At 35.8% G+C, this 60948-nt stretch overlaps 1 protein-coding gene across 3 annotated transcripts; it reads right to left on the reverse strand.

The window, feature by feature from the left end:
• Window positions 1-30170: 30170 nt before the first annotated feature.
• On the reverse strand, window positions 30171-60710 carry LOC138693840 (uncharacterized protein PF3D7_1120000-like). Of its 3 annotated transcripts, none has more exons than XM_069817663.1 (6): window positions 60496-60710; window positions 48220-48323; window positions 45839-45943; window positions 43985-44131; window positions 39637-39837; window positions 30171-31753 (listed from the first exon to the last, which is right to left on the reverse strand). In XM_069817663.1, exons 2-6 carry the CDS (start codon window positions 48289-48291, stop codon window positions 31661-31663), a joined length of 618 nt encoding a protein of 205 aa, XP_069673764.1. In that variant the 5' UTR covers window positions 48292-48323; window positions 60496-60710; the 3' UTR covers window positions 30171-31660. The 3 variants fall into 3 exon arrangements, with proteins under 3 accessions (XP_069673764.1, XP_069673765.1, XP_069673763.1); XM_069817664.1 differs by lacking the exon at window positions 60496-60710 and adding an exon at window positions 53289-53403; XM_069817662.1 differs by lacking the exon at window positions 60496-60710 and adding an exon at window positions 50157-50911.
• Window positions 60711-60948: the final 238 nt, after the last annotated feature.

Consider the following 60948-nt stretch of genomic DNA (forward strand, 5'->3'; position numbering starts at 1 on the left):
GTTCAATCTCCTCCCGAGTATCATTTATATTTGTTACTGTTGCTAGAAACTATGTACTACGTTTCATAAAAGAAAGATTAATATATAGACTACAAACATTATAAACATTTTACAATAAGGAGTTACTTTCCGTTCACTCTATGAATCATAAAATACTTAACATGCTACTACTGTAATGTTTGTTTTCCATTACTCAGTGTAATTGTAATATTGATTCAACAATAATATTGTTTTCTTTCTATGATTTCCCCATTTCTATTGACGAACTTGCCTGGAACTGCAGGACAAGTTCGCTGTTACAAAATTGTAATAATAGCGTTCTGGAAATTTCGACAAATATTACATTACAAATTACAGTTTCAGTATCTCAATGGTTTGATCAGAACTTCTCAGGATTTAATATGTAATAAAACTTAATTAACAGCGAATAACAAGCACAGATCATCTTCATCTTCCATTATTTTCGATAGCAGTCTGTCACAATTCTGCCAATAGCATAATTTGACGGCGCAACTCTTTTTTTTTTACTTTGGAGACTAGAAACAGCTGGAATGACATTTGGACCTTATCAAAATTGTATCATCCAGGCGGAAAATAAAACACCGACGGAAATAAACTGTGCACGAAAAGTGGACTATGAACTGGATACGGAAGAACTTCAATGCCTTATTTAAAATGTGGTTGATAGGCTGGAGAGTTGTAAAGCTGCTAAAGATATCGCTTTCGGTTCACTAAGGACGGATAGCGATTATGCAAAACTCTGTGAACACTAGAATACGGTTCGGCAACAACTACTCAAGCATCCGGAGTTGAAGTACATGCATGCGTTCAACATTGCACCAAACACACAACTTACGTTAGTCTTGTTCCGAAAGCTGATTTACCGTATCACGTCTTGCGCTTGTTGGTAATTGAGTATACCTACTGTTTTTTCTTGTCTAAACTGCGTGAAGGATCCACTTTTCCTGACATACGACAATCCTCTTTCAAAGTTAGTCGCCTAAAGAATTTTGAATTAGCTGACGAGTGACGATAGATCTCAATTCGTCATTGGTTTACGTATTTATCAATTGATTTTCACGTGGCTACTTACTCGAAAACTAAAGTTTATATGACTGACGGAGAACGGTTGATTCTTACGAAAGGCCAGATGCATTGACAGTTCTTTAGTGCTATACAGTGGTTTTTATTTTCATGCTGTTTACAGAGTCACAACATGGACGAAAAATTCTCTCCGGCACCGGGATTTGAACCCGGGTTTTCAGCTCTACGTGCTGATGCTTTATCCACTAAGCCACACCGGATACCCATCCCGGTGTCGGACAGAATCGTCTCAGTTTAAGTTCCAACTCTTGGGTTCCCTCTAGTGGCCGCCCTCTGCATTACGTCATAGAGTCTATGAACGTAGGACTTAAGTCCACACATGTGCTGAGGTGCACTCGTTATGAGTGACTAGTTGGCCGGGATCCGTCGGAATAAGCGCCGTCTTAAATCACGAAGTGATTTATGCATATCATATATATTATTTTAATGTAATGCAGATATTCTGCGTCATCATACGATGAAAGAGTAATGGAACGGAGAAAAATTCTCTCCGGCACCGGGATTTGAATCCGGGTTTTCAGCTCTATGTGCTGATGCTTTATCCACTAAGCCATAACGGATACCCGTTCCATTACTCTTTCATCGTATGATGACGCAGAATATCTGCATGGAAATATCAGATGTACTTCGGTACATTGAAATAATATATAAGGTTTGTTAAGTTGGTATCACCTTAATTTAAAATAATGAATAAAATAGATGCAGTAATTCTATGCACTTCTCTCTCAATTACAAATTCGTGAATTTATTTCGCAGCTACTCTTACATCACATTGGTGAATAGTATGCGAATCGCTATTTTTGGTCACAATTGTGAGCTTAATAACATCATAACACATAATTTTATTATAACAAAAAATTCGTACTGGCATAACAGTAAAAGAATACATTCAAATAACAGTAATAATAATAATAATAATAATAATAATAATAATAATAATTTAATTCAATTTATTTATATCGAAAATTTATATGGTTATGACGGATTAGATGCATTCCAATTCTTAATCCATCATTCCCAATAACAAATGCAAACACAATTTACATTCCATTGTGACCCTACTTCCATTCTTAAATACAGGGTGGAAGGTAAGATAGTACATTAATTGACAAGAGCCATAGAACTCATTGTTTAGAGTAAATTTTGTCAAATAAAAAAAATTATAGGACTTACGGATAGTGAGATAATTAAAAGTGTTTCGAAAGCGCTGACGGCAATTGCAAGAAGTCTCAACGCCGCATAAGTAGCACCCCACACCCCAAGCGGTCAGCGACTTGAAGGGGGTGGGTTAAGTTCAACTACTTTTCACCGTGTATCTTGCAGCAGGTGAGGGGAGGACGGCAGCAATACTTCACGAACTAATCTGGGGATAAATCTTCGCACAAAAGTGAGCTACGTAAACTCCGGATAGGGACTTAACTGTTATTTGTTTAGTTTGTGTAATTTAATGTCAGAAAATGTAAATTAATAACCCGAATCAACAAAACAGCTCGTGTCCGGGCGCAGTTCAACAATGAATGCAGAATTATCAACTTACAATGCCATACACTAACAACGATTCAATACTAAGTATGACGTAATAATTTTAATGTAAGGAAGAAATACGTACAGCAATAACAAGAAATAACGTGAAAATCAGGAAATTATGTCCAAATTAGTGAAAACACGTAGGATTGAAGTTTCAGTTACAATTAATGAAAAAATAAAACTGATATAACTTTGTGAACAAGATGTAATTAACATTACAGTTTGTTGTTTTACGAATCACTAATTCTGGGCGTTAATAATTAAATAAAGAGTAATAAACTCCGTAAACCACATTCCACTCACATCTTACAGGTACTGTTCAAAATGTCCACCATCAGCGTGCATGCAGATTTCACATCTTCTAATTCATTTATGACGAACTCTGGCCAGTAGTTCTTCACTGTTCCGAATTTATTCCGCGGTCTGGATCATGTCTAAGCATTCACGATTTGTAAACTCTGGCATCTCGTAGTTTTGAAATAAACTGAACTGTATCGCTGTACATCCAACTGCAACACTAATGCAATGTAAACATCACAACAGCTGATCAATTGCGAGTACTAGGCGAACTGTCTGCCATCCGGACAGTGATGCCAAATTGTGTACGTGACCCGACAATCAATGTTTCCAATGTTTCTTCAATCGATTAATTCGAAATCTGTGAATTTTCTAATTAAAATACTGCTGCAACGTGAACATAATAAACTTTCTCTTCGTTGTTATACAAGAAATTAAACCGTATTTTAAACAGTATTCGTAAAAATCGCGATCGAAATGTCGGCATAAAAGTATTATTTCTTCAAAAACCTCGCAAAAACGAGCAATATGGTATTATACTTTTTGTTAGTTATATTTCAAGGAATCACATCCTACAATTAATATACTACCTTACTTTCCACCCTGAATATAATGAAAGTATAAATTCACTACATTACAATACCGGTAACTGACTTATCTTTATCTCTGATTTTCATGCAGAATTTCCTTTTCTTTTAACATTATATTCACTCTCAATTCAAAATTCCTCTATTCCTCTATTCAAACGTTCACTTATTTCCTAAACGGTTCGGTGCTAGTTCACACAAACAATATTCACCCAAATTAAATTTGACCCATGGACGATTGACGAATCGGAGAATGCACCCAAATAAATGGACCCAAGAGAAAATTAGAACAAAGAAAATTCACATGTATTTATTTTTTATTTTCTTTAATTGATAATGCAATAATTTAGGTGAAACGAAGTTTTGATTGGTTTACGTATCTCCTGAAAAACTTTAGGACTATTTTATTGCAGAAATCGAGTCTTGGATGGATTTCTTCAGATTTGAATGTTATAACCACAGGCACCACGACACGTCCTTCGTCTTTGAATTCATCATACCTTTGTAAAATATTTTGCAGCCTTATATTTAAGCTTTCATATTTTCGATGAAAGAGTAATGGAACAGAGAAAAAGTCTCTCCGGCACCGGGATTTGAACCCGGGTTTTCAGCTCTACGTGCTGATGCTTTGTCCACTAAGCCACACCGGATACCCATCCCGGTGTCGGACAGAGTCGTCTCAGTTTAAGTTCCAACTCTTGGGTTCCCTCTAGTGGCCGCCCTCTGCACTACGTCATAGATGTCTATAAACGTAGGGCTGAAGTCCACATATATGCTGAGGTGCACTCGTTATGAGTGACTAGTTGGCCGGGATCCGACGGAATAAGCGCCGTCTTAAATCACGAAATGGAAATGGAAATATCATATGTACTTCGGTACATTAAAATTATATATATTTCATATTTTCGTTTTTGTGGTTCTTTTACTTCTGTCTTTGTCCCACGTATCTGCTGTCTCTTATCTTTCACGTTTTACGCAACATGTGTCAACAATGTACTGCCCCCAGCACTCTATTGGCTTAGGACATATGCCTTCTTAGTCTGAAACCGCTATAGTGTCTATGGAGAGAGAGTGACGAGAATTATTACTAAACACTAGGAGAAGACCTCTACCAAGCTGCCATTTCTGCAACAAAATTCATCGGCTCTATAATAGGGTTGTTATATTAGTGATGGGATGGTAATAGTGACGGTGACGACGTAATGATGATTAATTACGATATCTTATCCATGATAGCTAATGGTTGTTACATGCATCCTATAGTGAAAGTGCAGTATTGTATATCTCTCTGGCTCAAATTCGCTGTTACACTTACAGTTCGCTTTCGCTTTACTTATTTTTTAATTTATAGTTATTCACAATGTAGAGTTATAGCTGTTATTCACAATGTGATGCTGGAAAAATGAATTTATATTTTTTTATTAAAATGCTCGTTTTCAATATCTACACGTCTAGTACTGATTGTTTAGTGATGTTTTCTACCTGTCCATCCTGGGCCTTTTCTCATAAATTGTTGGACTTACAGTACATTAATCTTGGAATGTAGGCTTTCACGGCCGGCGTTGATAGGATGCGTTACAGTACATTGTTCACACTCAGTATCTTCAGTCAATTCAACCACCACAATATGTTATCATTCTGTGCAACGATTGTATTACCGCCCTTAAATATTGATACATTATATTAAACTATGCTCTTAGTCTGCGGTAGCTGAGTGATCCAGACCTTCGGCCTATCACGCAAGGGGTTCGAGTTCGAGTCCCAGTCAACTCTGGGAATTTTAATTGAAAAATCCATAGTGATAATTCAAGCGGTGAGATCAATAAGCATTCAAGTTCACGCCATTCATTTTTTGCAAATTTGAAATTAAATTTTGGATATTTCTACAAGTGTTACGACTTTAAAAGTTAGTGTACTACTTTGTCTTGATCTTGAAAACAACCAGAAATATTAGGCTCTGTGCAAAAAATAAGAAATTAAAAAAAAAAATTTTTTTTTTTGCATTTTTCTTGAAACGTGTGTAAATGAACTTGAATGGTTATTGATCTCACCGCTTCAATTTTAGCAGACAAGGACGCATTTGGGATTTTCCCCTAGTTTCTTTTGTTTCCCACATTAGGCATCAACATCATTCCGTCCGATTTCTAATAACAGCAAAGAAGAAATGATTAATACAGGGAAATTAATTTATAATCTATGTCGTTAGTATACATTCCTGCATATACACCAGAGCTCTGTTACGTTAGTGTAGGCCAGTGATGTCAAAGCAAGCGCATTTTTCTGACCTTGACGTCGTGCGCGGGCAGCAAGCGCTAAGTATGGAAAGAGGAAGGGTTGTGTATATGAATAAGCAACCTGTTGGATTAAGAAAACAGTGGTGCACAAAATTCAAACGGAATGTGAAATTTTATGTCGTTTTTTTATATGGCTTCTTTCTGTTTAATATTATCCATATTGTCTGTAAAACAAAAGTACTAACCCTGATTTCTTAATATTCCACTTGTGTTTTAAATCTTAATAACATAATAGAGTGTTAAGAAGGAATATTCACTTAAATTCCATAGTAGTATAATATTATACTGTATTAAGTGGATGAAACACGTCATTCATAAAGCAAGTGATATTCCAAAGAAAGAGATTGAGTATGACATGATAAGTTGGAATTTATATTGATGGTATTCTTAGCCTTACAAAAGTAATCAATAAACTAATCAAAACAATATTACAGTACAAAGCAAAGTTACCTAGGTACTGTATCTGTTTTAAGTGTAACTAATATTACATAACAAAACTCTTATCGCATTATGCTTTTAAGGTGATATTTGTGAGCAACTTCCTATCATCAGAATATTAAATTATTTTCTCGAAATCTGCTGAAGCTATAGAGCTGACATTTTTATAACACATGGGCACGTATCTTTTGCTTATGATGTAACAGTAGTTGCTTTGTTAATTCATTTCCTTACAAACAATTTCCATGCGAATATTTTAAAAATTTTCAATACACTATCTTCAGTAATACGTATATACGGTATATTAGATTTACGAAAACATTCTGTAAGGCTACTAAATAAATAGGCCTTTACCTGAAAATTTCACTTTTCTATACGAAAAGTTGAGAAAATATTTCTTTTGAATAAAAAAATCAAACTTGTGAAAAATGAGCATTACAATTAAAACTTACATTCTTATAATGCACTTATACTTCTCAGGCAAATCTAAAAATTAACATGGATACAGTTTTAATAAGTTCTCTTCCCTTTATCTATTGAATCAGTGCTGGCCATCCCTGAATATAGCTCGACCAAGCGGCATATACCACCTATTTCGTCTGTCTCTTTCCTTTGCGCTGTAAAGCGCTCAGGCTCTCCTGGGCTCTAAAGCGCGCGCTTGCTCCTGTGGGCATCAATTGACATGCCTGGTGTAGGCGATTCATTCTCTCTTTAAACTTACTTTTTGCGTAAGGGGAAGAAGAAAGTGGACTGAGAAGCTTTCTTCTCTCGCCTTGCTACCACTTGCAGCTAGCCAAGGCGTACTTACAAAATACGGCGTGAGCTAGCTAACTCACTTAGCCCATGTCACTTAGCAAAGACTAAATAAACAAAATACCGTTTGCTGCAAGGCAACTGGCAAAATGTGTGTTGCGGTTCGCAAAATTTGAAAGCGTAACAACAGTTCAACGTCGTTTTAAACATGAGCATGTTGTTCGGAGAGCTCTGAATTACAAAACGATAAGGTTATGGCACCGCATGTCTGAAGAAAGTGGATTTATTTATTTAAGTAGGTTAGTTTACGACGTTGTTTCAACATCTCAGGTTATTTAGCGTCTGAATGAGGTGAAGGTGATAATGCCGGTGAAATGAGTCCGGGGTCCAGCACCGAAAGTTACCCAGCATTTGTTCAAATTGGGTCGAGGGAAAACCCCGGAAAAACCTCAACCAGGTAACGTGTCCCAACCGGGATTCAAACCTGGGCCACCTGGTTTCGCGAACAGACGCGCTAACCGTTACTCCACAGGTGTGGACAAGAAAGTGGATCTGTTAACATTTCGTACACTGGTGGCCATAAGCGTGCTCTCGAAACCGAAGCTGTTGTTAGCACTGTATGACAGAAAGTCCCAAGAAGAGTCTTAAACGACTGTCCGGAGAGTCAGCTATGCCATATACAACGTATCTGAACTTTACCTTTACCCCATGCAACGTGTTCAAGCATTACGCAATGTGAATCTCCAGACATGGATGAAATTTGTTTATTATACCACAGGAAAACGAACATAGATGTGATGTTCCAACAGGATGGCTCACCACTTAGTTGAGGAAAAGAAGTTCGTGAACAATATTCAACATCAACTAATGAGTCGTGGTCAATTACATAGCGTCCAGTTTCTCAAGAGCTGACGCTACCCGATTTCTTTGTTTTCGATTTAGTGAAGAATGGTGTGTGTATGTACAGCGACTCAGACATACTGAATATCTCGAAGCAAAGATCGTCTCAGCTTTTGGAAATAAAAATACCCCTGAGATATTACATATCGGAGAAATAAGCTTTACGATGCAATGGTGGCACGTTGAGGTCTAAATGTGGTCAAAACTGCTATCTTTCTGGAATGTAGTAGTATTTACAGATTACTGAAAAATAAAAGCAACAGTTCTCATGTTATAGCGTTTTTATTTGTTTTTTCCGAACGAATCATCCTGTGTTTCAACATATAAGCTGAGTCTAGTATATACAGTCACGAAGCTTGAGTTGATGAGGGTACTAGGAACAATAGACTGTGTCGGTAGTGCTCGGTACTGTTTCACATAGTATGTGATGAGGCGATAGTAGCGATCCTAGTGGTTAGCAACTATCTATGGATGCATATTCTGTAAGTATTGAGCTTCGTGACTGTATACTAGACTGTGATATAAGCTTAAGCACCGACAAAACACTACCAAACGAGCGAGATGGCTCAGACCGTACGTTTGACATTCCCGGGTTCAAACCCCGTGGCCAGTAATCTGAGAGAGATTTTCATGGTTTCCCTCAGTCACAAAGGCAAGTGCCGGATTGCAAATTTATATACCATGATTTATCATCACCTCAATCACAATATCATAAGCATTAAAGCAAAATATAAATCAGTTACATGAACACAAGTCATCTATGACACAAGACAATAGAAACAGAAATTCAACAATAGTCAACGGCCTACTGATACATCCAAAGATTCTACCCACACGATAAGACCATAGATATTTCTTTTTTAGTAATGGCGGGTCCTTGACTTACGCCATTCACCCATATGAAGCCAGTTATAGACCAATTTTCCGATATAGTCGTTTCCCAAGATGCGCCATAGGACCCTGGTCTATGCTACACCAACAATAGAATAAGATGATGGAGATTTGTTGGGATGCCAGAGCTCACAAAGAAAACTCTTGTGTTACCTGGATCGCGGGCGTGCCCAATACAAGTTATAAATTGGGGAGTAAACCGAGGATCGAACTCGGGTCCTCAGGATTATAAGTCCAGTGCTCTAGCCACTAGCTAGGCCACCGTGGCGCTCTGAAGCGTGTATAAATAATTGCATTAAAATAACACCACAAAATGTAATATTTCAACGAGTTTTTATTGTTAGAAGGATTCCAGATGGTTTCCTGGTGCAAAAACATTTGAATGTTTCGTTATCTAGCAACGTCATCTGTTACAGTACCGGCTAAATGCGGTTTATTGAGGATTACAGTCATCCGTGAGGTCAATACGTCACCATTTGTGTTTAGCATGCTACATTTGTTTGGGTTTGTTACGACAGAATCCCGCCAGGCTTAACGTTCTATTTATAGGCGGGGATTAAGGGTCAATATACAGCGTTACAATTGAAGACTATTTTTTTACTTCCTTCCTTCTTTGAATATAATTTCTGCCTTGAATTTATCAGTACACGGTATTATGTTAAATTTTTAAGTGTGTTTGGTCCATTAGTAATAAGTGAGAATTTCGTTTTCTTGGTCTTAATGTTTAAACCCATATTTCTACTACGCTTTTCTACAAGGTTCAGAAGTTGTTGGGGATTACTAATACCAGCAATTAGCACTGTATCATTATAGGTCTCGCAAGCACGGAATACCGACGGAAGGGATGCGAATCAAACACTGCGATAAGGAAGAGCGGGCGACAGGAAAGGTCACGAGATAACTTCAATGATATTCAAGATTACAGTCGGAAGAGAAATGACAGCGATAGAATCAGTCTTGTGTTGTGATAGTTACATTACGACTTTAGTTTGGTCCATTGCATGTGAATACGTGTCTTGTATCGCACGGTATTATTATTTCATTCGTAAACATATTTTGCGCGTTTAATTAGCTTCGAATTTTTCTATGCTACGTTCTTTATTTCCACAGTGATGTCCTCATTTGTTCATCTTCTTGGAAGAGACAGTACTTCCATCGGCCCGCATCTCTCACTCTCTCGGCGTGCCTACATACACACGTCAAAACAGACGGCAACACCACCATTGCTTTTCGGTAATCGTTTCTTGCGCGAGCTATAGCATCCTGCTTACCTTCATGTCCTTTTCAACACCTTCAAGTGTTTCTTGGAAAATCACTCGGAGTAAATATTGTGCAGCGTTTACACGACGAGAGTTTAGAGACGAGAGCTAGAGATAATAGTTGAGTATCATCGTATCATCATCGGTTTTGAGAGTAGATATCTCTTTGACTCTAATATCTAAATAGAGAGACTAAATAGAGCGGCCTTGAAAACTGTTCTCGCCGTGTACTCTTGGTTTCACAAGTAAAGAACCTTCGTTGCAGGGTTGGGTTCAGGAAGCCATAAATCTGACTGACACGCTCCCCCAATTAGTGAAACTGTGGACAAAGATACCGCCAGGAGACCGCCGAGAATGCTGTGTTGTGAATTTTCCATTTTTGAAATAATCCACCAGTTGCAAAAGAAAATACATTTAAAGAGTCCAGCCAAGAGCAAATGTGGCAACAGCTTCCCCTAACTGGCCTGTCGATCACTGTCATCTGTGCAGAAGTGGTGTGAGGCCAGGGTTCTTTACTTGTGGAGCCGAGAGTAAATATCCTGGACAGAGAACTCGCATATACTGTCAACTCTCATTATAGCTACTCTAAATTATTTACCTGAGTTGAACTTTTTCATTAACTCTCCTGACAGAAGTAGTGGAAATGGTGGCCAAGAAACAATAGTATATATTTCACCTGATAGAGATAAGGCCATCAGGCCTTCTCTTCCCCTGTACCAGGGGATTACAACTGCAATATTAAGAATACAATTATTGGAAACTGTAGTGTGGAAGAGACGAAGAGATTGACTGAAGCATATTAATTGGAAAGTTGTTTGTGAAATGTGTTGGACAATTATTACAAAAATCGGGCATTGTCAAAACTAGCTGAGACTGTTCAGGCGTCTGTGGAGAAGGTACAGCGAAAGCTCCTTAATCTCCGGTTAAGTACGAACTATTATTATTATTATTATTATTATTATTATTATTATTATTATTATTATTATTATTATCATTATTATTTATCACTATTATTATTACCATAATTCATTTTATGTGGAATATTTTCTATATTCCTTTAATATTGTTGATATTTAATGATAATAACCCTCAACTGATACATTACAAAAATCATATAATTGGTACAATGGGGTCTGTATCGGTAGACCTACCTATATCTTAACAACAACATAGTTATAATTTAACAATAAGAAATAGACTCAACTATTATACTGTTAATACAACCATTATAAACACAATATAATGAAAGAAGGTGAACAATGTTATGTGAAAAATTATGGTTAAACACTTCGTCTCTTTTGAGTAGCTTAAACACAATCAGTCATTTTCACCGCAAATTCTGCATACTTTTTTGTGAACATTGGAGACAAATTGAACGCTACCTTTTGTAGCAAGGATATTTTGTTTTCCTCTTCAATTTGGGGGGGGGGGCACAACGCACATCTTCTTCTTCTTCTTCTTCTTCTTCTTCTTCTTCTTAAGAACCGCTTCTTCAGCTGCATCCGTTGCCTCTCTTTCATCAGGAAGCCTCAATATCATCCTTATATTTAGTCTCAATTCTAGAGGTAAGGGTATTTGCTAGTCTTTCTTTCATGTGGTGCTCAGAGACGTTGCTATGATTTTCATTAAATGTACATAGCTTGTAACTATTAACAGAATCACGATAGCTCTTGAATAGTACATAAGCATTTATAGTACTTATGTCAAGAATAGCGAAAAAGATCGCCATTGGCCATCTTCTTGTGCGCCGAATGAGCTTTAAATTGCACATTTTTTTATTAAGACTACCATTATAATATTCTATATAAATAATCCGTGGCGCTACAGCCCGTGAAGGGCCTAGACCGACCAGCCGGCTGCTGGCCTCACGCCCACATGCCGAAGCAGAGATGGACGATCATCCAACCAGAATGGAGGTATCGTGTGGTTAGCACGATGATCCCCCCAGCCGTTATAGCCGGTATTCGCGACCGGATTTCGCTACCTATCGTAGCTCCCCAAGTGCATCACGATGCTGGGTGGGCACCGGTCCCATACACTGGCCGAAATTTCATGAGAAAATTTCTTCCCCCATGAGGACTCGAACCAGCGCGCATTCCGTAACCCGAGTCCTAGGCGGGATGCCTTAGACCACGACGCCACGGCGCGGGACTAATATTCTGTATGAAGAAATAAAAATGATTCACCCAACAATATTATAGGTTAAAAACTACCAAAACTCCGCTGTAGGAGGTTACTAAACCTTACCATTGAGGTGGAGGAGTCTTCCGCCATTAATCTGAACCATTGTCGCACTGATTGACAAGTCATCTGATGCATCACTGCTATCGCTTAAACTTCTAATGAAATTATTGTCAGTTTCACTGTCTAATAGATTACCACTACAAAAATATTGTTCTTAGTTATTTTTAACGTGATCAACACATTTCTGCCACTTGTCTTTTCCATATTCAGCGAAAAGACGGCGACAATCGTTCCCTTACGTTAAATGAGATTTTTAGGAATTTTGTAAATCCAATTGAAAAGACTTTAGTCTGGTCCTTAAGTAAATGAAACCATTAAAACAATAAATACTTATTTTTAAAGCAGTGTTGGGTTTTGAAGATAAATAATGTTTATGTACGCTTGCGCTATGTGACGGACCGCGAATACTTAGACATAAACCTTTAACAAGTCATAATATCTTGTAGACTCATTCTAGTAACATGGAGTTTTTTCAATATAAGTATAATGTATTTAGACGATTTCATACACTGCAACTACTCACTTAGACACAGTGCAAGGACATTGAGTATAATAAGATGCAACAATTGTAATTATTAGAAAAAATTGATATAAATCATAGTTAGAAATAAATTAGAATAAAAGTGAGGTGAAAGTTGGAAAGTAATGTAGACATAGAGGCTCGCCAAACTCTAGAATACAGGTCGCCCATACTTCTTTATTTGGACTGCCAATAACTATAAGAATGTTCGATCGAGGGCCATGTGTTACATGAAAGATAATTCCTCGAAATACAAATACATGTATAACTATATAATAATTTTGATCCTGCCTCAGCATTTTGTTTATGCATATGTCTCCACTATGGCCCACAGTATCCTCATGCATGCAGCAGATCTTATGGAATGTTTCATTTTCGTGCAAGAATGACCTATATTACTCACTCACTCTCTCCAATATAGCTCAATAGACACTATAGCGATTTGAGGAACTATTGAATCCACTGGAGAAAGCAGCTTGGCAAGCATTCGAAAAAGTTACTCACAGTTTATTGAGAAATCGAAAGGCGGGAAATTACCATGATATTGTCAACGATCTTATAAACATTTGGGTTGTAATATGTCCTTAAAAGTACCCACACTTCCTGCATTCGCACCTAGATTTCTTCCCGGAAAATCGTGGTGCAGTGAGCGATTAGCACTGGGAATACTTTCATCAGGAGATTTCAGCTATAGAAAAAAGGTACCAAGGCAAATGGAATCCTAATATGCTGGCCGATTATTGTTGGACCATCAAGAGGGATGCTCCACAGGCGAAATATAGCAGAAAATCTTCATTTCTTACTTTCTAGGTGAGTCAGAATGTTTGAATATATACTGAATATAATACGAAATATACAAACACACAAAAACACATCCAAATGAAATTCTCAACACACAACTCAATTTCAGAACATACACACTCTTTGATCCACATTACACTACATAAACACACCCCCACAGGAAACAAAACAAAAAAAAATATTTTTGTTCCTCGGTGTAATAAACATTATTTACTCAAATTCTAATATAAGGGTGTTTCCGGGCTGGTGTTACTAACTTTAAGGGTTGATGGGGAAGGACACATGTATCAATTTGAGATAAGGAACCCTGGTCCGAAAATGACTGAGTCGAAAGTTATAAGCAAAAATAGTTGTGTGGAAATGAAATTGTAATTTGGCACCATGTGCCCTCCTTCTGTTAACCTTTGGAACAGCCGTGGAAAGATGGTATGGGTCGGATGTCTCCTACGTGGGTACTTGCCCCGATACGAGCTTGTTTACTGTTCCATTGGGCTCATCCGTATTCGAAAAACATATCTGCATATTCCGCTCTCGTGTACTTCTTCATTCCACTAGGACTGATCGACTGGACACTGCAACTTGTACACACACACACTGCTGTCGACAGACGTGCATATCAGGACCGACCATATCCTTTACACATTACGCCATCTGCATTGCTTTAATGTAGTTTCCTGTCCCCACCCCTTAGACAGCGCACTGAACGAAATACTGTAGGTAGACAACGCAGTGGCGGCTCGTGACCAAATTATTTAGTGGGGCACAACTTATAACACTAATATTGAATTAATTGAACCCATAGGTTCCTCACTACACGAACATAGGCTTGCCATACGGAATAATTGCTGAAAAGTTCAATAGCAAAATGTAAATATAAAGAATGCATTATAAACTAATCTTTCTATTTATAGATGAAGTCCATTCTTCGATCCTTAGCTCGAACAAATACTTCGATAACTCGCTGATTGAAGTTGGGTATCAAACGCACCATTTTACTCTCAATTGAAAGCATTGCTAATGCTGTCAATCTTTCTTGGCTCATTGCGTTCCTGAAGAAGGTTTTTATTCGACTTAAAGTAGAGAAGCACCTTTCACTTTCCACAGTTGACATAGGTATTGTAACAATGATGTTTAGTAATCGAACACACTCGTGAAATGTTTCTTGCATATTGTTGCGCAAAAAGAGTTGCAAAAGTGCTGCAGACTGCCTCCGTGGTCTGTTGGTCAGCATGCTGACTTACAGATCAGGAGGTCCCGGGCTCGGCTCTCAGTGAATTTTTCTTGAAGAAGAATTCCCTGGGTGTCTAGAGTCTGGAAATTTGTATGATTGTGAGTGTGCCCGGTTAATATTAACCAATCATCACAAATATTAACAAAAAAATTACATCAGGACTGTCGCTGGGCAGTAACCTGAACACACGTTTCAGCGTAACATTGTTGACAAGTAACTCCATCTGTTAGCACAACCATAAAGCATCTAATAGATGCTATAGAGGTACCAACAATGAAAAAAAAATTAAAAAAGTGCTGCAGCTCCTTCGGCCACACGCAAGTCTACCCTGGAATATAGCACTTCAAGCTCGGTTCTGAGCGTAGATTTGTTCACTTTTGAATATGTGTTGACAGTTGCCGCAAAATCTTTCTCTGGGAACCGATTACAATATTATTGAAAACTAGATACACGGAAAAGTTTGGCAACCGCCAAGTGGCCTGTGAAACGAAATCGTTCTTCTGCTTGCGACACAATAATATCACAAGTTTTCAATGCACTGACTCGTTCATGTTGATCGACATTTCGATTTCGTTTAGTAGGGACCGGATTGTCATCATTATGTTCTCCTAAATCAGATGTTGCGTTCTTCTCTTCGCATCCACACAACCATTTCACTTTATCATACATAGAGCTATTAAATTTTCTGTTGAAATTTCTGTTTTTGCCTTCCATCTGCTGTATAATGACCATATCGGGCCGGGGTGTGCCTAAATTCTTGGCGCGAACTCTGCTGTCGAAATCTAATTGCTTTCCAATAAATTAGTTCACTAACTTTATTCATATTGAAACGAACAAGCACACAACGAACACTAATGTAACTAACTTCACTACTTCACACTTAAAATAAAAGGAAGAGAATTATTAACATCACTCAGAATGTTATCATTGCATCTACGAATAAAAACGCAGTAATCGAGACATGTATTTCGTACGATTGTCAATGTTGCCAGCACTCTTAATAAAAAAAAACAGCCTACGATAATTTTGAATATAGGTAAACTTTTGTATACATGTAACTCTCATCTCAATCAAATTGTTGGATTCTTTGTAAGTTCATGCATATGTATATACACTTTTTGCTGGTTGAGTGGAAGAGAAGGCCTTACGGCCTTAACTCTGCCAGCTAAAATAAATCATTATTATTATTATTATTATTATTATTATTATTATTATTATATATATTAACAATGTTAAACAAATTAATTTTAGTAGCTAAATTAATCAGAAAACATAGTTAAGCATTGCCTCTGATATGAAGTATAACAATTATAGTAACTAATCTAAGAAAGAGAAATCTAGCTACAGAATAGCTAAGATGGAACTCAATTGGTTCTTCGGGCCATGGCAGTGTTACCAACATAATTCATACTTCTATATGTAACGGTAGCTTCAAGAGGCCTATATATATTATAAGTCCTCTTGGGTAGCTTCCTTCTCGTCCGCATAGCGTTCTACACGTTGTTAAAAACATTTGCGCATGTGCAAAGAATGACCACGCGAATTTCTGTGCCCTGGCCGACGCTTCCCCTCTCTTCTTCTCGCCCCGCATCCATCACATCACACCGCTCTCCACGCGCTTGAAACTCGAGTTCTCTGTGCTCATGTGCAAAAGATGGGCACTAGAACTACGGTGCCCGAGAGCTGAAATCATTCACATTTCACAGTATGTTTATACCTCTTAAGTCATTACGTTTTGAGCAGATAATTTTAAACAAAAATTGCTTTATTTTTTTGTGGGAAAATAAAACGAATGGGGGGGGGCACGTGCACATATGCCCCTTAATGCGAGCCGCCACTGAGACAACGTAAACAACGTCAGATGAATACAGTATGTGTAAGATGTACAGATAAATACACATAAATAAGGTATACAGAGGAATAAAATTATTTCATTTCCACACAACTATTTTTGCTTATAACTTTCGACTCAGTCATTTCCGGACCAGGGTTCCTTATCTCAAATTGATACATGTGCCCTTCGCCATCATCCCTGAAAGTTAGTAACATCAGCCCGGAATATAGGGTAAAATAATAATTAGGCAAAAGAATAAATTAATGATACCCACAAGAGTTTCACTTCTTTCTTGCCAACAGTTGGTTTTCCTGGTTGTCTCTCTATAATAAAATTTGAGGTTGTCATAGATAGGGATATTTTTGTATTTCTTTAATCTTTCCTCCCCTGGTCTGCCTTCCATGATAATTAGTAAACAGAAACAATAAAGGAATTATTAAAGTAGGTCTATGCAAAATTTACATGGTCTGCTAGATGCCTCCAACATCTGATTATGCGCATGCGTGAAGCTAGCTACAACTACGAAAATTGCCTCCTAGGCGATCTATGAAACTTCGCTTAGCTTAGCTTATCTTGACTTAGTATAGCGCTCTGTGCGTGCCATTCCATACACCTAAGAGTACAATAGAGTTACTTTCTCCCCTCCCCCTTAGCTTGTGTAGCTTATCTTTCTGTGTGTGGTGGCCTTAAGACCTCGAATTACGAAATAGATTTTAAATATGAAGGGAAACTAAATATACAACAATTAACTAAGTAACAATGGAAAAAAAAAACTTTAATTATCATCGGTTCGTTTGTGGAGCTTTGTGCTGAATACTGAAAAATTTGTCTTAGTTACTTGATTAGTTTTGATAGTGTGGCATAGCGTGAGTTTTTTTTTTATTAGGAGAAGCTGTCAAGTTATGACTAATTTATGATTATTCGTAAAATTAACACAGTAATTTAAAATTATTAATGCACAAGCTTACCCTACTTCTTATAGACTAGATCAAGTCTCTGGTTCTTGGTGGCGAAACTATCGATAATGTCATCCTCTGATATTGGTTTAGATCCCAGTTTCTGCAGGAGTGACTTCTTTAAGTTTGACAGTGCAAGAGATGAAAGCCTATCTCGTCCCAAGAGTTTCGCAGTTCATTTTTAATTACCTTTAATGCCAAGAATGAGCATTCTTCCGCTGCACTTGTTGCTGGGATGGTCAGCATTAGCTCACACAATTTATAAGTTTCTGGGAAAACATTTGTTAATTCTAATGACCTTATGTACTGGTACAGGCTAAACACACTCTCCTTTTCCATGTCTGGATCAGAGTAAACAACATTCAGTTCACCTTTTAGACATAATTATGATCACATCATATCATAGTTTTCCTTCAAGCAAGAAAATGGCAACTCTGGAAATGTTTCCCTATATTGTACGAAGTATTTGCTTTCTAAAACTTAAGTTTCTATATATCACAGGATCTGATGGAAATGTCTATAATTCCATAAAACAGACGTCTGTATAAGGAATTCCTATCTTCGCCAGTAACTGAATCAATACGGAAACTAAAATCTGTAGACGTCTCTTCTACCATAACTGGTCTTAAATTGCCTCTAAGCTTCTATAAATGAGCTTTAAATTCAATTTTTTTTGTCTGTTGTATTTGGCCAAGATTCGAAATGGGTATTGGAAAAAGGAAATATTGATGAAAATACCTCCAGCAAGAAATTGAACTATGGGATAAATGCCATAGGCAGAAAAAATTGTGTCTGCATCCCACTCATCCGGCATTCAATAATTGAACCAAGAAGGCACTGAATATCAGATTTTTAGGCATGAACAGACTCTACTAACCGGCTTTGATATAGACATCTAGTCAGTGCGACAGATGGAAACTTCTTTTCACCTGTGAATCTAAGCCTCAGTTCTTTTTGTGGAAAAAAATTTCCAACAGCAGGAAGAGAAACAAAAACAGTCAAACTTGTTTGATGAAAACTGGCGAACTGAGATAGACCCAAATTTGATTTGTGCACAAAAATGGCTTGCTTGTACTGGCTAAAAATCTTTATTTAAAGACCTGCATGCTCCCCTGGCATAACAGCAGCGCCATCATAAGTCTTGACTACAAGTTTGGAACCGCAGTTGAAGTAATTCAGTAGGTATTGTAACCAGCGGCAGATTTTCAGGGGAGGCAAGAGAGGCCGTGCCTCCCGTAACATTTTACCAGAACACAATATGGCAGTAATAATTTCAGCTGAATTAAGATCACAGACAAGTTATAGCAAATGACGAACATTTTTCCTTTTATATTAGTTTTACTATTCACTACGACTAAGATGTAAGTTATGTAAAGTCGACCACATCCAGTTGGTGATGCCCGCTCGCTATACTGTAGATAGTACAAATAATTCGTACTGAAAAATAACAGATAGCACTGTAACCTGTATAGTCGACATCTAGCAGTCTGCTGTGTCTATGCGAGAGCGGAAGAGAGGAGTCGGATACATGACGCTACTCCCCGGTAACCATGACAACAGCAGTTCAACCAATAAGATAGCTGGTTAGAAGAGTGTTTAAACTTGACTAGAACGCGCGAGGGGAGCCGATTTGGAGACGTCCTACCCACCGCTGACAACTGTACTGCTTATAGTCACGGCTGGTTTCGGCTGTATTGGGAAGCTCTCTCTCTTTCTCTCTTCGTGGTTTTAGAAAATTGAGTCACGTGTTGTTAGTTTTATCTCCCTGCGTAAAAGTTTTCATTTACGCTGTTAGATTTTATCTTATTTGCGGGTGTTCTTGTTATTTTATTCTTTTGTGTTATGAGATGTGTTTACTTATACAGTATTTTAAAAATAACTTATATCGAGAGTTTAGAAACAAATGCAGATTTGTCTCTAGCTTCTTCTAGTAGCAGTTGTCCAGTATGTTGTGGCCTATTTGATCGGTTTGCGAAGAATGAAGAACGTCAAGTTAATTTGCTTTAAAATTAGACTATGTAAGTTAATAGTAATGAGCAGGGAAAGGATTTATATGTAAATACATATTTACTTATAAAGCTAATATAATTTATATTTTGCATTATCTTTATGTTTCACAATGTGTAGGGTTGAAAAATCCTACTTTTATTTTCCATATTTTTCCATATTTTAGAGTTTAGTACATATTTTCGTTAATTTCCATATATTTTCCATATTTCATATAAAACAGTCCATATTATATTAGGTTTAACAATAAAACAAAACAAAATTCCATTAACTTTTAAAAATACATTTCAACAATAGAGATTTAAACACATGTTCAGTAATCCCTTTAACATCAGAGTTATTTGAAAATTAGCAGTCCTATCAACAATGGGAAAGTAAGTTACAAAACTGTATTAATTTAATTTAAAATTTTTAACAGACTTCAGTTGTGCAGCTCAACAGTTAAATGCCAGTCAGAGTACACATAGGTTCAGTTTTGTAAATCATACTATAAAGACGGTAAATATGCCAAAAGTACGTCATTCAGTCAATTTAAAATCAAAACTAACAAGTTACATTTCAGAATTTAAAGAAGATGGTTTATCAACTGACAATAAAATATTATTTTGTAATTTGTGTCAGTGTGCAGTATCATCTACACAAAAGTTCCTGGTGCAACAACACATTACAACTAGTAAACATCAGGCCAACAAACAACTAAATTCCAAGCAGAGACAATTGTTTTTAACACAACCAACAACATCGAATGTAAGATCTGAGTTTAACATCGACCTGTGCCGTTCTCTCATCTCTGCTGATATTCCTCTCTACAAACTAAAGAATAAGGTCTTCAGGGAATTCCTTGAAAAATATACTCAACATACAATCCCGGATGAGTCAACACTTAGGAAGACGTATGCTCCATCCATCTACGATGAGACAATACAGAAGATAAGAGATGAAATTAAAGATAGTTCAATTTGGGTTTCCATTGATGAGACTCCCGACAAAGAAGGTAGACTTGTTGGTAATGTAGTTATCGGTTTGTTAAGTGAACAATATTCTGAACGAATTCTTTTACATTGTGATGTTCTAGAAAAGTGCAATAACAAAACTATAGTTAAACTGTTCAACGAAGCTATGGGTATCCTGTGGCCAAAGGGTATTATGTACGATAATGTGTTATTCTTTATTAGCGATGCTGCCCCTTATATGGTCAAAGCTGGACAAGCATTATCTGTTGTATATCCTAAATTGACTCATTTTACTTGTGTGGCGCATGCATTTCATCGTGTGGCAGAAGTGGTCAGAGACAATTTCCCTAAAGTAGATTTGTTGATTTCATCAGTGAAAAAAGTATTTCTCAAAGCTCCCAGTAGAGTTAACGTGTTGAAAGAAATGTACCCTGAAATTCCATTGCCACCAAAGCCAATTTTAACTAGATGGGGTACATGGCTAGAAGCAGTTGAATATTATGCCGAACATATAGACTCTATTAACAATGTTCTCCTTGCATTGGACTCTGAAGATGCAGTCTCAATTGATACTGCGAAAACAGTTACCTGTGACATAAGTGTGAAGAATGACTTAGCTCACATTCAGCATACATTTTCATGCATCATAAAAACGCTCAAAAGTCTCCAAAATAGGCACCTTTCACTATCTGAAAGTTTTGAAATTATAAATAGTACTGTGGAAGAACTGAATCGTGGTAGAGGTAAAGTTGCAGATGCAGTAAGAGCTAAGGTGGACACTGTACTTTCAAAAAACCCTGGATATGAAGAACTACAAAAGGTTGTTGCTGTGATGAGTGGTGAATCAACAGTGAAGATTAACTTGGACTTATCCCCAGCAGACATTGTGAAATTGAATTATGTACCAGTTACTTCTTGTGACGTCGAACGCTCTTTTAGTCAGTATAAATCTATCCTCAGAGACAATAGAAGAAGATTCACTTTTCAGCACTTGAAAGAAATGTTTGTAACCTATTGTTATGGTAACAGACAATAAAAATTGTGTTTTGTTGAAACTACATTGGAAGATAAGGTACGTCCATTATATTTTTTGTTTAGTTTGATTAAAATGTACCAATATTTAACGTACATAGTCATTTTTTTATAATTTTAAGTCCATATTTAATTCCATATTTTGGTAAAAATCCATATTTAATTCCATATTTTGGTAAAAATAACTACATATATATTTACATATTTCATATATTTTTAGTCCATATAAATCCGTTCCCTGGTAATGAGCAAGCCCCGGATTCTTAGGTTCGAATCAATTTTGTTGCTATCTCGTTACTCTCGAAATATTGCTTTTCTTGTTCGTTTTATGTAGCAAAGAGGAACATTCTTAAATTCAATATGACCTAAAAAGACCTAATTCGTAGGTTAGGACTTGGAGTGTCCTAAAGAGAGGCAATCTTTACCAAGCCGTTGTAATATATTAACAGTATGTGGTTTATTTTTATTTCTTCCCGTAAAATCATATAGATTCCTAAACATAATATTTAAAATCCTAAAACATAAATTGGAAAACCTAATTTTAATTTCTTAAAATCTATAAATTCTGCGCTTGGTAATAAGGTACGTCACAGGTCTTATATTTTTTATATTCTCATCATTCACGTCTTGGCCTCCTCAACTTTCAAACCCACCGTCCGCTACTGATTGTAACAGCATGTTGGTAGAGGGAACTAGCTGATCTATCTTAACTTACATCTCTGAAGTGAAGAAATCGTTCTTCTATGTTACCAGTTTCACTTAAATAACTAAGAACTGAAGACAATCTACAGTTCATGGATATATCAGAAGTTTCGTCCAGTAGTAAGGCAACAAATCTTGCTTCTGATATTTCGTATTTCAAGGGTTATCCATCTCAGAGACACACACTATTAAGTCATTCTGTATATCGGGCAAAAAACCATGAAAAACTGTTGAGTTTTCAAGTGGGTCCGAAGCTGATTGTCATAACATGCCAACATGTTCAAAACCTCAACATAATCACCTCGGTTCAATAACAGACTGTTTTCATACTGACCCCTAAAAGAGAGTGCCTGAGAGCATGAAAAGTAAACTGCTGTTATCAGGTGATACATAATAATCTGTGTTCTGTTTAACAGTTTCACTGAACTTTTTCACCGCAATTTTATGCTGCTAACTTAAACAAAATTCAATTAGCTACGTAAATATTAATTTTTTGGTCCTACAGAATACATCTATTACTGTAACAATTAATATTAGAGGAGAAAAATTCGCACCAGTGCCAAGGATCGAACCGGGTCCTTGGTTCTACGTACCAAGCGCTCTAACCATTGAGCTATGCCTAAGTTCAATCCACAGCACCAGATCGAATCCCTCTCCTCCACTGTTTTTCCCTTTGTGGCCCGACTCCAAATTCAGCTGGAGCAAATTTTTCTCCTCTAATTTTAATTGTTACCGTAACAGATGTATTCTGTAGAACCAAAAAATTAATCTTTACGTAGATTCTTCCCCCAACAGTGCATATTACTGTGGAATCCCGGCCACCAAGTCACTCAACTGAGTGCGCTCCTTGTATAATGGCAGTTGACTTACGGTCTTACTAATAAAAACTCTATATTCAGACGTTTAACTGTCTTATACTTATACAATGAGTAGCTCGTTTATAAGTCGTGTGTAAATTCGTTACTAATAATCACTACATACGTCGTGTATAACAGTATGACTGTTACACAGCTAAGTCATAGCTTCGTCATTACTTCGTTACGAAAGGTAATAGAATATCTGAGGTTCTCTATTGCATCCGTCAGAGCGCTCTAGTGTGGCATGTTAAATATCGATAGTACAACTGGGTCTAATCGATTACCACACTACATTTTGGTCAAAGAGTACAAGCTACAGCAATATTACTCTAATAATTCTATGATCTTTGGTTTGTTCTTCTGTGGTTACAAGGTAACCATCATCATAAAATGACAGTCGATACGAACAGCTGTTAGAGGGGCGGCCATTTTTTCCCTATATACAACGCTTAAACAAGGGGTTTTGTGTATATAACTACTGCAAAGCAATTCTCATTGTATAGTTACAGCTTGTTTATACGTCCGTAGCTTATTCACGGTTTATTAGTAACGTTTTCTGTCTCAACTCTTCATAAGTCTCGTATAAAAACTATACACGGTTTATTAGTAAGACTGTTAATATAAAAATGTCAACATGCATGTCGAACTTGGAGCCAGGCCAAAAAAGGGAAAAACACTGGAGACGGATTCGATCCGGTGTTGTGGATTGAATTTCGGCGTAGCTCAATGATTAGAGTGCTTGGTACGTAGAATCAAGGACCCGGGTTCGATCCCTGGCACTGGAGCGAATTTTTCTCCTCTAATATTAAAACTCTATTAGGCCTAGTCTGTTTTTACCAAACAATTGGAGCTGTTTTAGACAAACATTATGATTGAAGGAACACTTCTATGTCATTTGTCTGCTTCATAAATATTATTTAAGTCATCATATCCATGAATGTTCCAAGTGTTCCTTTTAAGTACAATCAATTTATTTCAGGCAGGCCAGAAATGAGGCATTGATTGTGCAGTTATGTGCGCGGATCGCCGGTCTGTGCGGACTGCAATCATTCAGGCGTTGCTCTTACCCATTCTTAGCTGAAGGGGTGTACAATAATCTTTTCAGTGCTTCTAGTGTTGGATTAAATAGACATTTGGACATCATAAACACACTTAGCAGAAGGAAAAAAAAAAAAAAAACACAGTTATTATCAGTGTCCACATTTGATACTTGTAATACAAGAAACATTAGGCTTATTCAGTTATACTTTATAAAGTAGTGGTTTGTAAAGCATAATTTATTAACATGATTTTTATACAGTATTTGAAGAAAAAAAAAAATTGCAGTAATTTAGAAACAAAAAAGAACAAGTATTTCATTTTACGTAGTAGGTACTAATTATTTTAAAGTAACAGATCATACTCTTTCATTGTTCCTCAAGCTTTATTATTTTTTGGGACCATTGGTACACAAATGTTGAACATATTATACTTCTAATTAATTACATGCAGTAGAACATTGTGAAGTTTTGACACTGAAATCATTTCCTTGCTGTATGTCAATATAAATTAACAATAATATTAATAAATAATATAAATTAAGCTTAGAATTTAAATTCACAAGTTAGGAGCGTTACTGAAAGAAATCAAAAGTATAGTTCACAAGCTGTGACGCAATGACATTCTCTTTATGTCAGGTTTAAAGATTTATTAGTGTAAGTATATTAACATAATATAGATGGAAAATTTTCCATTTTATATTTTTCCACCTTGCAAACAGTTGCTTTCTTCACTCCTTACAACCTCAAGAGCCTCGTATGTATTCCTCACTATATTCTCATCACTTAGCAGCTTATGAAATAAAAGTCGTCAGTCGCCTGATCTTTGATGCCTGTGTTAGTACAGACTCCAAAACAACGCCATTGTCAATTTCGTTTTGCCGCAAGAGTACTGATTAAGAAATAAGGGTTGGCAATATCATATTTTGAGAACTTTACTAATCTGAGCTAAACTGTCACAAGGCTGTTACTTCGACATAGGCTGATGAAAGCCTATCATTTTAAAACAATTATTGTTGGCTGAGGAAAACATAACAATTACGTTATATGATTCCTCTTCTTCGTTATATCTGTGGACTCCTCACTTTATTTTTCATAACACATTCACAGTCACAGCTCAATCAGCACCCGTACTGATCTGTGTTACTGAAACAAATGCTGGTCTGCTGCTGCAGATACTGTATAGCCCTGACGCGCGCCCCTCCTACCTGATTCACTCCCTCCAGGTAGGGGAATAGGAACTGCACATTGCACAGAGACAACTGCACAATGTGCAGGGTTTTGGCATGCCTGATTTATTTGATTGTTTGCAACCACACAGTCCTGGAATAGAGTCACAAATGCGTTCGTTAAAATGTCGAGTAAATGATTTGGTTTTTGTTTTTAGATAAGGAATTGGCTTTGGTGGGCCATTTTTAACAATTTGTTCGAAAGGTAATGAAGAGAAAGAGTCCTTACGTAGTTTTTCAAGTCAACTTTCTGTATCCACCGCAACATATGTCACACTTACATCACTTTTGTCCGCTGTCAAGTCATCCATGCTGTGTTTGGGATGTGAGAGTCAGTTCATAGACATGCACGCTATATATACTGTACGTTAATGTTGTTGTTGTTGTTGTTATCCAATGCCGGGCTTTGGCAACGAAGCCATTAGCATTCTTGCTCTCCAATATTTCTCTGTGGTGGATCCATCAGGTAGAACTTCACAGGTTATGAGATGATCTTCAGTCATTTCTTCTTCTTGTTGCATAGAGGGCAATTTGGATTTGTGTAAATTCCTATTTTATTCAAGTGTTTGGCCAAATAATCGTGTTCTGTAAGCAGTCTGAATTTTGCTACTGCAGATTTACATGGGATTTCTGGAATAATTTCTATTTTTTTTTATTAAAATGCTCCATTTTTTATCTTTGGCTTTGGTACATAGTGCTTTGTTTTGCTTGATTTTATATTTATTTTTAATTAGTCTTTTGATGGATGTAAAAGGTGGGCTTGTATATTCGTATTCTGAATTAAATTGGATCCTTTTTTTATGTTAATGTTGACTGTAACATTCCACTTGAACATGTGCTGAAATTGAAGCATATCTCCATCATGTCTGTTGATGTACAACATTTTTTTTTCTGCTTATAAATCGATTTACACCGACAAGCACTAAAATTTTTCTCTAGAAAACTTGGAGAAGGTTTTAGTGATTTATTGCGAAGCCAACTATGATTTGAACATATTACTGACAGCTGATATTAAATTGTATAAAGAAATCAAAACTATGTTAGATTGTAAGCTACTTCAAAAAGATATTACAAACTTACATATTTGGAGTATTAATAATAAATTGTTATTTAATATTAATAATTGTATACATATGACCTTTTCCAGATTGAAAAATATATTTAAATTTTATATAAAATAGAGGCACAAGTTTTACCAGCAGAAAATGAACAAAGATTTAGGTATATTATTTAGCAGTAATTTTACATTTCATAGTCATATTAATAATACTATAAATTTGTCCTATAAAAATTTAGATTTTCTTATGAGAAATTCTTTTAAATTTAAAGTCAAAACTGTATTAATTTTGTATAATTCCATAGTTCTATCTAAATTAGAGTATACTGCGGTTATCTGGAACACAGTTACTAACAAATATATTCTGTTACTAGAAGAAATTCAAAATTAATTTCTAAAATTATTATATTATAGACTTTATAATACTCCCTCTATCCCATAATAATTGTCCGGTATGCCGAAATGGTATTACATTAATTACAGACAGCGGGGCAAAAGAGAAGTGCACGCATGAGAAGCGCAGTATATCAGTGCACAAGGTTATGCAGAGCATTAACGTGATTTTATTGAGACAAGCAACACACACCTCCCAGAAGATTACCGAAAGTGGGTATTGGTTTTCAACTTACCGGTATGGCATTATATACAAACCAGTGTAGCAAAGCAAGCTGGAAATCGTTAGTAGAGCATACTCCTGGCGTGAGTACGTACATTTGAACAGACTTGGACATCCTGGGAACACAACTGGTGATACTGAGTGACAGGGGTAGCAAGAACCTTACAGACAGTGAACAGCAGGCGGTATAGGAGTTTTTGTTGAAAAACACTACGGCTGACGTAGTGAAGAAAGGTGCCATAACAGGTGCGGCCGAGAAATTTCATGTCAGTAAAAGAACAGCACGCTGCATTTGGCAATGGGGGCGGCAATCTTTGGAAAGTGGATTCATGCTCATCACCAAATTAATCCCAGCAGTAAATGCAAAATTCCTCCTGGACCGCTTACAGGGAAAATTCAGGTGTCAGTTCAGCAAGACAATGTGCGTTCGCATATCGCTTCCAATGACCACACCTGGATGGACACTGCAGCAGCCAGTGGAATCACTTTGGAACTCGTGTGCCAACCGCCAAACAGTCTGGATAAGAATGTTTTAGATCTGGGTTACTTCTGGGAATTCAGTCTCTCCAGCATCAGTCAGCTCCAGGAACTATTGATGAGTTGATTGCCGCCATTGGAACAGCTTTCTCTCAGCTGACACGCGACAAGCTCAACAATGTCTTCCTTACTTTGCAGTCCCTTCTCATTGAAATAATGAAAGTCAATGGCGGGAACAACAACAAGATTCCCCATATGCAAAAGGCGCACCTGGACCACCTCAATATCCTGCCATCTCGCTTGGAGTGTCCTCGGAACATTTACGACGAGGCTACAGTAGCACTGCAGCAGTAGATCTGTGGTTCTAGGCAAACTGTTGAAATGACAACCTTTCCGGTATAAAAGGCAGTTTTTTCGTCTTTACTCATAGGAGAATGTTTTTCTTTGTTTCACTTCTTGGTCAATTTGTATTACTCCTGCAGTTAATAAACTTGCACTCCTAGGAGTATTTATTTTCGGCTCAATGACTAGCCAATTTGTACTGATCCTGGAGTCATAAAGTTGTACAAGTAGTATTCATGTTCTTTTTTTGGCTCAATGATTGGCCAATTTATACAGATCCCGGATTAATAATTTTTTTCTTTTGCTAATTGAGTGACAATTTTGTACTGATTCTGGAGTAATACAGTTCTATTGCTCATTCATGTGTTTCATTTTGCTCCTATGTAAACGCCAGTGTAAAATTATGGACATCGGACAATTATGGGACAAGAAATAAAAGCGTACAGGACAATTATTATGGGACAGAGGGAGTAATATATTATCTTACTTATGAGAGTTATGCTACAATGCTTCAACATTTCCATTTAACTACCTTGCAAATTAGACGAAATTGTCAATCTTTAAACTTTCTTTATAAAATTATTAACAATAAGTTGGACTGCGTTGGTTTATTTTATTATATAACATTGTATGCACATAAGCTTAATGCAAAATTTCGAAATTTATTTTTCATACCAAGGGCAAATACTTAATCGCATAAAAATTCTCCAGTGTTCCAAATGATACAATTGTACAATAAATCACATCCTCATCCAAATGTTGATATTTTCAATATGAATTTTTCTAAATACAGAATTATTTGTTACATTTTATAGAATGTTGTTGTTAGTTAATTTCAAGCTACTTTCACATCTTATTTTCAATTTCTCTTTTTTTTCCCTCTCTTTTCTATTTTGTTTCAGTTTTTTAATAAGTGTATGTTTCCTTTTCCTTATTTATGTTTTATAAATTACTTTGTCAGTCTTGAACACTGTAATAAAATTGGGCTTTGCCTGTAATGTTAAAAAATAAATAAATAAATAAATAAATAAAGAAACAGTTGAAACATAATTGTTTTGGAGTTTTAAATGCATTTAGGTGTGTGTATATATATGTTGTTTTTGTTATTTTCTAATGCCAGGCGTTTGACAACAAAGTCATTTGACCTCTTGCACTCCAATAAATATATAAATATAAATATATATATATATATATATACTTACTGGCTTTTAAGGAACCCGGAGGTTCATTGCCACCCTCACATAAGCCCGCCATAGGTCCCTATCCTGAGGAAGATCAATCCAGTCTCTATCATCATATCCCACCTCCCTCAAATCCATTTTAATATTATCTTCCCATCCACGTCTCGGCCTCCCTAAAGGTCTTTTTCCCTCCGGCCTCCCAACTAACACTCTATATGCATTTCTGGATTCGCCCATACATACTACATGTCCTGCCTATCTCAAACGTCTGGATTTTATGTTCCTAATTATGTCAGGTGAAGAATACAATGCGTGCAGTTCTGTATTGTGTAACTTTCTCCATTCTCCTGTAACTTCATCCCTTTTAGCCCCAAATATTTTCCTAAGCACCTTATTCTCAAACACCCTTAACCTATGTTCCTCTCTCAAAGTGAGAGTCCAAGTTTCACAACCATAAAGAACAATCGGTAATATAACTGTTTTATAAATTCCAACTTCCAGATTTTTTGACAGCAGGCTGGATGATAAAAGCTTCTCGACCGAATAATAACAGGCATTTCCCATATTATTCTGTGTTTAATTTCCTCCCGAGTATCATTTATATTTGTTACTGTTGCTCCCAGGTATTTGAATTTTTCCACTTCTTCACAGGATAAATTTCCAATTTTTATATTTCCATTTCGTACAATATTCTCGTCACGAGACATAATCATATACTTTGTCTTTTCGGGATTTACTTCCAAACCTATCTCTTTACTTGCTTCATTTACGGTGGACAGGTGGCGATCCTGGCAGTTGTTCTCTTCAAAGGGCTGCCGATTTTAACATAGGGATGAGCAATCTGTTACACATATGATCTAGGGTGAAACTAACATTATTTATAATATCAAAACATTTTGTATAAAAACAATAAGCAAATGTAGCTTCATTGCGAATATTACACAGTGTAAGAAAACTGTAATAATGAATGTTAAATTCTTATGTAAGAAAGTTTAATTTATTTTCCAGGTGATATATTGGATTATAAATAAACAAAGCTGTAAGTTGTGATAAAATATGACAAATTTATTACAGGTAGCAGTACCTTTGACTGTGATTAGACAAAGTTCAATTCAGAGAACAGGTCCACGAAACATCTCACAAACATACAGTACCAATATGTACTGGTACCAGTATAGTACGAATTTCTACAAGTTTTATTAAAGTGTTTCCAGCACTTCAATCTTTTTTTAAACTTGAATTTGTTACACTTGGTTCATAGATCTCTATACATTTCTTGGTAATAAACGCACTGCGGCCAGCACGTCTGTTACAATCTTTATTATGTGGGAATTTTAAGATGTGAATTATCGGTACAATAAATAATTTGAATACTGAATCACTGAGTTAAATTACTGAAATTAAGCTACCAATATATGAAAAGATGTAACTTAAAATGTCAATAATTTGAAATTAAAATTGTTCATAACAATTAAGAACTTTGAATTTAAAAAAAAAAAAAACTGAAAACTTTAAAGTACCGGTACACTGTGTGCCATTTTCTGTGTATACTTACAGTACTAGTATACAGGATAAGTCATAACTATGTTTGAAAAACGCGTGAGAGTGCTCCTGGATCAAAAATAAGAACAATTCCTTATATGAAAATTTGATGGAAAATGCTTATTTATTGGAAAAAATAGTAATAGTGGCTTTTGTTTTCATAAGTCTGTTCATATTATTGTATTGCTTTTGTTTTGATTTTGTACCATATTACTGTGTTTTTGTTTTGATTGGTCGCAGTGGTCCAGTGCCTTGGCCACCCAGATCACCCGACCTCACCTCATTAGAGTTTTACCTTTGGAGTCACTTGAAGGCTGTCGTCTATGCTACACCAGTGAATGATGCAGAAGAGCTATTGCAACGTGTTGAAAATGCATGCCAATTGATCCGTGATGACAACATGGTGTTTGAGCAAACTCGCCAGACATGTGTACGTCGTGCTCAGGCATGTGTAAACAGCAGAGGGGGACACATTGAGCACCTTTTGTAAACGTTAAATGACACGTTTCCAAACATGTACTTGTGACACAACAATAAGGGAACAAAACATTTCTCCAATAAATAAGCATTTTCTGTCAAATTTTCATATAAGAAATTGTTCTTATTTTTTATCCAGGAGCACGCTCACGCGTTTTCCAAACATACTATACACCCTGTATAAAAATCCAATGACAAATTGAAGTGTCTATGACGTCTTCAAACTTATAGGCTGTTCATAAAAACTTCGTTGCAAAAATCAAACATTATTAGAAATAGTAGTTTTAAGTATTTTTAAAATTTACTCAGTTGTATTCACAATAAAAATAGCATTACTTAAAATAGTAAGTTGCCGTAAAATGGGGTGAACAGGAATGCTGTCCTATTCACCCCAATTTATGGCAACTTACTATCAATCAAGTACGGAATCCGGTATTTGTAATGTATTTTCTAACAGATCCATTAATGGAGGGGAAGTTAACGAGTGACTTTCAGTTATATTACCACAGAATTGTTTAAGCTACAGCATTTGTTGTACTACCTCTTTGAGGCAGAAGTTTTGGAGACTTCAGAGACTGTTGCTGTGCTGGCGAACGATGAGTTTCAGCCTGCAAAGTAATAATAATAATAATAGTAATAATAATAATAATAATAATAATAATAATACAGATAAAGGTAAAGGTATCCCCGTGACATGCCATGAAGGCACTTGGGGGGCATGGAGGTAGAGCCCCATGCTTTCCATGACCTCGGCACTAGAATGAGGTGGTGTGGTCGGCACCACGCTCTGACCGCCTTTTACCCCCGGGAAAGACCCGGTGCTCAATTTTATAGAAGGCTGAGTGAACCTTGGGGCCATTCTGAAAGTTTGGCAACGAGAAAAAATTGTCACCACCTGGGATCGAACCTCGGACCTTCCAGTCCGTAGCCAGCTGCTCTACCAACTGAGCTACCCGGCCGCCAATACGATAATACTAATAAGTAGTAGTACCAATAATAATAAAAGTAGCATTTACTGTATATAGCAGCCTTTTTTCAACCTTTCTCAACATGTGGCACACTAAAAGTTGTAATTTAAAATCCTGTGGAACAATCTAAACCAGTTATTCATAACTACAGATTTATTATCATAAAAAAAGTAAAATCACATTTTTAAGCTTGGTCTTTGTGGCGAAAAAGGTTGGGGTTTATCTTGGAATTCTCCATTTTCTCCATATTAGGTTTCTATATTAACGTAGTATCGAATTTTTTTTTAACTGAAGGTGGCTAGTGCGGAAAAGTTGCGACTTATGGCAAGAAGACTGCAGGAGAAAGAAAATTAAATTTAGTCAATATCTTATGTCTCCGCATCAATATTGAAGATTCGAATTTATAATGCACACTTATAAAACTTATAACGACAGTCTGCATACCTATACAGCTAACCCCGTCAACCAGATCTTTTAAAAGTGAGCTAATAGAGTACAGAAGGGAAGCGTCTGGCCCAGTATGTTCTTGCTGCCAATAGGGTTAAGTGAGAGAAGAGAGGGATGCTGGCAGTCAGGGTAGCGTCTGCCCAGTAGTCGTATTTGGTAAGCTACACTGGCCAGGTTTGTATCGCTGTTGTTCCTGTGAAATCGTGCATCATATCAGTGGTTTAGTGTAGATGTAATAGCTTTTATGCCCGCGTTGTCATGAGTGGAAAAAAAAAATAATTCTGTACTTGCCGTGTTGATGAGAGTACTTTGTTCGCTACACCAGGACCGATAAGATAGTCACAACTTCCAATCTCTTATAAGGATGTGGTAACACATTTTCTTTGGATCAGAGAGTTAAAGACAAATGAACTAGGTGGAAAACACCCTTCAATAAAAGACATCGCTCATGAAACTGCTGTCAAACTTACCGAGGTTTAAACAGCAGCTTGTCTTCCTGCCATCAGCAAGCGTAGAGTAGTGCAAATGATAAAATTATCCAACCAAAAAGCCAGAAACTCAACACACTAGAACAATATGAAATATACAGACACACAAAAACACATCCCAACGAAATTCTCAGCACACAACTCAACTTCAAAACACACACACTCTTTGACTCTACACTATACCACAGGAACACACCCTCACAGGAAACAGAACAAGTGGTGCCAAGGCCAACAACGACCAGTTCTGAAGATGGCCTATAAATAGGTCGAAACATGTAAACGAGGTACGTTGAAATTTAACACAGGAAAGTCTTACCATACATATTCCGAAGTGATACAGTGTTAAAAGTTGTGTAATCAAGATGTATGGATAAAATTATACCATAGTAAATATCTGAATATTCTCAAATCATACAAACGAAGTGGGTTAACCCCAAGGGCGCATGAGCAGGATTTTATTAATAAAACTCGAAATCTGTTTGATTTATGCACTTGTAAGTATTCGGACTCGGGAAGCCTCTGTGAGTGTGGGTGAAGTAGGAAAGTTCCATCGATAGAACTATCCTTTTTAATAGAAATGAACAAAATATGATAATTGACAATATCAGCATTATGACCACCAAGACACTACTTCAAAGGAAAGAAAGAAAAGGGAAGAGGCTCATTCGCCAACGATCTGAAGAAATGAGACTTCGATTCCGAGGAAGAGAAAAACAGATGTCGGTTACAAGCTCTGAGTCTTCGCCTTCGGCCACTCGGAACAGCAGTGAAGCAGTGCGGATTCTGACTTCAAATCGAAGACTTCTGCTGCTTAGGCTCGCTTGTCTCTACCAAAATTACCTTCAGGACAGGCGTGTTGAGGAAAAACATGGCTTTAATTGCGAAAGCCGTAATACCTGAGGCAGAAGTTACAGATCTGTCATGTCACACTCAGGTCGTTGAAAGATGTGTAAAAGTTGTAACTGATGCAAGTAAATCGGTGTTTGGACAAGAAGCTACAGATCGATACACTCGAGGAAGACTGCGATCAAGAAAAGAAATTCCATTCTTCGAAACGAAATCTGACTATGCAGTATGAAACTAACATTTTACACCGCAGTAAACTACTAAGGGTGGGTGGAAGGAATGGAGTTGGAAATGCAGTCAGTGTTGCCACGACCTACTCACGAAAATCAGGAGAAAATCATCGAAAAAAACAGGAGATTACAGTAGATTAATAAACATGAATTTCCTCTTTGTATTATATTATTAATTACAAAACCGTGTACTGTAAGATATGTTATATTACTATATAGCACATCCCTAACCAATGAAATGGAACAATTTTGCTAAATATAGGGCTAATTACTGTCATCTCTACTCAGCACATGCTATTTTGTTTTTACGTAGCAATGTCTTATTGATAATGTTTCGCATTAAAATGTATGAATCAGGAGTTTTTCGTATATTCACAAACGATTTTCGATAGAACAAGATTTATTTTAAAGGTGATATTAAATACAGTACTGCATTAGCTGCAACTGTAACAGACAAAAAATTATCCCTTTTCTTGCTTTTGCATAACTACCCTTAAACTGTTCATCGTTTTCCTACTCTGATTTATAATATTCTGGGAGTATTTACTTTTCTTTCTTGCTGGGACACTTTCACTCATTTTAAAATATCACTGTGCAAGATATGTAACACAATTACCTACACTTCACTCTCTCACTATTTCACGTGCATACAATCAGAAACAAATTTCACTACTGAATAAATTTCGGTTTTCTTCTGTTCCCTTGTTCCCCAAAACAATAATGAAATAACTTATATCACATGCTTATGTTACATGAAGATTATATACCTGAATGTGTGTGTTTGGAGGAGGGTGTGCATCCTTTCGTGGTAAGGTTTCAAACATTCGTTCTCTAATATCATTTTGTAATTATGTTTAAACTATCGAGTGGATTGGAAAGGGACATAACTCTGAGCCAAGTGTATAAAACATGGTCTTTATCTGCAGTGTGCCTTGTGCTGATATAATCTGCCGCTGGACTCCAACCGAGAAGCGACACCTTGCTTCTTGTAAGCATCATTGTGGCGACGCTAACGAGTTAGGAGCAGGGAGACAAATGCAAACATTGTTTGACTTGTGTATAAGATGCAAAAATAAGACATGGTGGCATGGTTTGTGTACTAAACTAATGAATTGAAAATCCGGGTGTAGAACTAGGTGACTGCAACTTGCCAAAAAGACAGGAAAAATTCGGACTTTTGACAAAAAAAATCAGTAGAGCAGTAGATTCAATGGAAAAACAGGAAATCTCCTGCTAAATCAGTAGGTATGGCAACACTGAGTGCAGTCACCTCCTCATGGTGAGCGTTGGGTTATTTCTGAGTGTAAATTTAGAGATAAAAATGAAGAGCTGCAAAAAAAAAAAAAAAATGAAAACACACAGAGCATTAGGCTCGCGAAACTTTAGAGCTGATGCGGAGACACAGGATATTGTCGAATTACTATTTTCTTTTTTTCTGCTGCCTTTCTGTCACAAGTTACAACTTTTCCGCACTAGCCACTTTCACTTTTCAAAAAAAAAGAAATATTCGATACACCCTATTCTACATCATTCCATCAACATTTCTCCATTCCGTCGTCATTCATAGAATTTCCCGAACGCCAGCTGGCGACGCATGGGGGTGGGGGGGCTAGCCTAGGAACGAGTGGGATTGTCTGCTCAGAACCTGGGCACGCAGCGAACCTTATTGTGGTCAACCAGTGTGTGTTTGGGAATGTGTTTAGCTTGAGGATCAGCACAATAGATCTAATAAGGTCGCTGTGGTGGATCGTAGTGCCCCTTCCCTCAAATTCAAATTCAATTCAAGGTTGGTACGATATTCTAAGTTTACTGAACTGGAAACCCTGGCAGTGCGTCAGTCATTCTCTTCTCTGCCAATCGCACACCTACACTACGTGTAGTCAATGTTTACTTGTGCCGTGTTCATTGAAAGTTAACTTTTGTGGACTTTTTTTTTTTTTTTTTTTTTTTTTTTTTGCTACGACAACCTTTACCATTTTCATTTTCTAGCGGAACACCGGTTGTAAATGGCTGGTAGGCTTATGTAACAGGAAAGTATGTACTTATTAATTCGCCATGAGTCTTAAGTGTAAGTGGTGAATTCTTTCAGAAACAAGAGAGCAATAGAGCAGTTAATTTTTTACAGTCGTGCCAGTATTTGATATTATAATAAGTAAAATCTAAGCCACTTTTCGATGTGCCACAGATTCTTAAAAAAAAAGCAAAGAGAAAGATGCTAATTGGAATAAAAAAAAATACAAAAAATTCGACAAATTTATACAGCAGTGATTCAGTACAAATACCTGCACTAACACCATGTGACAGTAACAATAACTCATCATGAACGAATGAAATGATAGTTTTAATTGAAGACCTGAGAATGATAAGTGGATAAAGACCAAGACAGTAGTTTTGAAATAATCGAGAAAAACCATTTTCTTCATTTTTTTTTTCAACATTCAATAAATTTTTTAATAGTCACTGAAAAGTTTCGGACATCTTTTAACATTTTATACCATTAAAGTAAACATTAATTGAATCTCCAATGAACAATTAATAAAAAAAGGACAATGGAGTTATCCAGTTCTCACTCTCAATGAAAATTCTAATTTCTTTCAATACAAAATGACAAAAATGCGAAATTAAACACTAGCTACATGAATAACTCCACTTAAAATATGTTCTAACATTATAAGAGTAATCATTTTATGCCATTATAGTAAAAATAAAATAATTCCCTTTATATTATTTTCAACAAATATAAGAATAAACGTATCCAGTTCTCATACTCCAAGGAAGAATTCAAATTATTTCAAGACAAAATGTGTATGTAAATGTAAATACTATTTGCCAAAATAATAATGTCTGCAGTTGGTTAAAAGAATAGGAAACATATATTTATATGCTGGTATTTTGACTGTGTCCATATCTATGTCCTTTTTATTAATATCCACACCTACTCACGAATATTATACCATAATTTATACACTGAAGGAATGAACTTCTCAAGCTTCAAAATATCATGCATTTTTTTTTCTGATTTCTTGGTAATGACGATTCGTACAGATTTCCAGCTAAATCTAAATTAATTTCATCCACATGCACTCATTTCTTCATAGCAAAAAAAGTATCGGATACGAGCATGTTGTGTCTCAGACACTGCAATATTTTCACCTGAATATACAAAGATTTTACATATTCTAAACTCAAATAGTAGAAAAAATTGTAAATTATATTTTATTTAACGACGTTCGTAACTGCCGTGGTTATATCAGCATTGCCGATGTGTCTGAATTTTGTCCTGCAGGACCTCTTTTACATGCCAGTAAATCTAGTGACAGGAGCCTGTCGCATTTAAGCACACTTAAATGCCATAAATCTGGGCCGGGATCGAACCCGCAACCTCGGGCACAGAAGGCTAGCTCCATCCAGGCCGACTCAGATAGTAGAAGTGCATAACATTATATCATACCTTGCCCTAGCATTGAACTCATACCTAACAAGTATGCATCTTGTACATTTTGTCATTAAAACTGTCAAGAATACTCTTCTTTATATCTACAGGAAACTTCTGTGTACATTACCACTTGCATTTGCAGCAGTCCTCAGAGTTACGTTTTGGAACTAATTTTCCACTGGTGGACATGCATGCTTGTCCACTATTGATGTTAAGTTTTCCTTTAATTTTCCATTTTCCATAGTTTTAGATCGCTTCTTGAACTTTACAAGAGATTCCTGAACAACATTATCATTATCACTTGAGTCTGTCACAACATAACTTGGATCATCAACAAGGTCATCCGAAAAATCACGAAATTTCAGAGAAATTGCCATACATTAGACATGCCTGTTGTACATATCACGCTACTCTGCTGTCACATTGAGAGTGAGAACAGGATAAGTCTGGTCTTTGTCCACTTCTCCTTCTCAACAAAAGTAGAAATCTAGAAAATGATAACATTCAGAGCCATGTAGTTCTCTTTGTCAAAGTATTTGACAATCATTTCACGCCAGTAGATGGAGTAAGGGCTATACTGGGTGTTCATTTCAAAGTGTGTCATGACGTCACTGTTGTGAGTCAGCGATCTGAAGCGAGTTTCAGCTTTTATGTCAGAGAAGTTGCTTATTAATCAAGGCGTTCAATCTGAACTTGAGAACGTGTACGGTATAACTTGAACGTCGTAGCAACAGATGGCGGTCTGTACGGTCTCTGTGCTACCATAATCTCTTTCGAACTGTGTTTTGCGCGGGCAAGTCGTACGCAGGGTATTTGTTATCATCGGTTGCGTACGGCAACATTCCACAACACAAATCAAATGCTCAGTGTCCATGTGGTCCGTCGAAGTTAATGTCAACAAATATGTAAGTAAGGGTACGTACATGTTGGAGATAAAAGAAGCAGCGCTGCTATATCAGAGAGAAGTGAAGCATGCATTGTCATTGAGGTGTGCATATTGGAGTAACAATAAAAGCGAAGATACACGATAAAAGCGACGAAAAAGAAAAGTTTAATTTTCTTCGCTCATGTCGTTCATATGATCTCTGATTAAGATAATATTAATCTGTATAATTACCGGTAGTTATCAATATATCCGAATATTAATCGATGTATTATTATTTCGGCATATTAAATTAATTATTGTAGATATTGGCAAATTGATCAGTTGTGTATTTATTCGTCATATGTTATGTGATCACAAGAACCAATCACAACACAACGAATTTATACTATATTTGAGATGAGAAACGGATTTAATTTTGTACGTATTTAAGTTATATTAACCTTGAACTTAGCAGCCGGTATTTCCTATAATCTTCTTTCATTAAGTGGATGCATAGAATATTTTCTATTGATAAATCAAAATGTTCGCTTCCCGCGTCCTCGTTGCTCCGATATGAACACTTGATTCTTTGATAATACCAAAGAGCCGCTATGTAGTTTCTTTTATCGTTTATCATTGCTCCAACGTGTATGTACCCTAATCGTCTTAACTCTCTCCCCATATCCCGACAGTAAGAAAAAAACCCACCTCAGTACATGTTTCCAAACAGTTCACATTCCTGCCACTACCGGCGTTACCGCACATATTCTTCAGAATGAACGCCGTACTTGCTAGGTAACTTCTCTGACACATAGGTTATACACCTCTGCGGAAGTGTAGGAAGATTGAATTCTCTAGGCTCATCGACTAGCCAGATGACGGCATACAGCGAGCCATGACACACTTTGAACTGAACAGCCAGTAGTTGCGTTTGGCATTAAAATCTCAATTTCATAAAAAATGGTCTTTATCCACTTTTCATTCTCAGGTCTTCAATTTCAATGTCATTTAGATCAGTTGTCATTTAAAACTTATGAATTAATAAGTTAGTTTGATTTATCAGCAATTTATTTTAAATGTAATTCTGCACAACTTCAATTCTGCACCAACAACTGGAAGTATGCGGAAGACAAACTGATATAGACAATAGCGAGTAATTGGCTTATTCATGCAATATAATGTTTATGCAAAAACTTGTATCACAAATTTACCTTCAGTAATTCTTCAGAAGAAGAAGACTGTTCGAGAACTGTGGAAAGGGCTGGAGGAGATATGTAAGGTGGCCGAATAACTGATCCTTGACCATGTTGGTACAAGTCACTATCAGATGAGCTTGTAGAAGAGAATGCAGACCCATTATTTAGAATGCATTTCAACTTTGAAAGCGTTTTCGAAGTCTCTTTTGCCGATTCCTGAAAGCAGTTAGTATCAGATGATGTAAACAACAACAACAATAATAATAATAATAATAATAATAATAATAATAATAATAATAATAATAATAAATTATAAGGGTTGTTTCCGATCTCTGATAACGAATTTGAATGACATGTGCGTCAGGAGTCACACGACAGCTGAACTGTGGCGCAAGGTGACAGACCAGTAGTGAGTTATATCATAGAGTGCACGGCAACTCACAGCAGAAATTTTGGAAGTGGTACATTACGACCCTTTCCAATGCCAAGTACAGTTAAGTGAAAATAAAAGAAGCCTGCAATCAGTGGCGGCTCGTGATAAAATATTATGTGTGTTCACAATTTTGTGTTCCAAAATCGAAGAGAATTTTAAATTGTACGTTTAGCCTAATATAAAATGTCATGATTCCATTGTTTGACTATCGAAAAAACCGTATATAAATTCAAAAGAACATATAATAATAATAATAATAATAATAATAATAATAATGATAATAATAATAATAATAATAATAATAATAATAATAATAATAATAATAATAATGATAATGATGATGATGATGATGAAACCCAGTCTTTTTATTTCCAATTTTTTCTGATAAGCCAGTTTACCCAGTTCTTTACTGCTCCAAATTACTTGAACAGAGTTCATTGTTTACGTTTGTTAAAAATGAATACATACCACAATGCTGTTATTTACAAAAGCGTGTGTTCAGTAATATATTTTGGTTCACAACACACTGATACACTATAGCCTATACCAGTACTGTAATCCCATTCACATAGATTGATTACTATAAATACATACCAGTAAATATTATTCTTAAATATTATACACTACCATACAGGTACTTAAATTCATACCACCACTACATTCAGTCAACACGTGTTTGAAAGCTAAACTATGCTATTATGCTGACACTGAAGTATAGTAATTCACAAACTACACTCTCGCAGCAGCACTGTACACACATCCACATAAAGTAAACGTTCCGACAGTGACATGCTGACACCAACAGGCTAGAATACATACTATTAAATTTCTTCCTCGAGATATAGCACGTGAACAACAGCATCGATGCACCTGACATCTGTAGGATAGATTCACTGTTCATTTAACAATTTGTGCTCTTGACGAGTCATAAGCGAGCGAAAGACAATTTTCTCCTGCGCATGCGTGAAATTCCTGTAACCTTCTTGGAAAGAGCACGGCTTGTACGTGAACGGATGTTGCCAAGTTTACATAAGAAGTTTATTCAAACTGCAGGAAGTTTAAAATACTCGATTCTGATATTATACATTCCCACTATTTCAATACAGTATTAAGTAATAGAACTAGTCGTGCATTAATGGAAACAAGGTGTTCACGTGCTCTTGTGCTCTTATTGGCGCACCGCCACTGCCTGCAATAAACGAGGTTTCGTTATTTCCAAGAAAGGCATCGTGTCCTTAATAAGATTGGTAAAGCTCGAATGCAATTTTATTAATTTGTATCATCTCTTGGGGTGCGGTGACTTGTGACAGGGGGTGGATTTGCTTGCTTTTTCCACTCTGGAATTAATCCCACCCGAGCTTTGCCAGTCTTATTTGGTACACACAAGATGCCTTTCTTGGAAATAACGGAATCACGTTTTTTATAGGCTCATATGATTTTCACATACCGTAACTGTATGTATCGGAAAGAGTTGTTATGTACCCCTCTCAAAAAGACTTGATTTTCTTGGGCATTGCTACTGTGATACACTGTGCACTCTAATTATATTATCAAATCACTCACTACCGGTACTGGTCTGTCATCTCTCGTCACAATTCAGGTGTCAGTGTGATTCCTGATGCACATGTCATTCAAATTCGTTATCAGAGATCGGAAACAACCCTGTATGATCCCAGCTCATGCCACTGTTGGAATCTTTACACAGAACACATGTTTGTGAGGAAAGAACAGAGAGTCAATGAAGATGCTCTGCTAGAAGATCATAGACTGTTCCTATGCGGAATGCTGCTACAGATTCCTTCCTTGTTTGGTTGGCAATAGTGTCTTTGCTTCGGTTAATAAGATCTTGATGCACCTCTTTAAATTTTCTATTGATAAGCAGCTTCACATTGTGGAATGCTTGGGGCTGCTTAGGTGTAGCTATTATCTGAACACCCTTTTTGCTAGTTGATCAGCTAATTCACTCCCCTCAATTCCACAGTGTGGGGGGATCCCCTGAAGTGTAGGCCTATATTCTTTTTATACTTTGCAACTCTGCTATTAAGGATGATGATGATGATAATGATGATAAAAAATAATGATGACAATAACAATAAAAATGATATTAATGTAACAACATTAACATATTATCAACAATAATAATCTTGATAATCCATGTTGAATCTTTCGTACACTACTATTAACACTTTAATATAAATAATTGATTAAATGGCGATCTTACTCGTTTTAATTATATAAGCATGTGTGGCTTACAGCTGTTTCGGTGCTACTTGACACCATCCTCAGAGCCTACTATTATAGATCACTGTGCTATCTCAACTTCGCTGCCTGTTGTGTCAAATAGTGTGTGTGTTCTGAAATTGATCTGTGTGTTAAGAATTTGATTAGGGTGTGTTTTAGTGTGTCTGTATATTTCATATTGCCACACATGCTTACATAATTAACACGAGTAAGATCGCCATTTAATATATTATTAATAATAATCTTATTTTCGACGTTACAGAAGATTATATATCAACAATAATAATCTTATTTTCGACGTTTCAGAAGATTATGGCATTTATTCAGACAAAAAAAAACTTTCGTAGCCTATTACATAATCACTCTAGAGTCTAGAGGGAATCTAGAGTCTAGAGGGAACAATGCACAATTATGGATTCAAGGAAAACGAAAAATTGACCCCACTTCATCAAGAACTTTTTTTTAATGCTGTCTTTCGATATAATAATTATATTAAAATGGAATTAAGCGTGCATTTTTCCTGTACAGTTACATAGTAAATGTGTCATTTCTATACGTATATCTATAACCACCATATCGTTCATACAGTAAACGTCAATTCTAATTAAATCCTATGCTCTTTCATCAGTGTAATTTTTTTTGTACCGGTAGTAGGAGTTCTTGCATGATGATTGAGGTGAATGCAGGAAAGGCGTGAGTGAAGCTTACTTTTTTTTGCCTAAAAGAGGTAAAATTAATCCTTACAACAAGGATTATTTCAAACCAATATCGCGAAAAATGAGTGCAAGATACAGTTGACAACACTACAGACTAAACACTGCATTGACAATAATACACGATTAGCCTATCTCGCCATTGTGACGTTGGTCTTTTTCTTTTTTATATCACTAACTACTATTGCCCAATGCATCTCTTAAGTATTGTTTTCATTGTAAGAAAGTAGATGCTACTCCCATGCTGTTACAACAAAATGGAGATAATGGAGCAATAGTTAAATGAATATATTGTGGGATATCTAAATACGTTCAGATCACCTGTCCAATTTCTTAATCATAATAAATTTTAGCAAGACTAAGCTTCAGCTGTTCTGGAATAATTCATTACGATTTTAGAAAATAATCTACGATGACTTGCTTTATTCAGTTTCTTGACTCATTTACAAACATATTCTTAATGATGTTAAATCTAGCATCACCTTGTTGACAAACTAATGAAAGCATAATTAATGAGAATGTTAATTATCTGTCTCGAGTATTATGGAAATAATGCTAAAGAATTATTGAAAGTATTAAAAATGAAGAAATATTTCCAAGTGTTTTACATTCCCTATAATGTTAATTATAAAATAAGTTACTCCTGATTCATTTTTAAGAAATGATTTAATATTACCAACCTAACAAGTAACTGCAATGTTAAAAAAAAAAATTCATTTCTGAAGGATTCAAAATCCAGACTTAGGTACGGCACCTAGTGAAAGTTTGAGGTTTCAATGACTCTGAAGCTACAAATTGTTATTAAATTGGATGTTTCCATCGTATATTTCAGACAGCTATCACACAAAAAAGCTGTTTAATCTCTTCTTTGAAAACTATGTTGTTCGTTACAAATAGAAATGTATACATGTATAAGAACTCTCCATCTTTTATATTCTTTTTGTGATAAGTGGAGATATTACAGGTATGTACTAACCTTCAGTTCAGCCTTTTGCTTATGTAACATATATTTCATTTCGCGTTCACCCTTTTCTACCTCCGCTAGAAACTTCTTCTTGTATTTTTGTGTTAATACTTTGGTATCCAACTGCTGCTGATTTATTTGCATATTTATTTCTGCAAGCTGAAATAGCAAACAAGGTACAAGTGTAATGTGAAGTTTTTGGAGTTTTACTCTGTATGATACATTATGGAACTCAACGTTTCAGAGCTAGGGTGTATTTCTGGCACAAATTTCAGGGGACGCAATGAAATTGGGAGCTGTATTACGTATGTTTGGTATCCAGTCCTAGAGACTAGCTCTTGGAATTTGACTAACAGACAGAGTAAAATTGGCAAAATTCATTCATTTTATTATGAGAGTTGTGACAGATTTTAAAATTTGTTTGTCTGCATTTCCGAAGAAATAATCTGTTATTCTTTGTTCGACTTTATCTTTCATCAAAGTCACGAGTTTAAATGTTTTTATGAACGGATGTGAAACGAAATAAATTATTTTAGTAAAAATGAAAATATAAGCTGTACGGTAAAATCTGGAGAAAAAACAAAACTTAGGGACCTGACAACTCTGAAGGAAAGTAGTATAAACTTTACCATTTATAGTATCCTGCAGTTAGCGTTTATATCATCAATACGAGTTTGATCTAATGATGTAATTAAAAACAAAGACAACTTAAATAATCTCGAAATTCGTATGAACGAACCAACGATGTCTACCCTTAACAATGGAAATAACAATATCGTTTAGACATGTTTGGACTGTTTCCTACTATGGAATAAAATTAAGAGTGCCATGTCCCTTTTATAGAACATGCATCAGTGTTCGATCATGTATGTACAAAAATGTGAAAGTGAATGTGCTGGCATTGAATGAAGAGTATTATTTTGCTATGAACGACAAATTAATAAGAGCAGTACACTTCCTGCCTGGGATCTGCAAGCACGAGTGACGTCATGCGATGGGTAGAAGCAGTACTATAGGTATATGCTCGAGCATGCATACTCTCTGTTTTACATACGAAGCTAACAGCCGCAATGCTTTCAGATTCCAGGCGACTAGAGTTGACAGCAATTTGGAAGACGGTCGTCTGCTAGCGTCTGCATTGAGAGAGACAGACAGCGAGAGCAAGGCAGTGTACAACATTGCCACATCGTACTTCACGTGCACGTGCAATAAAATAGTACAGGAAAGAATTTAAATTATCGAAAGACAATAATGACCTTAGCCATTGATTACTGTAAGCATGACACCAGAAAAATCCTCTTTCACTAACAATATTCTTTGCACAATTCTCAATTCCACACCACACGATTCTGCAGTCGTTTGTTGCACGTTGGCAACATTGCAGCCATCATCATTATGGCAGGCAGTGTTCTGCTCGTCAATGTTTTTAAAATAATTATACACTTTAAACACTATTTCCTGCACCTGTCTTTGCAATACTTGTCTTTTTACAGTTTCTTCTTCCATTTTATCTTACACACACTCAGTAAATGTTAGTTTTAATGATTCAATGTACTGAAACACTCACACGTGAACAAACGAACTTGGAAAGTACTTGTTAGATTGATTCCGATAGGTTATACTGTACAAGCTTGTGACGTCACATACCAGAAATACTATGGCTCACATAGCAGCCGACCGCCTTCCAAAATGCCGTCGACTAGTGTACAAATCTTGTAATGTGAAGCATTTAGAAGAAGTTATAAATAGCGATATATTACTTATTTGTGCGTGTATCTGTGTTCAAGAAGCCTTACTTGCAGTTTTCAATCCATTCTTTACAAATCATTCCACATTTTTCTTTGTGTACACAGAGAGAAGCCTTACCTTTTGTTCCGTAGCTTTTATATCCTCGTTCTGTTCTTGGATGGTCTGCTGCAGCTCCTGAATGCGTGAATCCATTCTGCTCAGTTTCAATTCCAGATTAATCCTCTAGAAACACATATCTCAATCACCAGCTGCACTTAACGTACCTACAGTCGCGCTATCATAATTTATAAGAATTAAGAATAAAGCGTTGTTTAATGCTATTCCATTTATGTCTACTAAAAACAAGATCTGAACGAATGTCACAATCATTCCATATGCAGGGTTGGGCAAAATACTGACATCCAAGTATTTCAAATACAAATACAAAATACTTCAAAGAATAGCATTTGAATTACAAATACAAAATAACTTATATTATATTAACATTAGAAGTATTTTTATCTCGAAGTTTTATAAACACTGTAACTGAAAATCAAGATTTCAGGTATAACTCCCTGTAAAGTTGATTTGAATAATTTCGAGGGAAAAATTGTTCCGGAGCCGGGTATCGAACCCGGGACCTTTGGTTTAACGTACCAACGCTCTACCACTGAGCTACTCGGGAACTCTAACCGACACCGATTCAATTTTTCCCTCTATATCCACAGACCTCAAAGTGGGCTGACAACCGTCAAGCAACCAACTTCGAGTGCACACTAACTCCGTGTGACTTAAATTGTGGTTTTCTGTTAATGAACAGTGACGTTTATTATGCAAATCAAGATTTCAGGTATAACTCCCTGTAAAGTTGATTTGAATAATTTCGAGGGAAATTAACAGAATTTGTTAACAGAAAACCACAATTTAAGTCACACGGAGTTAGTGTGCACTCGAAGTTGGTTGCTTGACGGTTGTCAGCCCACTTTGAGGTCTGTGGATATAGAGGGAAAAATTGGATCATTGTTGGTTAGAGTTCCCGGGTAGCTCAGTGGTAGAGCGTTGGTACGTTAAACCAAAGGTCCCGGGTTCGATACCCGGCTTCGGAACAATTTTTCCCTCGAAATTATTCACTGTAACTGAACATTCTTCCTTTTCCCAGTCAGCAATCAAATTATGCTACATATGAATAATTACTGCTCCCTTTAAAAAAAAACCAGTTTCTCAAAACCTTCATCAGTTAAGGATCCCCTTGCTGGTGAATGAATAAATCCTGCAAAATAGAACAGTCTTTCTACAGAGGAACACAAACTTGTATTATACGGTACTTTATAAAAGCAAGAGTGCACAGAGTTTTCCCTTTGCCATTGAAGAATTGTGTGAGCTCATACTCCGTAGTAGAAAAGTGTTTTTCTTTTTTATTTTCAAAGTCTGTTGTACTTGAGTTGAAAACATAAAAATTGTTTTCATCGTCTTCATCGTCTGAACTGACCAAAGATGTAGCAGACAACTGCTCAGCTGATTTCACACATATATTCTGTATCCTCTTCTTATCATTTGGTGAGGAAATGTCAGGTAGCCATCTCATCTTCAATGATGGGTGGAGCAAGCTGCCAAAATAGCTCAATTTGCTTCTGGGGTCAGATCAAACATCACTTTAAATCTTGATGAAAGCGAACTTTAGGATTGGAGTTACTTTGGATAGAAGAACAGAATATGTAATCTGTTTTTGAGGAAAATTAATGTGGAGGAAAGTTGGCCATAATAGCACGTCTTCTCATTTTGCATTAAATCAAGGGCTATGGCAATGGGTTTCAGAACTGCACAATATCCTTCAAGGTACTGAAACTCAACATCTTTGAAGGTTGGCAATCCCGGTTTTTCACATACCGGTATACTGCTGAATTGCAATATTTGAGAGATTGAGTCAAGGAGAATTCCATAGAGTTGGGCAAGGAAACTTTAAGGAATATTTCAAGACAGCTGATATAATTTCTAAGGATTTGGGTATCCTAATGCATTCCATAATGCTGAACATTTAGCAAGTGTTGGATGATGGATCCATGATGCTGTTAGAGATCTCTTTAGGGCATTAAGGAAATCAGTTGTGGCAAGAAAACTAAGTGTATGGCTAGCACATCTGAAATGGGTAGGCAAATAAGACTAAAGTTCATTCTTCAAATCCAAATCCAAAACTTGAAGGACAAGAAGAAAAAGAAAGTATTTTGAGTATTTTAAATACAAAATACATCAAATTTATGTATTTAAATACAAAATACTTTCGAAAATCCTTACAAATTACGAAATACAAATTTATTTCAAATACTGCCCAGCCCTGTCTACATGCACTTATTTCTATTTCTTTTTGTGCAACATCCGTGTTTCATTCCAATAATTAAACAAGAGTTCACTGCTCATACAGGTTAACATTTAGACAACACTTGCTTTCAAGTGCATTAATTTCATCAACCACCTTCACACACGTAATTAGAGAAAAAAAGAAAAGTGGAAATAAAAATTACCTTTTTCTTTTCATGGTAATAAGTATCTTTCAAATTGGCACTCTCTTGCAGAATTAAAGTGCTTTCTTCCATTAACAACTTCAACCGATTACTGAATTCTTTCTCTGCAATTAGATTAATGGAAGGACCATAAATATTTTATTTACTGTACTTGTTCATTTAAAATTATTCTACATTTTAAAATACAGCAAATTTGTTAATATAACAGTTCCCTATCCTACCCTTATAAGGTGCAACAAGCAAAGCTATGGAAGACAACCGTAAAAATTATATTAAACAGTTACTGATGAGGACAGAGAAAAATAACTTTTGAAGAATTAAAAATTTTACCCACGTCTTCTATATACATTATAGAAACAGTGTATTTCACTCAAAAATAAATCAAAATTCAAATTCAATTTAAACTACCAGTACCACACGTATCAAACAAGAACATCAAATAATAGCCATTTGTCCACTCACAGAATTACGACAAGTCTTAAAGCATAATAAAATTCCAAGCTCCATTATAAGCAGTAAACTAAAAACATTTGAAAAAACAGTCATTAAGTTGTTGTTGTTGCATCACATACCAGATTTTGTAGACTAATTCATGTTTACTTTTTATTATTTATTATTATTGATCTATGTTTGTTGTAATACCACCTCCAAGGTGGTATAATAATAAACAAATTATTAAACAACCTACATGTTGTTTTAAGGTTTCACTACTTAATGACCCAAGTATTCGGAGGCTCTATGAGAAGAGAATAGTTAATTTACTACATATAGAAATAGGAAGTAATATTGAGGAAGAATGGAGTAATTTGAAGTATATTATAACTACAGCGGCAAAGGAAAGTCTAGGAACTAAAAAGAAATAGAACAGAAAACGTGGTTTAAGGAAATGGGACGATAATGTAGCCAAAATTATTACTGATAAGAGGGAAGCACTTAAAAAATTTCAATCAATTGGTACACTTGTTGATGAAATGGAATATAGGAAGAAAAGAGCATTAGCAAAGAGGGAAGTTAGGAAAAATCATAGAAAATATCGGAATGACTTTGTTGTACAGTTGGAAACAGATATTACTAGACCAGACCCAAAAACATTTAAAATTTTGAAACAATTGAATGGAGAGGTACAAGAAAGAGTTAAAATTAATACAATCCATTTGGAGGCATGGGCTCATTATTTTCAAGATTTATGGCAGAAAAAGGATGCAATTTTATGCTCTTCAAATTCTTATAATGATAACATGGAAAATTTTACTTTGAATGAACTACAAATAGTGCTAACACAATATAAAAATAATAAGGCACCTGGGGAAGATGGTATCAATTTGGAATTATTCAAGTACGCAGGAGATGCTTTTAAGGGGGGATGTAGGCCGGAAGCGCACCGTTTTTTGTATTCATCATGGTTTCCACAGTTTTGAAGCTATAAATTTGAAATTTGGTAGGATAACTGACAATGAATGTATGTGTTTCAGTACCGATTCACAATATCCTAGCATATATGGAAGCGGAGTTATAAGCCAATGTATCCTAACCTGATGTATAGGAAGATAAGGAACATTTTCTCAATATCTATTGGACATTATTGATTTGAAATTTTGTGTACATTTTCTCAATACTATATCTAACCAATCCCTGCAGACAGAAGTTTAAAATATCAAATACCTTTTTCAAAATATATATTTTTTTATATGTATGGTAATTTGTTTTATTAAATGTTACTACTTTATCTAATGTAAAAACTTTCAATTCACATGTGAAATAAAATTTTCTGCAGGAAAACTTTTATAATTCAGTGATAAATATATGTGCAAAATGTCATTGCTTTATCTTAAATAGTTTCTGAGAAAATGTTCTTTAACTATAGAAAAATGTAAAGTACGGAAAACTTATTGTAAAGATTTCTATACACATGCGACATGCCATATCCATTTTTGTACCTCTAAAAATCCCCTGCACCATATTCCTGTTCTTCCTGAAGGTCCTCAGCTTCCTTCCTCTTCAGGGATCTTCTCTGCCGTGCCTCTTGTTGTATTTTTTGAAGAGCAGTGTTGGCACTGTCGATTCTCCTGCTGTCGATACCTTGGAGTATGTTTATTGTGAACGCACCTGGTTCAAATCCAAGTTCCTGAAGAGTTCTTATTCTCCCTACATTGCCATCATTATAGACCAAAATAGCATCCAATGTGGCTATTTGTACTACTGTAGAAGACACAAACAGAGTTTTAGGGCAGCGCTTCCAAATCAGCTGATTCAAAGACTCATTGGGATTCTGAGTTTTGCCATGAACGCATTTCTTTAGGAGATCTGGCTTGGCCAGAGCCCTAAAAGTTGGTTTCATGGCATTCATGACTGGCTCTGGTATACTATGTTTATGGCTGTATTGTTGTGCATTGTTTCGTGCCTTCTTGTATGGACACCACTCGCCACACAAACCATGCTGGGGTTTGGCATCTGTGGATAACTTGTGGAAGTAGATTGCCCATACAGCATGCTGCATACTGTCCAAATTACCCACATTCTGTCTGATGGCAGCTCCATAATACATTTGTATTGACTGGATTTCCTTCTTTGTTAGTAGTCCAGCTCCTCCAATCCCCTTACCATCTTCCAGTTTCTTACCCTTCATATCCTTGGTAAGTTTCAGCAGCCTAGAACCCATACGTTTCTGGACGTGTCCAACACACTCCAGCTTCTCATTAGGGCAATCTGATCCATATGGCTCACTTTCAAACACACTTTTGAAGGCACTGGAATCATCATCTCCCAAGTACTTTACATAGCGTACACCATATTTCTCTTGGGAGCGATGAAAAATTAATTTCATTCCTGCTGCCTCCATCCCACCACTAGAACCATGATAATTCTTGCAGCAAGACTTAGCATGATTTTGTTCCCATTGCTCCTCTTCATTTTTATTTAAACTTTTCTTTCTGGTGGAGCATGTAGTGCAGTACTTACTCAGTACTTGGGCATCTAATACTTTACCTGTATCGATACTCACTACGGTCGATACACCATAGAGGGAGGAAAATCCACGCCTCATCCAAATACCATCACAGGACACAGATAGATCATTTCCATCACAATCATTTACAGAGACTGCTTGTTGTACTGCTTTTGTCATAGACTCATCGCACACTTTTTTCAGGGATTTTAGTAGCACATTATTAGTATCAGTGTAACGTATTGTTGGTGGAGGCATGTTCATGAGACCACAAACCAAATTTGTTCCTTCCCTCCCAACACCAACACATCTCATGCTGTAAGTCAATCTAATATTGGCTTCATATGCATTATTTTTTCTATTAGAAGTTTTAAATTGTGAATCGAATCCACAATTGTCACACACTATATGGAGAGTACAAACAACACCAAACCTGTTTTCATCATCATGAATTTTGAGTGATTTGGAGCCACAAGTTGAGCAACAACAGGCATTGTTTATGGCAGAGGAAAGAATGGACAAATCAATTATTCTAAACCCTGTATTCAATTTACTTTCATCAACATTATTTTGCAATTCAATTCCTTCTCCAATCTTTATGCTAGACCTGCTCTGTTGTCCTTCTACATTGAGAGTTGGTACAGCCACTGCCATCGTGATCTAGACCAGGCCGTAATGCAGGTTGTGTGACGTCATTCGATGAGTCGGGCTTTTCTATTTGAGTATAGGGAGCTGAGAGAAAGATATTACTTTATAGCGTGTCGGCGCTCAATTTTATTTAGTGTAATGTGTGTATAAGACCCCTTCACACTTCTTATTGCATAATATGTTGCAGAAATAATTACAAAACTGTGTTATTTTAATGTGAACGGAGTTTTACATGGTAACATAACCTGGTTGCATCAACATTTTAAGTTTGGAATGGAAGCTATTTTGAAATTTAATAAAGAAGAATTATTTATATTGTGATTTTAATTTAGCACGTCTACCTTCCTTACTTGTAGGTACAAAATTTACCACAGTCCCTCCTATGAAATTAGTGTATGTACAGTTGTGTGTTAATCTGGTAGGTTAGATAAATACAATTCATTACAACCCAGTAAAGTAGGGAACAAATAAATAATACAATTAAATTTTTATTCAATGTAATATGTGCATAAATTTCATTTATGTGTTGCATAATGTTGCAGGAATAATAAATAAAACTGTGTTATTTTTATGTGAAGAGAATTTACCATGTTAACATAACCTATCTGCGTCAACATTTTAGGCTTAAGTTGAGAACGAAAACGGTTTTGAGATTTAATAAAGAAGAATATATTTTTAGGAACACGGTTACCGTCCTTACTTATAGGTAGAAAATTCACCACAGTCCCTCATATGAAATGTACATACGTTATATTACTTAGTAGCGCTGAGGTATAGTTCCGGTAATTTCTGAACTGAAAACAGTTGAATTTATTTTTTGTGGAGATGCATTTGATCCTATAAGCAAGGCATATTAAAATCCTGAACGAACCGAACTAATTTGTATATGCAAGATGTATGAATACGAAGGGAACTACCTCAGCGCTAGTTTAGCCCTAGTAACATATTAAACTAATCAGACTTCAGACTGGAGTACCGTCTGAAACGAATAAATACAATTGAAGTGTAGACAAATTGCATTTATAAGTTATACGTAGCGTTATGCTTAATTATAATGCATAATTGCGAATATGGAAATAAGGCAAGTACTGATAGAATAAACATAACCTATAACTTCAACACATTAAAATATGCGTGCGATGCAACTGAAAATTGTTGAAACGTGCATAAATGAATGTGCAAGAATTTCGTAATGAAGCATGAGTGCTTTATTTCAACTAATTACAATTCTAGATACTGTAACAGTAATGAAAACTATAGGGTATAATTTTTCGTAATATACTATATGTATCTCGTTTTTAGTTCAAATTGTGTATATTATCAAACGTCGTATTATTTACTCGTATAATGTAGGTTATTCACAAATAAAAAGGGCGCAATAATTTAAATTTAATAAGACAAATACGTTAAACTAACAATAATGGATTAGACAAGAGTAACATCGGTAACGCTGCACTTCGGCCCAATCAGAACTTACTTTACATGCCAGTCAATGTTTCACTTTCACGTATATATTATTACACATATTTAGCCTACTGTTTATAAGACCAAAATTTCACTTAACCACATAAGGGCGCAATATTTAATCGAAATAAAGGCAGGTATTACCCTAGATCATATATAAAACAGATTGACCAAGCTTATAATAAATTTAGACGCAACTGGAAAATAACGGACGCTATGCGTCGCTAGTGTCGAGAAATGAGCTTGCAATAACAAACACTAGATGGCAGAGTACCTGAACAGTACATAGAGTAATACGACTGTGGGATGACTTTTTTACGTCATGCCACCTCCAAATTTCTTTCTCATTGTAATGTGAGGTTATGTTACAATAAGACTTTGATGTGTCGCTAAATTGTAGCATACAGAAGCTTGTTTTACCCAAATTCATCAACACACATAGATGACATTTTGGTACATGGCTGATATAATGTTGTTTGCGTTCAATATATAATCTGTCATCATTTGATGTACGAAATCTAATTGTGTTTAATTTTCAGTATACAATACCTCATTAGCAACAATTATCACAAAATACTAAAAAGAGCAGATTTGTCTGCGTTTGTTGAATGCACATTATGATGCTCACGAAAAGGCACTAATTTATTTTGTGTGAACAAGATTACAATTTTTGAATATGGAGGAAAAGCAGGTATCCCTATTCTGAAATTTATCCGAAAGGGGAAGAATTACAACTCCCTCCCCCCCAAACATGTTTCCTCTTTTCTAGGCCTATATGTTTTCATTTTACAGGTGTATTATATGATGCGATATGGAAGCAGATAAATAATAACTGTACGTTTCTCGTCCACATTAAATTCAACGTGTTCATAACGTAGACCTGATATATTGCTTCATGTAGGCTACACAGCTGGCAGTGTTCTTTTTACAAATAAGCGGTCGTACTAATCATTTTCTTTTCATCTGAACTATTGCTAGAATATGCGTTTGTGTTTTTATTTGCTCTGTATGTTGTTAAATAACTACTGAACATCGTCTTTGGTTAACAAATTGTTCTAGTATTCGTTTTATATCAGTCTTACGGTATTGAATTATGTCCATAACGTGGGCGAGATATTATCAGGCTGGAAAATTCGCTCTGAATGCATTTTTTTTACACAATTTTCTAATTTTCAGCAGATTTACGATACCCTGTGCTGTTTCTCTGCCAATGCAGAGTTAATTGCAATATACGGTAATTCTGTTATTTTCCTGACACTTTTATATCCGTTCTCAAACGTACTGATTTAGATTCTTTACCCTACTGTAGGTATTTTGCTCTCTACAAATCATCGTTAGTCAAATGAAATAGCCTATAATAGTTGTTTGCAACGAATTAGTAGACAACCTCAATCCCTCCTGACCGCCTCCCTTACGAATTTCTTTCTCACTTTAATCAAATTTACTTTATACTGGTCCTTAAATTACTGAAACTAGTGCGGAGGTAGTTACGGTGATTTCTGAAGTGAAAATCGTTCAATTTATAAGGGTGAAATCAAAAATAACTTTTGTAGCCTTTCCTTGTCCTTAATTGGAAATTTGAGTAACTTCATATGACGACAATATTTCTTCCTTCTTCTACAGTTAACATAATCGCAGATGGGCATTTCTAAATGAAGTTTGTTACACAGAAACCTTTGAGACAATATTGACACTTGAAGTTCTTTATATAGTTCATCTATAAGAGTTAAATTAGCGCTGAGGTAGTTTCCTTCATACTCAGCTTATTCACCTTACATACATGAGTCTGTAACAGATTAGGTTTGGTCAGTGCTGTCATGGTAATTTTTTTCTTGGCCATACACCCCACCCCTTGTTTTCTCCCTTGAAATATATTTTACTCTCCTCTCTCTATTTCTCCAATTGTCATTTAATTATTTTTTTTAATATTAAAGAAGAAGTAAAATTGTTTTGCTTTACAATTTAATTGTACAAGTTTGATTTAAAGAATACACCATGTAGCACCACCATAGATGCACACTTGTCTCGATGAATCTTGGAGTGTATATTTGCAGCACTTCTTGTTTTTCAACCATTATTTTATATAATTCTGGATTCCAGTGCTGAAGAGGTGGATAATTTTTGTTTATGAACATCAAACAAAATAGGCGGTAGGTACAGTAGGAACAGGAAGAGATGATCTAAGATCTGTATAGATCTCCACGTACAAAACTTAGGCACCCATATGCCGTATGGCTCCTTACAGACAAAATTTTCATTTACCCATACGATTAATTTAAAAAAAATTGTAGGTTCCATACGATGCGTGGCCTCCATGACAGCACTGGGGTCAGTTAGTTTAGGCACTTTTACACCTTGCATATACAATCAAATGCATCTCCACAAAAAAATTCCTTATAAATTGAACGGTTTTCACTTCAGAAATCACAGGAACCGCTTCACCCAGGTAAGTAGTTAGCAGTTAATCATTTCAAAGCTCTTGTTATATTATGAAATAGCATCACACAATGCTGCCAAAATAAATGTTCCCAGTGTTAAAATTACAGAGTGTAAATTTCGCTTAGGACAGTTTTTGCTCTGGAAAATTAAAGGAAACAAACAGTATATCAAACCAGCAGCTGAGACACAAAGCACCTGAAATTCGAAAGTGGTTAAAAATTTTTATATTTCGTTCTTTCTTATTTACCAGCAACAGAAGTACCGATATCAGATTTTTTGCAGAGCTAATATCAGAGGCCCCTCCTATTAGAGAATGTTTTGAATATTATTATATTCTGGAAAACTACATTGGCACATCAACCTCCCCTCCCCCCGCCTGAATTCTGGGCTGAAGCACGAAAATTTCGAAATGTACAAACTACAGATGCGGCAGAATATTACCACAATGGTCTTCAGCAAGAATTTTGTAAGACATATCCAAATATCTTCATGGTCATTATATGTATTAAAATAAAACATATACTACATGTGAAGTACCTACTAAAAATGAGAGAAATAGAAATGGGAAGGACAATAAAAAAAAGTGGAATGGACAAACACTAAGAAACTATTCATCTTAAATCAGTATGAACAATAGGACACTTTTTTTTGGTGTTAGTGGTATAGAATATGAAATTAAGTTGCATCAATAAGTTTTTCGAGTTTAGCATTACTTTAAGTATTTATTGTCCCCCTGTTGGAAAGATGGAATTACTTTGTTTGAAACTTGATGAAATTTTATTGTACCTTAACTCAATTTATTAAGGTACAATAAAATTCAAAATAATAACTGCAGGCCATTTTAAAATAAATCTGTTGGATGTAAATTATTTCTTAATTTATTAGGACCATAAAGGTATTGTTACAAGCGATAGATTGAATCATTTTTATCTTAATAATTTAATGTAGGATGATTATTTCAGGAATTGTTATGCTCTAAATTGTGAGGATATTTTAATACTTTTTTAAAATATAAATTTGGAATATGTTTCCAGTTAGTAAAGAGTAATTCAGAGAGACAGAGGTCTCAAGCATATTTATTGACACATGCCAGAATTATTAAATATGAAAAAAAGAGTTCTTGCACTAACATACTGTTTATAAAGTAACCAAATCTTAAGAAATACAGTATATGTACTGGTATTCTATATAAAGGCATAGGAGTGAATATAAATCTGTTTTAAGGAATTCCTATTTAATATTCCTGCTATAGGAACATGACAAAATAAATACAACGCAGCATGGAAGCTAATTCAACTCTTATCGAGTATTGTTGATGAGATGTGTTATGAAGGTAGACCGAATCATTCAATATAAATGTATAAATAGGACGAATAATAATAGATTAATTTCAGTGTATGTAGTATCAAAACTGAAAGCGGTAACTAGTCTATGAATGATGTCTTAACAAGTATAAATAAAATGGACTCTTGACAAGAGACACACATTTGGCTTCAGTAATAACTAGGACTTCAAGGAATTTATGGTAGCTCACCTGTCAGGCAAAACTCTGAATAGTCAGCATTGTCGAACTATAGAAGCGCGATTAAAAAGTATTTTTTCCCCACCCATTACATATGATTGCTTTTTTCAAGTCCCGGTAATAACATTATTAAATTAATTATCCCACATATTTGGGTGGTGCCTTTCTTTGTTTCTGACATAATTTATGAGAGTTTCTCTTTTACACTTCAATAGAGAAATACAACTTTCAGTGGACAATGAACGTGTAACTCTAATGGAACTCTAAGAACCACAGCATTAATGTTTTCTTCTTTTCTTTCATGCCCTTTAGTTTTTGTTGCAGATAATATCATGCTATTGGATAATTATACATGCACCTTTCTAATAGAATTGGCATATATTTCACTGGTCTCAGAAGTAAAATTAAATGTATAATAGCTTCTCGGTGCAAAATATTTACTGAAAGTTATTGTAGGATTTGAATAGAAATGTCACTTCTCAGGCAAGGTTATTCGTGGATGACTGTATAATATACAGAAAAAATTAGTGATAAATCTTATATCACCGCCTTGCAAAACTAGCTTGACGTTATTGAAAACTGGACTACAACAAATAAAATTAAAATCAATGTGAGCAAAAGTAAATCAATATGTATCCTTCTGTAAAACACAAAATTAAATTCGTCTCATATACCAATTAAATGGATCATCAGTGTCACAAGTAAACACTTAGGTACTGTATATATTTTAGTAACAAACTGGTTGAAATAAGTCACTAATATTACAAGAATAGCCTGGAAAACACTACATTTCTTTATGCGTATTCTTAAGAAAGCTAACCGAAAGTCAAAAGAATTAATGTACATAACCCATGTTCGGTCCACTGCTGTGGAGTAATGGTAGGCACATCTGACCGTGAAATGAGTGGGCCCGGGTTCAAATCCTGATTGGGGCAAGTTACCTGGTTGAGGTTTTTCCGAGGTTTTCCCCAATTGTAAGGCGAATGTCATGTAATCTATGGCGAATCCTCAACCTCATCTCGCCAAATATCATTTCACTATCATCAATTCCATCGAGGCAAAATAACCTAGTAGTTGATACAACATCGTTAAATAATCAATTTAAAAAAAGACGTCAGATAAGCAGAGGAAGTTACAAAAGCTTGTAGTGGCGAAGAATTTAAAGCGTCTGTGTTGTTAAAAAAAGGGAAGTACTACAAATGGCAGAAAAAGTGGATAGCCTATATTGATGTATTTGTTACGTGACATTACACAGGAGATACCACCACATATAGTTGTAAACAACCGTGGATATTTTAAATCTGAAAGTGTACTTTAGTGTAATTTTTTTTATTGGGTCATTTTACGACGCTGTATCAACATCTAAATTATTTAGCGTCTGAATGATATGAAGGTGATAATGCCGGTGAAATGAGTCCGGGGTCCAGCACCGAAAGTTACCCAGCATTTGCTCGTATTGGGTTGAGGGAAAACCCCGGAAAAAACCTCAACCAGGTAACTTGCCCCGACCGGGATTCGAACCCGGGCCACCTGGTTTCGCAGTCAGACGCGCTGACCGTTACTCCACAGGTGTGGACACTTTAGTGTTGCTTTGTATAATAAGAACTGCATACGGTAAATCTCTATATGCATTTGAAAAGATTAGTAATCAACTTGACAGAAATGTTCGTGTGTCACAATATAATTTGTAATATTTTATTTGTTAATGGCACTATTATTTTTATTAAAGTATGCGATTTAGCAGTTACATGTACTTCACAAATGTCTTAATTGTTTCAAAAACAACTAAATGCATTTATGACATTTGGCACAATAATATGAACATTTTCCATTTTGGTAATAAATTAAGTGGCAAGAAAATGTTCATGTGTCACACCATATAATATTTAATATTTTTTACATTATTAATTATTCCTTTTCATTATGATTTTCTGTTTATATTTTGGAATGCTTACGTTAAAAAACAGTGATGTGTCTTTCATGAACTCCTAAGTATTTGATTAAGTATCCTGTGAAGATCATAGTTACTTCGAAAATGTTACGTGTGTGACTATGGAATGACCCATCAGTATTGTTAGTATTGTTACACATTACAAAACCTGAAACTGTTAGAATGGGATCAGGAGTAGTGACAAAAAATGTAATGTTGTAGGCCTACATCAACATGACTATTTTAATCCAGTTTCTAATAGTTTTTAAGGTTTGAAGGCCTTTTGAGGTAAACAGTATTGAACATGTGAGGGAAGGGCTATTTCTTGGTAATGGATTAGGCCTGTATATTTTATAATATTATTAACTATATATTGTTAAAGTACCTAGTAAATATCGTAATATGTATATTATATAATACTGTAAACGAGACAATATCACAGGCTGCAAACTAGATTATTCTTGTTTTTGTATAATTATACGAACATGTCTGAAATTAACAAGACTACCATTGGTTAGGTTAGGATAGGATTACTTATATCTTGTAATCAGGCTATATGCACAAATTTTCCAATATAATACTATCATAACTAAATAGGTAATGTTAACATTAATTCTCATAAGTTTTTGTGGTGCAAATTAAAATAATTCAGAGTAAAGTATAACAAAACTCCGACAACATTATAATTATGAACGTCAAATTCTCTTATTTTATTTATTTTTCAGTGTTTAGTCCCTTATTTCCCATTGTTCTTTGGATTTATCATTAGTGAAATATAAATTAACGGATAAATTATGTTATACACTCAGTTGATAATATAAATAATATTCACGACAAATATATAAAAACAGAAGAGATAACGAATCATAATTTAGCCGACCGATAACTTTATAACATGGTCTAAAAATTCTGGGTAGATTGGCTTTGCTCGAGACTCTGCATTGTATTCTATTCAATACAAAGGCGTACTTTGTCTTATCTCTCCGCTTCGCCCACGTGACAACTATAATTAGAACTCCCTCGTTCCGAACTTGCCTAGGTCATATAGGCCAATAATATTTATCCATGGTCATCAATTGTCGACAGTATATCTCGTAAGCAAGAAATAATCGATTTAGACCGACCAGACCGGTTCAGAGTTCGTGTCTCGTGATGGTGTTGGTCATTGTGCCATCTGTTGACGATTATTGAACTACATCAAGCCGGCCTCGACTGCAAACCCTAAAGCCTATATAAAAGAGCTATCTGTTAGTATATATGATCTAGGGTATTACACATACGAACTTTGCCTGCAACAACGTAATTTTCACACCAAAAATAATATTACACCTTAAATTGCAAGTAAATTGTGTCTCAAGTGTCTCACAATCACTGTTTAAAATTTTACTGACGCAATTACACTGCATTTCAGAGAAATATATGTTATTCTTCATGCACTGCAACTAATTCATATGGTTGAAAGACCGCCTTTCGCGATCAGCTGTTAAGCGAGTCACGTGGTCTGCCTTACGGCCTGTATTAGATCACGATGGCAGTGGTACAGCCCTAACCTTTTCTTGAACACACACACACACGCGTTTCTTTTTTGTATTATTTATAATACTTCTTTTCACTTTTCTAAACACACTGCTACTGAAACGAGGCATACTGTATAAATAACACTCGTGGAAGACAAAACTTACAAAACCAACTTCACAACAAACACGTGTTTACTACCTCCAAATAGAGATGGCCGATATTTCACAAACCGATATTTTGTCACAGGTATTTTTTTGTCACAGA

This window comes from Periplaneta americana, unplaced genomic scaffold (genome assembly GCF_040183065.1).
Source record: "Periplaneta americana isolate PAMFEO1 unplaced genomic scaffold, P.americana_PAMFEO1_priV1 scaffold_23, whole genome shotgun sequence".
Taxonomy (NCBI): Eukaryota; Metazoa; Arthropoda; class Insecta; order Blattodea; family Blattidae; genus Periplaneta; species Periplaneta americana.

Coding starts and splice junctions, on each gene's coding strand:
- LOC138693840 (XM_069817662.1), bottom strand. CDS start 50,178: ATGGTGCAGGGGATTTTTAGAG. Junction 48,324..50,156: donor GGTGCAGGGGATTTTTAGAG/GTACAAAAATGG, acceptor ATCTAATTGCAG/AGAAAGAATTCAGTAATCGG. Junction 31,754..39,636: donor CTTCTGAAGAATTACTGAAG/GTAAATTTGTGA, acceptor ATTACTTTGCAG/GCTGAAACTCATCGTTCGCC.